At 41.3% G+C, this 71,294-nt stretch overlaps 3 protein-coding genes and 1 long non-coding RNA gene across 6 annotated transcripts in view; 2 read left to right on the top strand and 2 right to left on the bottom strand.

The window, feature by feature from the left end:
- The window catches only part of TBPL1 (TATA-box binding protein like 1), a 13,515-nt gene extending 7,754 nt beyond the window's left edge, over positions 1–5,761 (top strand). The window contains exons 4-7 of the mRNA XM_085217259.1: positions 520–583; positions 2,176–2,279; positions 2,366–2,460; positions 4,535–5,761. Coding sequence (XP_085073385.1) covers positions 520–583; positions 2,176–2,279; positions 2,366–2,460; positions 4,535–4,605 — 334 coding nt within the window. The 3' untranslated portion in view covers positions 4,606–5,761. The remainder of the gene's footprint in view (positions 1–519; positions 584–2,175; positions 2,280–2,365; positions 2,461–4,534) is intronic.
- Positions 5,762–11,083: 5,322 nt separating this feature from the next.
- Positions 11,084–39,829, bottom strand: SLC2A12 (solute carrier family 2 member 12). Of its 2 annotated transcripts, XM_085217257.1 has the most exons (6): positions 39,505–39,829; positions 34,873–35,035; positions 30,374–31,693; positions 14,757–14,879; positions 12,449–12,581; positions 11,084–11,663 (listed from the first exon to the last, which is right to left on the bottom strand). In XM_085217257.1, exons 3-6 carry the CDS (start codon positions 31,635–31,637, stop codon positions 11,567–11,569), a joined length of 1,617 nt encoding a protein of 538 aa, XP_085073383.1. In that variant the 5' UTR covers positions 31,638–31,693; positions 34,873–35,035; positions 39,505–39,829; the 3' UTR covers positions 11,084–11,566. The 2 variants fall into 2 exon arrangements, with proteins under 2 accessions (XP_085073383.1, XP_085073382.1); XM_085217256.1 differs by lacking the exon at positions 34,873–35,035.
- Positions 36,683–41,036, top strand: LOC146544987 (uncharacterized). The gene is made up of 2 exons (XR_014881394.1): positions 36,683–36,983; positions 38,649–41,036. It is a non-coding gene; the product is annotated as an uncharacterized LOC146544987 (long non-coding RNA).
- Positions 41,037–63,170: 22,134 nt separating this feature from the next.
- Positions 63,171–70,730, bottom strand: SGK1 (serum/glucocorticoid regulated kinase 1). 2 transcript variants are annotated; one of them, XM_085217255.1, is made up of 12 exons: positions 70,367–70,730; positions 68,530–68,605; positions 67,811–67,886; positions 67,287–67,391; positions 66,735–66,818; positions 66,499–66,630; positions 66,099–66,211; positions 65,800–65,923; positions 65,395–65,490; positions 65,126–65,281; positions 64,925–65,014; positions 63,171–64,417 (listed from the first exon to the last, which is right to left on the bottom strand). In XM_085217255.1, exons 1-12 carry the CDS (start codon positions 70,398–70,400, stop codon positions 64,250–64,252), a joined length of 1,254 nt encoding a protein of 417 aa, XP_085073381.1. In that variant the 5' UTR covers positions 70,401–70,730; the 3' UTR covers positions 63,171–64,249. The 2 variants fall into 2 exon arrangements, with proteins under 2 accessions (XP_085073381.1, XP_085073380.1); XM_085217254.1 differs by lacking the exon at positions 70,367–70,730 and adding an exon at positions 68,741–68,900.
- Positions 70,731–71,294: the final 564 nt, after the last annotated feature.

Below are 71,294 nucleotides of genomic sequence, written 5' to 3'. Positions count from 1 at the left end.
ACTAGCATTCAAATGATAGAGTTGTTTTTTTTTTCCTCTCACCCTGCACACTATGTAACTGTACGGTAAGCTTTTCTCCTAAACTTTATGTGCTTTCTACTAGTAGGAATGTTAAACACTGCATTCTTTTCTATACCTCCAGGGAAGTTAACACACCCACTGTAAAGGAGAGTGGGATGAAAAGTAGCGACCAAGTCAGGATGGCCAAATTCAGACTGCTTGTGGTCATATTTGTCTCTTAAGAGCATTTACATATGATCAAAGTATGACTTCCACTGCAGCTCCTACTGACTTGAACTGAGCACAGAGATAGTCTTCAAAATGGTATAAAGGATTCTATTTGAATATCTAGGCAGTGAAAATAGAATGGGATATATACAGCTGGATGAAATAAAGGCTGTCCACGTGATCACACTTCATGCTTGCGTAATGGTTTATTTTACAGTCTGATTATCTGTTTAGTATGTGTGCATGTAAATATATACTTCATTAATGCTAGATTGTCTTTCTGCTTTACAGTGAAGAAGAAGCTAAATTTGGTGCCAGACGATTAGCTCGTTGTCTACAGAAACTAGGTTTTCAGGTAATTCTAATGAAAATGGAATTGCATGACTTAAGCAATGCTGGTAGACATTGTTTTTAGAAAGAAAAAATGAGGGAACTTAGCAATTCAGCAACCAGCATGTTTTCACTCAAATGCCCCTTTTGTTACAGAATACATGTTCCAGATGCTATCAAAGAGAATCTGTCTTACTTCATGGATTTGAGTTTCATTTGGCAGCTTAGAATTGTGCTTTTTCCCTGGCTAATGAACAGTATTTGTTAAATGAACCACCCACAATTGTTTCTTGAATCTTAAAATGTATTTTTCTATTCATTTGGAAGAAGTGCTGAAATGTATAAACCAAACTGTCATTTGAAGACAATTTCCTTCATTTATGGTGGAATATCAAATGCATGTCTATTTTGTTTAGGGCACATTTTAGCCTTGTTAATTACAGGGGAGGGAAATGCTGCTGTGTTGTGAGATTGCACTGCTGAAAGTAAGTCAAATGAGAAAGTCAGGGCACGAAGCTCCTCTTTTCTGGATTTAGGTTGCAGTTACCAGTCAGAAGTACTACTTGAACTGCATTGTAAGGGTTATGAATGACTCAGAGTACGAAAATGTGTTTTAAAACTTCCTGATAGTCAGTTGTGCAGTTTATCCACAATTTGTGTTTACCAGCAGGCTATCCCATTCAGGCTGTATTCAACCCAAGCAGAAGTTAGACAATTTTATTGCTAAAAATGTATGCATTAGAGCCAGGCTCTAAAAGCTGGAGCGGAACACTGGATAATTGGGAGATGAACAGTGCCTCCAGTGTAGATGCACAAAGTTTTATAATAAAGTGAGTGGTTTAAGTGGAATGTATTTTAAGGTTTAAAGTAATAGTTGACCTTTTTATAAGGTTTGTTGCTTCCACTTAAAAGTTTTGACTGAGGAATGGTAACTTTCTGTTTAATTTGTTTCAAATACACTGAAAGAAGTATTCTCCAGTGATCTTATTAATTCTGTCTATTGATCAGTGCACTTGTTTAGGTATTGTCAGTTGGCTACTTTAATGTAGAATAGCCATGAACAGAGAATTGCTAAAATGTCAGTGGTCTGTGGTAGGCTGCAGATCAAAGATTGTAAAGAAGAGGTTGCCAGAGTGGAGGTTTGAAATGAAGCAATTTTTGTCTTCTTTCTTATTCCTACCTTTAATAAAATCATTTATAGCAGTGAAACACTAAAGACACTTCTCCATATTGCAAAGGATTTTTGTAACAGTGAAACTTTTTTTTTTGCTTACTTCGATATCTCATGAATTATTTTAGTTTGCTTTCAAATTTGCTGTGTTTAGGATAGTGATGAGTTGTTCCTGCATCTCATTCTTAAAGTCAATTGTACTAAAACCACATAGTACAACTGTGAAATACCTTATCCAACAACTACTGTACTATAGAAGGATAAAGGAAATGATTTGAATCCATTAAGTACTCTTTAGACTCTTAACAGAAATGCATTAATCAGATTGATCAAAGTACTATTAACTAGTATTCTTATAGTACTCTTTTAACATTTTTTGCAATGCATACATCTCTGCTTCTCTATGAATTGAATTTTTAATGACTCTTTCCTCTCTTTTTAAAAAGGTAATTTTCACAGATTTTAAAGTTGTGAATGTTTTAGCAGTGTGCAACATGCCCTTTGAGATCAGATTGCCAGAATTTACGAAGAATAACAGACCTCATGCTAGGTACGGTAGGATTTTAAAGAGTAACAGTGCTTGTATACCTCTTAAGCTTTTCTTTTTGAGTTTTGACCTCTTATTTTGTTTTCTAGTTATGAACCAGAACTTCATCCTGCTGTGTGCTACAGAATAAAAACTCTCAGAGCTACCTTACAGATTTTTTCAACTGGCAGTATCACAGTTACAGGTATTTTGATGCTGTAAATATTTAACTTGTTGGGAATATTTAACTTCAGGGACAGTTAGTTAGGAAAAGATGATGTTCAAAATAGTCAAAATGTATGTTGAGTAGATGGAGTGGATTTTGTTTCCCAGTGCTTTCATCTAAATTGTTTCAGAGCCAAACTGCCAGAGGAGTTACATAGAAAATGTTATGATTGATAGGCTTAAGAATTACCTTGAGTGGACAAGGTCTGGGGGCTTCATTTGTTTTTGTATGTTATTTTTTCCTTTTTTTTTTTTTTTTTTTTAAATCTTCATAATACTGTAAGTTACACTACATACAGCATTGACAGCCCTTTCATAAATCTATGTTTCCAAGCTTTGGATTTATAGAAACATGGAATAGAGCATAGCATTTTGTCATTACTGAATATGGCCGATGTTTATAGTGCTTCAGACTTCTGCTCTCTTCTGTTGAAGCTCAGCTGGAAGAGAACTGCTACCTGGATTACAGGCACCATGACTTTTCCCAACTGTGAGAAAAATCACATTTTTAAGGAGTACCTATTAAAGTAGTATAGAACCAAATAACACTTTATTTCAGTTCAGCTGGAATTCTGTCTTGTGGTTGTTAGAGCTCAGCTAGGGATATCAGAAATTGTGTAGAGATTTTTATTTTTCTCTTAATTTCCTAACAAATACCCAGACTTTGTGGGAAATATTTATCACAAGATTTCAAGAGAATTTTATTTTTGAGTAGACAAACTCCAGACTTTTTAATCTGAAGACATACTGCTAAAAAGTATTTCAGGATTGAAGCATGTATTCTGAAATGGTTGAACTAGAAATTAGATTTAAGATAAATTGGAAGCTCGAGCATCCCTGAAGTCTTACAAGACTCAGTGCATCACATCATCTTCTTAATGAGATTTAGCCTTTCTGTAAGTTTGTGTCTACTCATAGGCTGCTTCCTGAAGGCTGTCTCTTCAGCTTGTGTTTGTACAGTAGCAGACAACTTAGAGAAAGGTGCAGCATCTGTCTAGAAGGTGGAGAATGTTAAAGGCTTTCACCTAAGCTTAAGTGAACATTTAACTCAGTTTGCTAAGTTTGAAAACACAAGAATAATCCTGGTCTACTCCATTTTCTTCCTAACTTAGCTTATGTGTTAAAACAGTATTTCCCAAATTACATAAATAAGACGTAACCAATAAGTAGTTTATTTGTGATTTTGGGGTGCCATTTTGAATGGTTCTCTGTACTTGAGATTAACTTCTGAAGTCCAAAAAGGCAGTAAAAAGAAATTGACTTCTTAGGCATTGAAGCACATGAGAAATAGCTGGTGATGCAGATAAATGAAACCAAACTTCTATCCAATATGAATTTCTTTTGGCATGTTCATGGCTTGTTCATTTATGACCTCAATTGTTTGTTTGTGAAAAAGAGTCTAGTACTATTAGAAAGCACTGGTACTTCATTTTCTTTCCTCAAATGTTGATAGATCAGATACAACAGCTGCTTCATTCTGAGATAATAATCACTCTCTGGCTTGCAGATGTCCTGAGATGAATGATTGGAGCTATTTGCAAAATCAAGACTGAAAAATTTTCAAAGATAAATTTGCTTGAAATATCCTTAAGTTAAATCCAGTGTTATTTAGCAATAACTTTTGTATGTGTCTATTTAAAAGAAGAATCAAGTGTAGCCAGGTGATACAAATCTGGGTAGTGCAAATTCCTAGAAGAGTTGTACAAGTAAAATTATTTCCTTTATTTCTGACACTCAGCTGCTACAATCTTCCCTGGGCTGACTGATTAAGAAATATGACACTTGTAAGGAAATTAATAGTGTTTATTTGTAGTCTAGCCATTGGCCAGAGTGGAACATCTTACAAAAGAGAGACTCTAATGTGGAAGCTGTAAGTAGAAGTGATGGGAGGAAAACATTCTTAATTTGGGAGAAATTATTCTTGTTTACAAAGTAAAGTTAAGGTAGCTAAAATTGTTAAAAGACAATTGTTGTTTTAATTTGTGATGGTCTGATTTATTTCTCTTCCTATTGCCTTTTTTTTTTCCCCCCCTTTTTTATTTAATACATCTCAGGGCCAAACGTAAAGGCTGTCGCCAGCGCTGTGGAGCAGATTTACCCCTTCGTGTTTGAAAGCAGAAAATAAGTTTTATAACTCACCACTTGATGGTTAGGTTTCCTAACCAAGCACCTTTAAAGACTGCTGCACATTGGACTAAAAGCAAAAAGGAAAACTGGACCAACTATAGCAGAAGAATACAGACTTTTCTCTTGTTCATGGCCACAGTATAAACTCCAGTCCTTTTGGATTTTACTCTTAACAGTGCTGTATTGTAAAAACAGAAGTTTACAAGATATGAAATTGCTGCTTTTAAAAAGACATTCTATTTATTTTTGCAGTAATTTCTGTGTATTCATAAGCAAAGCTGTCACGATGTGCACTACCTTAAAAACTTTTTTTTTTTAGTTTGAGCTTGTGTTTTATTTGTGAATAGTCTTTTACATTTTTGTATGCTGAATATTGGGCACCAAAGAAGCTGTAAAAGTTATCTTTTTCACCTGATGAATGTGCACAAATAAAAGTTTGGAAAATATTTCTCTTCATACCTGTTCTGTTATATTCCTTTCCTTTTTTCTATTACATTAAAATTGTATAGTTGCAAATTAATTTGAAACAATGTAAGATGGTCTTTTGCTGATAACTTCTGTTTCTATTTGTAGTATGTGTAAAATTTTGTGTGTGGGTTAGATCGAAATCTATAGTAGTTACATATGTTTATCTGAAGATGAAATTTGGTTTGTTCCCAGTTCGCTCAACTACATGCCAGATCAAGTATTTTCTTGCTGTTAAGAGAAGACATTTCTAAATAATGGAAATCTTCAACAGGTGTTTTGCTGTAGATGATGAGGAAATCTTACCAACTAAAGAAGCTATCATAGAAAAATCAACCACCTTGTACACCTACTGGATATGAAAGGAAACAAAAGTTACTATGTGAGCCTCCGTGTTTTGGAAAGCATTACACTTCAACTCAAGAAAACTAATCCAGTCCCAGCCTATTGCTTAATGACAAACATAGGCCTTTTCTGCACTCAAGTTACTATATAATGTTTTCATGACAGGAGCTGCCAACAAGCAAAGAAGCTTGATTCTGGCATGTATTATTGGTATGAATCTTGGACATGGAAGCCAGTAGATGTTTCTCTCAATAAGTGCACATTTGAAGCAGAAGAGAGGTGAATGCTTAAAAGAAACTGCAAATGCTACTTTTAAAAAATTAAAATAAATATGTATAAATGTATGTATGTCTTTTTTCCCTGAATGAAGACAAGTTTAACACTACAGCTTGTGCTGCAAGTAACGTGTGATTGTGTGGGTCCTGCAAACTGAACAATTAACTGTTGCTATACTAGAAATCACCTGTTGTGGAAGGAAAGTGGCAGAATATACTGAAAAAGTAAATGCCTAGTATAATGCATATTGTCTGTCTGAGAGGTGGTATAGAAGTTGGGTATCTGCTGTGTCTCCATGCAGAAGTTATGGAAGGAGCTGTTTATGAAGTGCTCAATCGTATCCTTCAGAACAACAGTGATATACTCATAAAAGCCTTTTTTAGATCAGTGAAGGTAAGAAAGCAAGGGATTCATGACTATGAAATACTAAATAGAGTTCCACAGTCACAGAACTCTTGTTAAAATATATGCAAAGGAACGCTTGCTATGTATGACCTGTCCAGTTAGTATAGAAGACAGCGTGGACCACAGCACTCTTGACAGTATTTTTGTGAAACATCGCAGCAGTGAACAATCAACTATTAGGGAACACTAAACTTGTATTAGTATGATTTTTAAAAAAGGCATTTGAACAGTTAACAAAATTGTATGAGGTTTTCAGTAACAAAATATATTGCTACACTGATGTATGAGAATTTGGCTGCTGTAACTACAGTACCTACAGTGGGTAAGGTGTGGCTCTTTCAGATCAAATCTTGAAAGACTTGAATGATACCAGTGTAATTCTGGAGCTTCTTTGAAGCATGTATGTCTCCTAAATTTGTCTATGAAGAAAGAAAACTTTTTCTAATTAACACCATTATGTAGTAACAAATCCACCTCTTGTAGGAAGAAAAAGGTGTAATAGCCCACAGTGTAATGTCTAGCTGGGCTAGTTAGCTCAGTTCATTAGTGTGCCAGTGGGTTTGAGTGATTAATGGGCCATATGTGATTTTCTGTAGCAATGATACAGCAATATTGGGTACAGGGATAGATTGGGAGAGGAGTGGCTAGAAAGCAGCTCAGCGGGAAGGGACCCGAGAGTGCTGGTGACAGCAGGCTCAACATGAGTTAACAACCAAGAAGATAGCCTGTGTTTTGGGGACACTAAACAGCGTAGCCAGATAGTTAAAAGAGATTCTCTTGCTTGTTTAGCACTGGTGTGGCCTCATGTTTATTATGTTCAGCTCTGGACTGCACGATATAGAAATGATGTTAAGGTCCTCAAAATCATTCAGAGGAGAGCAGCAAAGCAGGACATGCCTCCCAGACCTGTCACCTATGAGGATAAGCAGGTAGTACTTGAGTTGTCCAGTCTAGAGAAGAGGAGGCTCAGAAGCAACCTCTCCCTGCTCTCTGCGGCTCCCTGAGGATGGTAAATGCACAGGGAGGTGGTTGATGCCCCACACCTGCCAGTGTTCAACATGAGTTTGGATAATGCCCTTGGTAACTAGCTTTTGGTTAGCCCTGAAGTGGTCAAGCAGCTGAAGGATGTGATTTTTTTTGTAGGTATCTTTCAACTGAGGGACCTAATCTAAAATAGGAATAGTTTCTTAGTTTCATGCTAATTTAGTTTTGTTTGGGACCCTAAAAACAATCATTAAGCCGAAAAGCACCTTAGCAAACCTGCAGACAGGGTAGCACTGAGAAAGAGAATGATAGAAATATATATTTCTATCTTTTATTTACTATCTCCAAGGGAGACTCAGTCTGTTTGTGACAAACACATTCTAAAACCACAGATGATGAAGGTGGTGATGTACACTCATCTTCAGAGATATCACTGTGTTCCCAGTCACTACTGGGAAACTGCAGGTCCCAGCCGTGAGTTGCTGATGCTGTTTATTTCTGTACACACAGACACAATGCCTCTCCTCACATTTAAGTTAAACCTGTCAGTCAATCAGCTCTTCCTCAATAGCCTTGGTTTCCATAGTTCTACCTGTTTTCTCCTAGATTCTCTAGTTGGATCACACACAATTTCTGCACAGTGTGCAGCTGTAGCACTAGCAGTGCCATAAGAAGTCTATTTCACATTCCTTCGAGAGAACAGCCAGTTCTATTTATACAATCTACTAAGGACTCGTTTCTGCAGCAGAATGAGAACTGACTCACTGCTAGCTTTTGAGTTGTCATGGCCACTAGATCTTTAACTGCATGTTCTGTTCCCCGTTTTTGTCATTCACTGACTTATAGTTAGACAGCATAACCAGAGAAATTTGCATTTACCCTTCTGCAATTACACTGTTGTTTTTTTTTTTTTTTCATAGCCTCTCAGAACTTTGCTAAGCTCTGAGTTCTAACACAGTCCTTCTCACTTTAACACTGCCTGCAAATTCAATAAGCACATTTGTTCTGTAATCTACTCTGCTAATCAAGTCAGTGAATAATTCTAGATCTTCAGAAACTTTTTAGGTTGTCCTTCAGAGGGATGTGATGCATAAGATGCCTCTTTTTGCCCCGTTGCAATGCTATAATGGGATGGAAAGTATCACAATAACAGCAGGGTGGCAAAGTCTTTAGCTACAGCAAATGAGAACAAGCCCAAATACAACAAACACAGAAATGAAGGAAAAGAGCTCCCTACCTTCAGAAGACCTCAGATAGGCAGGTATCTCCAGTAAACAATGCTCTTGACTCCACTGCCAACCCTTAAATGAGGTCTGGGAAGGGGTAGATCCTGGCTCCACCCCTTCCAGTCACTGAGGTGCATTACATTCACCTGAGCTCCCCTGGGTTAGCCCTGCCTTCCCACCAGGTGCTCAACCAGTTTCAGGCCGTGACTTAGCATTTCTGCTACACTTGTATTTTAATAGTTAGCTGGAAGTTGTAACTCTTAGTTCTGTGTCATCAGATGTGCAGGCTTAGTTATAAAAGAGAGGCATAATTACGGCTAGATTTACAAGGCTATGTAAGTCTACATCTACAGGACTACAATTAAGACTAAAGCCGTAAGGAGTAAAAAAGCCCTTGACCTCAGAATGTTACCTTTAGAGGTACCTGAAACTGTTAGAGTCTGCAATTAAACAATGTTGGAACTATGCCTTCTTCAAAAATACTAGATTTTTTACTTATTTATTTCTGCACTGAATGTTTGTGTGTGGGGAAAGCTCACAAAAGCTCACCATGAAGCCAAAATCTCTGTCTCTGGGGAGACAATTCCCATGGTATATTCCAAGTTAAATTTATTTTTGCGATAACACAGAATTTGTTACAGCAGAGATTTATTTTGGAAGCTGTGATGCTCAGCAGGATTTTACAGAAGCCCATTGCACTTGGTGTGATGTAATAGAAATTATAAGCCAGTGTGGGCTTGGATCGTATGTGCAAAAGTATGTTCAGCTATCCAAAAGCAATACCAACCAGAGCAAGTAATGCTATTGGAAGCACTGACAATCACTGTCGAATCACAGATGCAGGAATTTCCTGCAATGTGCTGCCACTAAAGCAACATTTTATTCCTTGATTTAATCTCAGATGCTTGTTAGTATAGGAATGAATGTGATAAAACACTAGCATATTTGAAAGACTACCAGAATTAGCTGAAGATGTCTTACAAGGCTGGTTTAGTACAATGCACATGAATGAAATGCAGCCACCAGCAGGTGGAGAGGTTTCAGTAGACATCAGTGCTGAACAACATGGAAGTTGCCAACACACAGAATTCAAAAGATGGTGGATCCAGTCAGGTGTTTGTTTGTTGGTTTGGTTGTTGTTTTTTTTTTTTGACAAGATGACTTGCCAAGTGTTTAGAACAAATGGTGTAACTAGTAGGTTTTATTTAAAAAAAATGCCAGTGTTGATGTAAAAAAAAAAAAAAGTGTTAAAGTATTAGCAGGACTGTAGTAGCTGTTTACAGGTGCTTGAGAACATCTCCCAGATCTTTTGCTTTTTTCCTAGTGCTTAGTAGGCTTCACACACACTCGTTAGGCACTACACGGCACCAACAGTTTAGCCAATATTTTAATATCTTTGCATTTCAATATAGAATGTTTTGTTGTTCTTTTTCTCCAGTAATAAGGCACTAGTGTTTGTCAAAACTATTCTTCACTGTGGCTCTAACCCAGCTACCCTTGCATTGTTATTCTGTGACTGAGCTTTCACAAATTTTGCATCATTTTTGTGACTATTTGAAGTAGACACAGGAATACACTTACCTTTGTCACTGCTGCAGTGTTGAGTAAACTGTTACTGGTGCAGCTAGGAAAATGCAAGGAGACTCTTAGCTGCAGGATCTCTTCTATGCAGTGGCAAAGATGCCTCTTCTAGCAGCTTGTTATTTATTGGGACTGTAGTGCTCAGACAAAATTCTAGGCAGGTCTTCATTTTTTACTGGAAAATTCAAAGTAATGGAAACAAAACTTTTCCACATCTATGGGAAAGCTGGAAGTACATCTGGTCCAGAGTGGAATTGGAACTTGGGATGGGAATCCTGTACATTATTACCAGCTTGGCTAATCTTTCAGCAATGAGAACCTGAAGTCCTTGAGCTTACTCCTTCTGGAGGAGACTTCACCCTGAATCACCTCAAACTTAGGTGCACGGCCCCACTGTTTGTGTAGCCTGTGTGTGCTTCTTGCTTCTTAAGGACTATGTCAGTAGTACTTACATGTACCTTTACTGGAAGATTTTACTTAATGTTTGATGTGTGTGCCCTAATCTGTATCTTGCTGAGCCTTATGTGCATCAAGATTTTTGATTGTTTTAGATGACACTGGATCTTCACAGTTAAAAATCCTGTGTTGTGATGACCACTTGCCTGATCTTTGTACAAAAAGTCCGACAGGATTTTGACACTAGTTCCCTAAAAGCTTACAGTGTAAGAAAGTTGTGGCATAGATTTGGCCAGTAGATAGCTAAAGTCCTGAGGTAGCTAACTTTCTAGTGACTTCGGTAAATCATGACCTTGGTGTCAATAGTTTCTTTTCAGGTTTCGAACACACGCTAACTGTATGAATAAGTGTTCTCCTCTAGAATTACAAAATTAATGTGTAAATGTGTGACAGTCTCAGAATCTGATCAGAATTGATTCAATCTATCCAGGAGTAGAACTTCACCTTGATTGTTAAGTTCCTTTAGTGCAGAACATGGTCAGGTGGTTTTAATGCTATGAGACAGTAAATAAAATGGGATCATGTGGATAGTCCAAAGTAGTATCAGTACTCCAGCTGACCATGTCAGTCTTACTTCCTCTATTAAATGCTGAGAGAAATGCCACTATGTGGCTGCTGAGACAGTCAGTATGCTTTTAAAGTGTTTGCAGGTTCTTGGGCCATTTACTTATCTGCTAATAAGTATAAATCTACTCATCATTCTATGACAGTTCATTAACCTTTTAGGAAAAAATAGACTTATTTCATGGGAACCATACAGCTAACCCTTTATAAGGCTGGTTCAGTAATTTAGGATACATTTGGTGAGAAATAACAAAGAGTTGGAGTGACATAAGTCTTTGGCAGTCTTCTCCTGTGAGACAGATTCTTCCTTCTCCTTGGCACCCAGTAGCTCCTTGCAGCTCTGAGCACTTGGTGAGTATAGATAACAAAGACTGTGCACAGCATTCTGGCTTCCATGCACCTCCTGTGTGTGTCAAAGTAACCTAGGGGAGGTGAGGGATTCTGGTTTGAAACAGATGGAGCCTGGTGTTCCAATGAGTTACAAACTACAACAATTTTTAATGCTGGCCATAAACTACCATTGAAAGAAGCTCTACTAAGAAATAAGAGAGAGATTATCTTGTGTATAACAAAGATACCATGTGTCCCATTGTAGTGTCAGTATTAATTTTTCTCGGAGTCAGTCTTTTGGCAAAGGCTGCCTTGGTTGCCTCAGCTCTAGTAGAACTGTTCTTTCTCCCTGTTGGGTAGTTCCACCGGCATCAGCTTCTCCCTGCGCTGGCTCATCCAGCACAAGCGGGTCTTTGTGTATTTACTGGAGAATTAAAAAAAAAAAAAAGATAAATAAATAAATAAAAATTGCTATTGAGTGTCAGTAGAACACGTTGCATGGGAGGACTGCCCCCAGTCACCACCACCACCCCCACAGGCTTTGCAAGACCCATGCCCCGGGCCACTGCCAGAAGAGTGTGGGAGCTATGCTGTCTTTTGACTTGGGGCTGGTAAAAAAAGTAGGTACACATCCTCTTTGGGCACATTATAGGAGTCTGCTTTGTTTAGATATATGTATATATATATGTACACACACACACATATATATATATATTCAATTGCTAAAAAGAACTGAAAAGGATGGGGGAGATTACGAGCACCACACTAATAATAAAAATTGAGTCCACAGGGCCACTAGACTAAGTAAACACATGCAAAAAGCTCCCATCTAATAAAGCTACACAAACTTACATGGAGGCTTGAAGTACTGGAGACAGGGTCATTGTCCCTCCCTTTTCCTGACTGCAAGTCAAGACATACAACCCAAATGGGAGAGCAAGGCTCCCTCCTCCTCAAAATGCCACTCAGCAAATGTGCTTGGGAGTCAGGCAGTCATTAGTGTTGCTGGAAACCACCATCCCTTCTGGGTCAGTCCTCCCACAACAACAAAGCGTTTACTTTGCCAGATGGACTAGCATGTGCAAGCTCAAGTTTTGAAAAAACATGACTTTTCCAAAAAAATATCAGTATTCCCTTTTTGTTAGTACACATCACTGAGAGGCTTTGTCTCTCTGGCATCATAGGGATGCAGTCACGCTTTGTACTTACTCTTTAGCCAATTCCATGGATATTTGCTCCAACGAGCATCCTTTCGTCTCTGGTATAAACAAAATAACAAAAGCCAGGGATGCTAGGCTCATTACTGTGTAAATGAAACACACCCAGGACAAGCCAATAAGCTCTATAAAGGAAAAAAAAGAATTCTTTACTTTTCAAATATTACTTTTTCTTTTTCTGCTGCAATCTTTCTATAGGATACAGCCCCAAACACACAGATGTTAGAAAACATTTAGACTGTTATTCTTGGCTTTTTCATTTGTGCCTGGCTATAACTTGAAATGTTTTTGCTTTTTCAGTCTTTATGGAAAACAAACAAACAAACAAACAAACAGCTAAGCAACCCATATTGACCCATTTAGCATAAACCCATTGATTTATTTTGTTTGCTGTCACTTTGGATAGAAACAGTGAGCAACCATTGTTGCTGTTTCATGCCAGGGCACTGGGGGTCACAAGCGTCTTGAAATTCCACCCTTGTCTGGTTTTTTTGCAAATTCTTTCATGAAGCAATAAGAGCATTTTTCACACTGAGGCAGTTGTCTCAGTTAATCTCACCAGGCTGTCAGTTCCCAGCATTTCTGCTGCAAGCTGTGGGTTCTGCATCAAAAGGAGACCAAAACATAACTCCTAATGGGGCCAGCTAAAAACTCAGTTTTTGTGGTTTGATTTTTGTGTTGGTTTTTTTTTGTTTGTTTGTTTGTTTGTTTTTTTGAGTTTAAGGGGGCAGAGAGGACCTCAGGCTGAAGGAATGGATTCTGCCACTACTGTCATGTTTTTGGAAAGCTCACCTCATACAAGCTTCTGTATAGATAGGCCCTTAGTGTTCTTCCCTGTTAAAACTAAACCAGAATGCTGAGACACTTGTCAGTTCTATCATGAGCTAAAAATTGCAGCTGAAGCTTCTGTTCTAACTGCTATCTTACACATCAAATACCTGCTGGCCATACTGACCTCCACATAAATTTGTCTGAAGACAGATTTTCCAGTTCTTACTTTCTACCCCAGACTAGGAACTTGTAATTGCATATAGTTACACTTTCAGAAACCCTGATCACATCCGCTAAACCAGCAAAGTTGCTGTGGATCTGCATTCACCGTAACTGAGACCAGAGCAATAGCTACGTATGCGTTAACAAGTAGTGCTGCATGACAGGAAAGTAATTCCAGGTCAACTAGTATTCAAGATACACATCGTCTGATTTCAGGAACATCTCCTTAGCTCTAGTGTGGCCCAAGGTCTGAACACATACTGGCAGATAGAGAGCATTCATGGTGCATTTTCCCATTTGGTTTTGTTGAAAAGCAGTTCAGGACTGCTCTGTGATGGAGATCAAAGTGTCACAAGCGTAGACAACTGGAAAAATTTCTTCTGAAGAAGCTAAAGTGCCAGTGTAGACACACTGAATTTAACCTAGCATATTTTGCCCTAGTTCTGATAAAAGAGAACTTTTTCTCTCCCTCTCTCAGAAAATGCCAATGTGAAACTCATTTTAGTCATAGATCACACTTAATTTAAATATTCAATTTAAAAATATATCTAACAGGATGAAATCACCTCAACTTTTTGTGGGTCTGATAACAGTTGCTTGCCTGCCTCTTCATCTGTTGCTGAATTATGTAAAGTAAATTTGGAATCTCAGTTCTCTCATATAGTTTGACTTTCAGCCCATATTTTCTTCAGAGAAAAATTGTAAACCAAAATTTGCAAAACTTCCTATGAAATTAAATTAGAAAAATATTTGCCAATCAATGAATTTCCAAATTGGCATTTAAGCCTTTCACTTGATTATAAATTATACTATGACAATCTACTTTCTTGTATTAAAACATGAAACACTTTTACCTTCCAAAGACACCTTTTTCTAAATGAAATTTGCTCAAAGTCAGGATAATCCTGCAAAAAAAAGATTGATTTCTATAGAATGTTCTCTTTTTTTTTTTCTTTTTTTTTTATGAGGAAAACTATGTCTGATCCAAAAAGCTGTGATTTAATATAAAGCAGAACTTTCACTGACTTCAGAAGGAGCAGGGCTAAATCCTAAATATCATATATTTTCATTTTACTGAGGAAATGGCTTTTTTTAAATGGTCTGTGGGAGACACAGAATTGCTACAGGCAGACTCAGAAAGGTGTGGAGGAAACTAACATAGCATCAACATAGAGCACCCAAGTAAGTCTCTGAGTTTGGCTCCTGGGCACAGTGGGTGCAATTTCAGCAGCATTGTTTGCATAGTTGAGTCTTCTGTTATGTCCATAAGGAGAATATCAGCTCAGGAGAACACAGAGAAATCTTACCAGTCACAGTCAGAAATGTCAAGGAAATGAGAAGGTTTATTCCCCAGTTCATGCTGGATGTCAAAGCCATGGCCCGTCCCCTGATCCCACCAGGGAAAATTTCACTCAGGACCAGCCAAGACACTGAAATGGAAGAAAAAATAAGTAAAATATCTTTGAAAGGATGACTTGGTATAAGTTCAGATGGCTTCAATTGGAGCCACCTGGCAGAATAAGGCAGTTTGGGGGATGCTAGGCGTGCATGGGCCCAGCCTCATGAGGGCCCACCCTGAGCAGTACCAGTGATGGGAAGGAACATTGTCACCTTCCAGACATTACCCAGGAAATAGGAAAGGCTGGGAGGTAAGTGAGCCCTGACAGCACATCTGCTCATGAAAGGGAGCACTATAAACAACTCAGTGACATAATGCTGATGGGGCTGGGGCAACAAATCAAAGAAATCCCAGGCTTTGGAGCAGTACTGGGTGTTTCTTCCACCTTATAAATCAGCCCACCATGCTGAGGGAAGTTCACTCTTCCAGCTCTCTGCTATGAATCAGTGAGGGATAAATGAAGGCAGACGTCCTGATTTTTGGCTCCTTTGTATCACACCATAATGTAAGTGACCTCAGTGCTTGTGTTTCTGGTCGATAAAAAATTAATTCAGTCATATAGAGCTGGCTGAATAGCAATCTTGGTGGCACGAAAAAAAAAAAATGACACCACATTTTTGCACCATTCCTCGTTACTAAAACAAGGATTAAAACAAACAACTCAACTTCTCTAGCTCATAAACAAGATGCATTGTCTCAAAGTTGCTTTGTGGAGACGTCGTAGGCTAGCAGACAACCAGCAAAAGGGCAGAGAGGTACATGCAGACAAACTGTATCTTCGGATCCTTGGACATTATAGGTTGGTTCTCTGATATATGCTTTCTGCAAGATAACAGATGGACACACATACTGGGCAGTCTTTAAGTTATATTGAGAAACCTGACTTTCTGTGGCCAAGCATGTGTCATGCTGTGTTGTCCTTTTGGATGATTGCAGGGTTCTTCTGTGATTGAGGTGAGGAGTGTATGAAAGGAAAAATGCTGTGGAAGAGACTATAAAGGACCAACTGAAAGGGAAAGAAACCTGAGCCTTAACTCAACAGAGTAGATTCCAGCAATCTCAAATTTAGATCTCTTTGTACCACAAATTCAGTAATAATTTTTGGAGCTGACTCAGATTTATTTAGTTATTTAGTTTTATGGAGAATTACAGTGAGCTTCCCTCTCATGCTGGGATCCTCTTGGCACAGTGGGGATATTAGCCCAAGTATAGGAGCAACATTCAAGTCCACAATGCGCGAGAACCTGATGCTGTTACAGAGACACATGGGCATCATACAGTGAAAGCTGTAGAAAGACTTCTATTTTGCTGACTTGAATCACAGCAAATTCAATACAATCTGCTGAGAAGGCAAACTTTCATCTAAATAAATGATTTAGTCTAAAGTTCTATGTGATTTCTACAAATAATGAAGGGGAGGGGCAAGTAAAAAGAAACCTGGCATCTGAAGCAGATATTCTTCACTGTCAGGCCAGCTTGTCTGGCTCCTGAACAAAGTCAAGCCTTAGCAATGCATGACAACCTTGCTGCTGTGCTTTGTGCCGCTTCAGCATCAGGGCTGCTGAAGCACAGATCGTTAGCCATAGCGATACAACACATCACCGCAGGAAGTGCCAGCCACAAAGCAACAGAGAGCAAGCAGGGTGCAATACGTTATTTCTAGCAGTAGGTAACCAGCCTGTGGGCTTCATTACCATAGGATATCATTACAGCCAGAAGCTGATAAACACCGGAGAAATTGATTATACACCAAGACTGGCAAAGAAAATATTCATAGTGCAGGGTTAAAACAGACTCTGAAATAATTCAGATTTTTTTTCTGCAGGGGATAAGCCAATCTCCAGATGACAGGGTTAGGAATAAACCTTTTCCCTGAGAATTTTGCTCTGTTTTTGTTCATTCAAGGGCTTTCTTGCATTCAAGCACTTGACAGTGCCTGCTTGCAGAGGCCCTGAAGGTGGACCATGTTCCATTTCTGCCTATTGGGCAAACTCTGAGCTGGGTGAGCATGAGGGTCTGCATTGTACCACAGCTGAAACTGCAATGCTTCAGCAGCCACAATGCCATGCATTTTTTCAAGGATAGGTTGTCTATTTCTGTCTTAATGTGATTCATCTATGGGGCTGAAACGTGATGTTTTCCTGTTAAGAAAACCAAATTCTTGAGCATTTGCATCAGCTAGAATAGTGTTTAGACATTATTATTTCAACAATCTATTTAGTTCAGGAAGGCTTACCAGATCTGTTCTTCACGTCTGCTAATGGTAGCTGCTTCCTCTGGCATGCCTCTGACCTCTGCTTAACTGGCTAGGAGTGGAGAGGTTTATTTCCCCGAGAGAAATAGCAATTGTAGAAATCTGACACTTATTACATTCTGTTTATCCCCTTCCCCAAGCTGAGGCAGCGATAACAATCGATTTTTTGCTTTTAGCACCTCTCCGGGATTGTTTTTACTATTTGTACTGTTGCCAAAAAGCAGCAGCTGCTGTAGGTACAGAGGGATGTGGCTTTCTCTTGGGGAGCCGGGAACTAGGCTCTGCTCCCAGTCACAATGGCTGCTGCTACCTTGTGCATGCAGCCCTCAGAAATTTAACCTGGACGCTCCCATAGTCTCCGCAGAGAGAACTGGCTTCTGTGCCTCCACCAACCTAAGCCGTTGCATTGTACAGAGGAAAACAGCCCTTGTTTGAAACCAGGGTCCAAATAATATCCCCTCCCATCACCACCACCATCACCTCTCTGTCTTCTAGGGAATCCAGCATTACTGCAGAAAGACACTGCAGTAAGAACCACACTGCACACACACAACAGTTTTCAGTGACTGATTCAGCAGCCCCAGCTGCTCTTGGTGGAATAGATGGGGAAAGAGCTGGTGCCTTCCAGTTCAGGTGGGATAAGAAGTGAGGCTCTGAGCCCAGCAGGAATCTCTGTGCAAGAGGATTTGTTCACGCAGAGGCTGCATGCAGCACTCACCTCATTGACCTGTGGGGAAATTGTACAACTGACTGATCTCTTTTGGCAAAATCTGGAGGAGAAAAACCACCCACTGGTGATTTGTGGATGTGGTTAATTCAAAGAAAATATTGGTCTGCATCAGCAGGATTTTAACTGTTCCAGTATCACAGAAACTCCAAGCACTGAAGTTCCTTACACACATGGGAAGAGCAGAGGATGCAAGTACAACACAATCACTTGATGGATTGGGACATTAATCTCTATACAAAGTACAAGAGACTGTAAAGGAATAATAATTATAATGATGGTGGTGGAAGATTTCACCTAGTCCTATTCAGACTGCATAAACTGCAAGACGAGGTACATTGCTGGGCCTACATTTTATATGGCATAGATTATGGTTCCTTTAAGCAATTTGTCTGACAATTAATGAGAGAATAAAAATGAATCGTGTTTTAAAGTTGAGCAGTTGTTCAAGGTGTAACTGTCCCAAAGATGCTCTGTTTTACTGGCTGTAACATTTCAAAATCAAAATCAAAAGTATTGTAGAAATGAAAAGAGCCTATCATAATATTTTGTTTCAAAAGGAGAACGATATTAGAAAAAGCATGATTTCTGTAAGGAAGTTAGCAGGGCTATTGGAATGAGTGCTTTAGTGGTGGTATGGAGAATGTTTGTTACCTGATTAGAGTCTTAAAAGATTGATACAACTGAACAAAATTAAAAGAAATAGCACAGTAAAACAACTGAATGAAGAAAGCTGTTAGAAATACAGTAGTGCCTCCCATAAATGTCATACCCCACTTGGACGTGCTATGTGCAGGTTTGGTGAGCTCAGAGCTATAAGTGCTGCATTGAAAGCTGTGGAATTGGCCCTGAACATGGCAATTAGGCAGATGAGGACTCCAGCTTAGAAAACAGTGAAAGGAAATAGACCTGAAGTTTATAACATTGTGAATGTGAACAGGAGAGAGGTTTACATTGCTTTTTAAAAGACACAAACCAGGAAAAAATGAGTGAAGTCAGCAGTAACAGCTGTTAGGGGAGACAGTAGGATGTGTTTCTCCTGGCAGTGCTTATTTTAACTGCAAAGCTGGCTTGCACAGGATGCTTCATATATGAAAAATATTACTGAGTTAAAATGACGAAATGCTGTATATGAAAACAATATTTCCCTATGTGTGTGGAAAAGGATCCATCAGGACTGTCAAACAACAGTAGAAATAAATCTCCAACATTGTTCTCGAAGACCCAGAAAGACTTGCTGTGCATGTTTCAGGTGCCTTCTTTTTATATGCTCCCTCAGCACCTGCTGCTGGCTGTAGCTGGAGATGGGTAATGGATTGAGAAGCCCTTTTATTTGAGCCGATGTAGACAATATAATAAGCTTTACATTAGGGCCATAAGTAAAGAGGTCTCTTAGACCCTTGTGTGATTTCTTCCTTATTCTATTTATGCAGTACGTAATAAATAATAATAATAATTTAAAAAAAATCTCAGACTTACTTCAGAGAAGCAGAAACATCTGAGAATATCTAAGCAATGCTGTGAGATTGAGATTGCTCAACATTCAAGATACATGAATGAAAAATGTCCTTGTTTTGTCCTCATCCCTGCCAGGAGGTAGAAGCAAATTGGAAACTGCTCTGCAGCTCTCATTAATGAAATATTAGATCCATTGCTATTCATTTACTGCCTAGCATTTTTTTTCCTTTCCTGTACCTGTATTCTGAGAGATCAAGATCAATGTGGTGAAATTTAGAAGCAGCTGTTAGAGTTGTTGAAAGAATTCAAGTTGCTGAGATACAAACCCTGGAAAGAGATTAAGTGGGTTTACAGCTTAGCAGGGAAGTAGCTAGAAGTACATAAGGCTCTGGAAGGAGTGTAGCAACCAGAAGTCCAAGTGAAGAGGAAGGAGGGATTATCCCACCAGCAATGCAGGCAGGTCCTCTAAGAACATGTAACAAATTAACAAAATTAAGCAAGAATGCAAGCAAGCAACAGTGGAGCTGCCATGAGAAGAAGGACATGTCTTTACCAAGACCACATGTTTTTCCAGGCTCATGACCTTCCCTGAGATTTTCACGTATGTGGTTTCTGGACTAAAATTCTGCCCACATTTTTTTGCCAGAGACCAAAGCAGACACTGCATCTATTTAATGAAAGCTAATTGTCTGCATGGCACTGCCCTAAAATGTGAGATTGAAGTGGCTGCTCAAAACTAATAGCTGGCACATACAGAGTAAAATGCAAGGCTGTATTCATTCGGAGAGCAGGTGAGCAGTCAGCAGAGTGCCTGCTGCTTCTGTGTCCACATGGAAGGGAGCTGAATGCTTCTACTACTGAGGGACAGGGAAGCCAGGAGAAGCCACAGCTGATCTCATGCCTCTCGCTGGATCCCATCTCTGCTGCTGAAGATAACACATACCTCATTCCATGGCTTTTGAGGTGCTGTAAAGTTCAACTATTGCTTCTCTCCAAGCAACTTTACAGCTTTTAGGCCTAATATTGCTGATGATATAAAGGAGCTGGGACAGTATGGCAGAGCTTAAATTCTTCATCTTTTCTTCTGATACAGTACATTTCTATTTCTAATGGTTAACCCTTTAGGTTCAAGTATCATATGGTAATACAAGTGGGACTTTATCTCTGAGGATGTTGTAGAGTACATAAAAATAATTATTCACAGTTCAAACTATTTGCATCACTAACAGACAGTCCAAACAGGCCTCACAGTGTTAAAGAGAATTCACCCTTCACTCTTGCCTCCTCCCATTCATGCTCAAACTGCAGGAAGGTTTTGGGGAAGAGACTGTGAGACCAATGCACTAAACTCCTTCCCCTACTGCCTGGGCCATTTGAGGAGGAGGGCAGCAAGACACGCATCACCTCTGATTTTCTTCCAGCATCTTTCTCCTATAAACTGTTTATCACCATTGTGATCTTGCATTTAAACTTGCATTTCAACACATATTTTTATTTACTATTGCAATTTTAATCTTTATGAACTTGAAAAAATACGTATTGTCCAGCATGAGTTTTCCTGTTTCATGCAAGCATTTCAATATTTTCTTAGGTCTGTTTTCAGTGATACTCAGTTACTGTCCATCTGCTTGCAGTTCAAAAACAAGAAGACTTTTCTAATATCAGTGATTCCTACTCAAATGTTTACTAGTCGAGAACAGAGAGGTGTATAAGGATCTAAGAGTGATGGAATTATCTCAGTTAATGTGATTTGGGGTCCATCTTAACCAATAACAGTGCATTTGAAGGATGCATCATAGCTCTAGCGTAGACAGGTATATCATTATCTACACCTCTTTTCAGGTCCCCTAATAGAAACAGATGGCATGAAAGATGACAATTCTATTTGCAAATGTATTTCACATCCAGCTTCTCTGTCTCTCATCCTTTGTTGTATAGACACTCATATGTACCCATCAAGACAGATTAGCTTGAAAAGCAAGTAGAAAGGAAAAAAAGGGACAGAAAAACATGAAAACAATCTTCCAAAAGATAACATAATTGACTATAATATATCACATACAGTCATTCAAAATTGTCTTTTAATTAAAAACTGAAATGTGTACTCTTGCTTATAGGTGTTTATTTGTTCAGAATATTGAATCCAGGATAATCCTGTAAGGCATTTGCAGAGGAATGAGTGCAGAAGCCAGAGGCCCTAATCCACAAGAAAACTGAACATGAATTAATTCATATTTTCACATATTTCACTTCTGAAAAGTATGGAGGGGAGAAATTACCCAGCTGGGTGGGGTAAATGAACCTGTTTTTCTAGTATCTGAGGATCTATGTTGGGCCTTGGGAGGGGTGTAACAGAAAAGTGCTGTTGGGACATAACAATTGGAGGAAATTTAATCTTTTGTTCTTGCAAAACAGAGATTTGTGTATACACTTCAGAAAGCTCCCAGTGGAAGGGGTAAGAAGCCTTCTAAAATAGAGACTTATTTACTGAAAGGACCACAGTGGTCCAGTTTTTCAGTTCCTTTCTATTAACTGCTGCTCATGCTGCTTTGGTTTGTGCTGGAGGGAGAGAGCAAGGAGGAATTTTGAAGACTCTGGGTTCACCCATCACAAGACACCTTTCAGTGCTCCTTCACTTGTAAGAGTAGATTTTCAAGCAAAACAGAAACTGAGTGCCTTCTTGTGCTCCCCTTCCTTTTGAGGAAATCTTCCATGTTTTCCTCCCAGAACTCAATAAGGTCCAGGAACTCAGATGCCTAAGTGAAAAAAATCCCCTAACTCCATGAAGCACCTTACCCATCAGGCCACCCTCTGCACTTTGTCTGCTAGTCTCCACCTTCCTCAGCACTGCTTGTAAGTTATGCAGTGGCCCAATTTTACTTTGTTGGTATATATTTTTCGCATACCTTATAATGTATACTTTTTTGATGGCCTCTACAAGTGAAATAAAATATTGTCCTTGCACTCAAAATCCTTCTTACAGTTCTATTTTTTTTCACAAAGCTGGCCCAGGATAAGGTTGCCTCTAAAAATTTGTTCCAGCCCACTCTCTCCATGGAAACTGGATATTATGAAGCTTGACAAACGTCCTCTGAACTTTTTCACAGATCTCATTGTAACAATGATCTTCCCTGCAAGAACATGCTCAAGGAAAACTAATGTAAAATCTTTTATTATCTTTGATATGATTATCAAAGGCCACTGTTATTTACTGAATGCTTAGATGTAACACTTGGCCTTCAACGTAAGAATGGCAAATATGGCTGATAATAGACAGCCTTCATGAATGCAGGAAAACTCCTACATGATAGTATGCTAGATTCACTTGACAATGCACCACTTAGCTGAAAATAATATCTTAGTGGAACAAACAGGAGTTATTAGGTTCAGTTACTAGTTAGTATCCCAGCAGTATTCACTATGCAGATTTTTTGAAGTGGGTCTCGTAAGGATATAGCACTTATTTTGATCAGCAGCTAACTAATCTGAATTGAGTAAGTACTTCTTTGGTATGGATAATTTTAAGCATGACAGCTGTTCATCTTAAGCCAAGTAGTTCCTTGGTGTTTATAGGTTTATTAACATAAAATCATTAGCAGAGACATGTCTATATAATTCAGTGCACTGAGATCAGAATATTGACTCTGATTACTGTTTAAATCCAACATACTATGTCAAAAGATATGTAGCCATCTATCTTTTCTAGACAGTTCTCTTAAGGCCAGATTTTGTGCTCAGCAAGTGCAAATGGAAGCACCATCACTGAGGAGGCATAAGAATATGCCATGCTGGGGCATAGTGTTGTCATCCATTCTGAAAATTTGTTTTTCAGAATGAAAAACCCTTGGTCTAATCTTCTGAAAGACACTCCCTCATTCACCTTCTTGAAAGCACAATAATGAACATAACAAAGTCAGTGAAACAGAACACCAAAGCCAGTGAAAATGACTTCCCAGTTTTCAACTGTACACCTCAATGTACAGCCAAATTTCAGTGTAATGGTTAAACAAGACTACTCTGTTCCATGCAAAAATGGAGCTCTAAAATAGTTAAGGAGAAGCTCTTGCTGGCTTTGCCATGCTTCAGTAATACAAAAACATCCTTGCCTAATGAAATTTTTCACACTTAAAAAGGTCTCCCAGAATTGTAGATCTCAGTAAATTAGATAAAACTAAACCATTTGGATGGTATTTTAAAGAATCCCCCCTTATAATTTGAAATTCAGTAATTCAATGTCAAGCTATCCAAAATTATCTTAGACTGGCTTGCATTTCACTTCTATTAATAATACTATGAAGACACAAACTGATTTTTCAGTGAAGTGTCATGTTAACAAGAGGATGTAGATAAAGCTTATCCAGGGCAAGACAATAGAATGAGTGGGCAATTTACAATCCTTCCTCTATTTTTCATTGTGGTCTGCCTCTCTTTCAACTGCAGCTTGGTGCAGTGTGAAATAGAGGCCACACAAAGTAGCATTGGGATAACACAAGAATAATGAACTAGAAAAATTCTAGAGGTGTCATATTCAAACCACATGTATGCATGCATTAAACTATGATTCAGTACAAATGTGGAGTGCTAGGAATCTTCTCTTAAAATAAAGAATCCAAGACGATTTTTAATTAAGAAAAATAAGACTTTCTACACTGATTCACAGTGCAACATTGCCATTTCCCAGGTTTATTATTCTGGTTCAAATCCAAGAAAACATTTAAGCATTTGCTTATTTTTGAGCACTTGATATAATCCCCACTGCTATCTCCTTTTCCAGAGCAAATGACAAAACAGTGTGATGCTGTTCATTTCTGTGAAATGTAAGGCTGAGCTGCAGATGCTCTGCAAAATGTAGAAGCTCAAAAATAAAGCATTGCAAACAAATGTCATGCAAGGCAGTGCTGAGCACGAATGCCTGTTAATGTCAAATTAATGTGCACTATAAATTAGTACAATAACCATATGTTTTGTAGAAACCTGAAATACTGCTCTAACACCAAAGATACTGATGTGAATTGTAGGCACCCCTATCTTTCTCCAGTTATTTTTCCAAGTTAGCGCAAGGCCATATGTCTTCCAAAACAATAGGGACACTTGACTACATCAGCTGAGAGTTAACATTTTCTTAGTGATGGCTCTCTCATTCACAAGGTTTTCTAGTTTCTGGTAGGGCATTTATTGGCCTAGTATAGGTCCAGGAGCATTTTTTTATAGAGAAAAAAACAGCTCTACACAGTCTGGATCATAAACATGACAGGAGACATGACCTCTGTGGTCAGGTCCCTGGGCTGTTCAGTGTCATGTGTGAAACCAGCTGTTTCGGGTTTTCTTAGAGATACATATAACTTAGGAGAAAGACAGAAAAGGTTTAGCATTTAACCACGCTAATGAATCATGTCTTCACTTACGTAGCCAATTCATCTAAAAATCACAGAAGCAAAGTCCAGTTGACCAAATCTGTTTCCAGCATAATTCTCTGGACTTCCAGAGAAATGTTCCAGGTCTGGGTTTTGGCTTGTCTAATACAATGAAGTATATAAGGAAAGACAGCCACATAAAATTGATAAGGGTAGTGATAGATTGAAAAAAGGACTTATTTCCTTCATTACCTCCACGGATTTCACTTTTCTTGAGAATCCTTGAACTTCCATCATTCTTCCATCTTCCCTATTGTCCCTGGCACAGGTATAAAACTTTGCATTTGATTGCAAAATGATGTCAACAATTCACAGCAAAATACAGACAAAACAGGTGGGTTTCACATGGGAATGTAATCTCACAGTCCAATGTAGCTTCCTGAGCACCCTAAAATCCCTCAAAACCCCTGAGGAAAGGAGGGCTGCTCCAAAGAAGAGGTCAGGGAGCACGGATCTGAAAGTCCTCCCCATAGATTGAGAGAAATCTTCCTCTGCTAATTATCTGAGGAATCTGGTTCACATATCAGTTAAATGTCCAAGTATGTTGGAGATTCCCTTTCATGAAAAATAATAATTATTATTATTATTATTTAATTATTTAAATAATTTAAAGCATCAATTCAAGCTGACATAAATTAAACTCTGATACACTCAACATGGCAAATCTTCCCAGCTTTAAACTAGTAACAGGCATTTGTCAACTCAAATTAGGGCTTCATCTATAAAAATTTGCTCTTAAGATTTGTCCTCAACAGGAGCTTATCGTCACTGATGTTCCCATTGGAGTTTGTTCTTCATGGAGCTGACAGCCCCACACAAAAAGCTGCATGGAGATGCTGCATCCCAGCAGGGCTTGCTGAAAAGTAGGGTCACTGCTCACTCTTGGGGGCACATGTACCAGAGGATATGAAACTGCAGTCTCGTATGGCAGGAATTTCAACAGTGTAAAACTAGAAACCCGAGAGCATCTTGGTAGCCTGCCATCTTTTCCTGCTCCAGGATCAGATGGGTGCTCAAATCTGGGTCCCACACACTTCATATTTAACTTATTCCACTCTTCAGCAGATCTTAATACCAAAGTTCCGAGTTCTACAAGCAGCTATTTACAGGAGTTTTGGTGGGGCTATAAAAGCTATGTGGAAAAACAAGGTTTACTGTAAGTTCTATTTTCCCTTTGGCCTCATTATGCATTTACTTGTCCACTACAAAAAAAGTATAAAAAAACACTTCTTTTATTTTTTCCCTTTGAGTTTTCCTTTGTGCCAAGCCCTGAGACCCAGAAGACATTCCTTCAGATGCAGGTACTGGTCTGCTCTGGGAGAATTACGTGTGTGCTATCTGGGCTTCGAATGCCAGGATAAGGGCATCCCAGTAGATCTGAGAAGTCTTGTAGAAGAGCATCCTGTGATGCCTTTCAAGATCAGAGTTTTGAGAGTCCAGTCCTGGGCTCTGAAGAGCTGTACAAAGCTCATGGATATATAGTAATAGCACATTTTATGACCCAGTTCCACAGAGAGATAAGTACCTATGGATTTTATGCAGCTACATGGTTTTGAGGATGGATCTTCTCAAGACAATTCCTCTCAGTCCCTTCCACTGATTTGCATTCACATCCTCCACAGAGCTGATGAAGTTTTTGCACCAGCTAATCGTCCTGAAGTTCATTGACTAACTGCATAAATAACTTTGCGGGACCTGTTTCAAGGACTAGCAGAGGAGGAGGAAAGAGCTCTTCTGAGCAAGACACTGGTGCTGTACATCCAATCCAAATACGTGCATTCAACATCTGTTTCTCAATTAAAACATTTCCCACTCCACAGCAAAAAAACAAAAAATAACCTGTGAGCAGCACTGGGTCTCCTTCCTTGAACTGCATGCAGGGCTCCTACGTTACATGTAAGACATACTGCCCAAGTCCTGTTTTACTCTTACTTTTTATGTGCTAGAACAAATTTAGGCCTAGGAAACAGATGCCATTTGGGTGCAGACTCAGTTAATGTTACTTGCTTCTCACCACAGGACTTGCGGGAACCCTTCTGGTTTTTGCAGGATGAAGAGGATTAGCTCCAGGGCACACTGCATTTCTGTATTAACGTGCATAGTGCTACAATCTTTCTTTTACCTACCCGTTGATGAGATCACCCAGTGCAAAGACATGCGCTTATGCTTTCAAAGATATCTGTGGATGTATGAGAAAACATGGAGGCAAGTTGTCCACACGTGCGTGATATTTAGTTTTTGACTGTAAACGGTGCAAAAGCAGTAGATGAGGACAGAGGATCATATCTTTGGTAAACAAGTGCCATCCAACACCCAAACCTGGATGTTGTTTTTTGGGTCAGTGAGAGAAGCACTTGAAGTTCTTGAGAAGTTCTTGACACTCATTCTTTTTCAGAAAGGCTAAAGGTGCTCTACAGTTGTTAAGAATGAAAACTCTCTTGCATACACTTCATCCAACTCCAAGAGTCCCACAACTTTTTTTTTTTTTTTTTTTTTAAAGTAAATCTGCTACTCCAGGAGTTTGGCTTTTCCCATTCCTACAGCAATTCCAATTTAATCTGTGCCATATGTGGGCCTGGCCCTGAATAGAAGTTCTCTGGGTTTCCTCTGCGTTAAAATCATTTTCAGGGTCACACCTAGCTTTTAGCTTCAGTGACAAATTGGTGATCTACCTCTGCACTGTACTCATCTCATTTGCCTGCACTCACAGCTCCCTGTGCAAGGCACGGCAAGTCTACTTCTTTGAGGCTCAGCTTTCCAGTGGTGCCAGCAGCCTGCCTCTCTGCAAACAGCCATGGAATGCAATGCAAGGACAGACCTTCATGTTCTTCACTCTTTGTGTAGACTGAGATTTCTCATAGTCTCTGTAAGTATCTTCCATCTTCATATGTCCTTTCTGATGCACAGAAAAAGGCAACTCAGACAAGGCTAACTGGCAGATAAGATCCCTTTGCTAGTAACTGCCTGGAAATGCCTCTGCAAACACCCCTGAAGAGACAGCATGTGCTGCTCTGCAGCATGATGCAACACTGATTTGCTGTACCTACAAAAACATACTTAAGATTGTGTGAAATTGAGTGTGAACAAGCAGTAGATCCCATTTCATCAAGCATAATATATCCAAAACAGAGGAGCAGAAATTCTCCTTTCATCTTGCCTAAGGATTAGTGATTTAAACACAGAACACCCTGTAAACAAAAAAGTGACTATGCAGATGCTCAATGATCTGTGAATTCTTTTGTAATGCAGAAATGGCTTTTATCTCTCACTGTCTATTTATGAACACTCATCAGTGTGTTTCCTGAGTGCTTTGGTAAATGGGAGTGAATACATTTAGTGTATGTTTCATTTATTAAAAATCCATCTACTTCATCTAATTTGGAGATAAATGGTAAATAATGGAAAAATACAGCATTTACAAATGTTTGCTGCACACATTTGGACAGTAACTAGCTCTTTGACTAGAATCCCAGAAAAAGAAGAGAAAAAAAATTATAACAAGTTGATAGAGCTCAGGTTGTATGATCTTTCCTAAGAAGGATGCACCATTTTCTTAATGGCACTACACAGATTCTCCTTTATCCCTGAAGAATGTAGCACGGACACAAAGTGACTGAATTTGTTCCAGAAATGGTCCAGTAGGGTGGAGAGAAAGCAAAGAACCTCTCTGTGATTTGTCCAAAAAAATCCTGATAAGATCTGTAGAGCATACATCCCCAATATTGCCACCACTCTAGCCATCACGTATAGGAGACATTAATACAGAAAATCCAGAGGTGTGGGTTGGCAGTACTTCTGCCAACAAGGCATCACCCAGCTGTGGTCAGTGAGCGCTGAAAACAGTGCTACAGCCTTGATGCCTCCTCCCTCGGTAGAACAGGTGATGGCAAACAGTCTGGTCTAGGCCACAAATTGGACTGAGATTAATAACGTGAACATGTTAAAATTGTTTATTTTATAGAGGCTAGGGGGCCCCGTTATTCTTCACGCTAAGAAAGGCAGACTAAGAATAAGAAATCTAGGCTTTTAAAATACAGGAGTTTGGACTCTAAGTAGCAGATGTTTGAAGGTTGTATATGAGACAGAAACCATGGCCACCTCCCCAACTCAGCCTATGCAACCACAAGAGAACCAAGACAACCTTTTGTAGACTCCAACAACTTCTCGATTGTCTTACCATTGCATTTTCTATACACTACTAGTTTAGAATGAGCACTGTATTTCTGTGTACCTGCATTTGGAAATGCCTGTACCTCTCCTGGACCTTACATTCACTTCATTTCACTTCACTTTGCTTTGCTTCACTTCACACAAACATTTTTTCACATTTTATCATACATGATTTTTTCAAGCTGGAGCTGAGATGGTGCCCGTTCTTACCCATTTGCTGTTTGAGGGCACTTTCTCAGTAAAGAAAGAGGTCAGGAAACAAACAATGGCCTCAAAGGTTTCTCAGGTTAGCCTGGCAACACACCTCGGTTTCCATAGCCATCAGGGAAATGGGCACTGTTATCAATAGCGTCACACCAGACCAGCCCAAATGGCCAGGAACTCTGTGTTTGAAACACCCAAGAAAAAGCTTGAGCAACATTTATTTTCAGGGCTACAGCCCTGGTTTTGAGCTTGTGTCACTGAACACAGAATCTAGTCCCCACAGGGTCTGCAAGAAGAGGAACAACACTGCAATAACAAGGCCAAGCTTGCTGCCCTGGCAATGAATGTTTATCTCACATGGCTCTCCCAGTGAGCAATGTTTAAAATAAATAAATACTGCAGGGGAGTTGCTGTTACTGTAATTGTTGGGCTTTATTCTTGTGAAAGTTTTTTATCATAATAGTGCAGCAGAAGTACAGTGTGTTTGCAAGTCAGGTTTGAGCCAGAGCACAGGAGCACATAAAGTCAGTTAATAGATAATGAACTCTGTGCATGTGTTCTTTTTGCAGCATAGCTTAAAAAAATCAACCCCTTCAAATACAGTAATATGCACCTGCTATTGAAACAAACTGAAAGAAAACAGAATGAAGAGATTTAGTTCCTGGTACCTGGAAATGACACAGATGTTCTCCTCAGGAGAAGGTTGCACAGCAACTCTCCTTCATGTTCTTCCACTTGTGCTGTTTCACCATGAGTAGCAATGATGATGATGCTGAAGTTTGCTCATTAACTATGATGCTTTAAATTTCTCCACTATGTCTGAAGACTGTCATACAGTCAGGAGGTCAGATCCTCAACTGGACTCAGGCATGTCGCCTTTTCATGGATTTGATGGTGCCTTAACATGCAGAGGCCAAGAACTCTTCATTGTCTTAGGTTTATGGGTTAGCAGCAGCAAATGTCTACATCTCAACCTTCCCAGTGTAAAGAAACATCAGAACATGAGAAGGAAAGACAGACAGGAGCCCTGAAACTTTTCTGTACAAGTCTTACACCAGTTCCTAGCTTCACTGAAGGTGAACCTTCAAGGGACATAAATCCAATAATTTTAGTGGGTGGGACCTCTTTGTAAAAGGCACACTCGAGGCACATTAGGACAGTCTGTAATAATATCAGTGCACATAAGCAGAAAACATTACTTTGCCCATGTGGGAAACTGCCTGATGGGCATATCATCCAAGCACTTAACTTATTTGTAAATAAATAATTACAAAGAATCAGAGAAGAGAAACACTTACTTGGTCCAAGACCTATGGAAAATGCAGCAACGTAAACAAGCAGGCTGGCCAGCGAGACCCATTTCAGGACAACAGAAACCTCCCCACTCTCTGTGTGAGACCCCATCATGCTTTCGCCTCCTACTGGGGTAGTCCTGTTCAGTTCTCCTGTCCTGGTGCCATCAAGGTTTCTCTGTATGTCGAAAAAGAGTCTTTCTGGTAAAGCCATACTAGAAAAGAGATCCTTGAGGCTCCCATTGGTGACACCAGTGAGGTTTCCTGGACTCTGATAGGTATCCTCTGGAGACTGGCTTCTACAGATATTGGTGAAATTCATGTGTATGTTACGGTTCACTAAGCCCATAGTGACCAATGATACTGCCATAACAGAAGAGCCAATACACAGAAAAGTTTTACTTCCAACTTTATCCACAAAAACTGTGGCTGGAACTGTGCTGACCACTTTAACCACTCCGACTCCAGTAGAAGCCAAGCTGGCAGCTTCATTGCTCTGAAACCCAACTGACTTCAGAACAGTTGATGCATAAAATAAAATGTTAGGTTGCCCAGTTGTTTGCACAAAAAAGACGAGTGTGAGCCCTACCAGCATTCGGGCCCTCATGTTGTTCTTTGAACGAAACAGGTCCACAAAACTATACTGATGTTCATCTTTCAGGGAAGACTTGATCACAGTGAGTTCTTTAGTAGCATCTGACGTTTCCCGTAGCCTCTCCAGTATTTTTCTTGCAGCTTCATCATTATTTTTCATGACAAGAAAACGTGGACTTGGTGGAAGGAAATACATGGCAATAGCCTGCAAGGCACCTAATGGAATTACAAGGCCAAACATATACTTCCAGCCATGAGATACGGTGGCAAATGCATAATTTGAAATATAGGCAAAGAGAATTCCTATCACAATCATGAGTTCATTTAGCGAAACAAGAAGGCCTCTTCTGTGCTGTGGGGCAATCTCTGCAATATACACACATGTTGCAATTGATGATAATGATATGGAAATACCTATGGCAACTCGTCCCACAATAAGTATTCCATATGATTCATGGGGCAGTAAAATCAGACTTCCCATCACAAGTAGAGATGATGCAATAATGATAGCAAATCTCCTTCCAAAACGATCAATCAGGAATCCACCTGTAAGTGATGCAAATAAGGCCCCAAAAAGAAGGGAACTCACAACAATTTCCTGCTCTTTGCAAGAGAGTGCTAATATGCTACTCATCTGAAGAAGAGCTCCAGAGATAAGGCCCAACTCGTAACCCATTAGAAGTCCACTTACAGCAGCAATGGCAGAAGATAGTAAAGTAAATGTTCCACAGCCTGAAATAAGAGGGAAAAAGGAATTGAAAGTGTGACTTCTGCAGCACTCACAATCAGTACTAACCATAAGATATAACCAGTACTAAACATTTTTTGTAACTTTTAGTCAAAACAATTAGGTACAAATGAACCCAGAAGCAGTAGCTGTATACAATACTATACATGAGTGTGTGTGGAATTTTTAATTCATATAATACTCTCTTTAATTTTAATGCTTTTAGGTTTCTGATATCCCTAAATTGAAGTCAATAAGGTTTTGGTTGAATCCTAAATAATTAAATCTCCTGCAGAATATCTTTGCAAAAGGCAACATTGACAATGCAACCTTTTGATAGGAAAACAATTTTTGCTTTGAGATATTCTCAAGGTGAGAAAAGCAATAATCTTCCAGCCAAACTGTTTCAACCTTGGCTTGAATAAGTAATAAAACAATCCCTCGCCACTTATTAATTCCTTTTTTCACCTAAGGATGCCATGACAGCTGCTGATATCAGTGTTTTTTCTTTGCCATACAAAGGTTGATGCAAGCAGCCAGGATATTCAAGGGAAACCAATCCCTGAGGTACAAATTTCCAAACTTTGGGCTTTGCTCATCATTTTTTGTGAATATCAGTAACAGATATTTCACATACTTAGGACAACCTCAATGTTAAGAATAAAAAACAGATGGCAAAAACATAAACGAAGTGGAGATTATATGCCTTTGAACCTCCACTTTAAAATAAACGCATTTTATACAACTACGATTCATTGTTTATTGTTACAAGATAGATTTCACTGATCATATTCTACTAACTGTGAAGCCTTTTGCACTCTAGACTTTGAGGAATATTTCAGTTTGTTGTTGTTGGCCTTGTTCATTCTCCCAGCATGATTTTCCCCTTACCATGACGTTGGCTGCAACACAGCTAGGAAAGAAGTAAACTGACTTCTGATTTCCCACTTAGCTGGAGAAATCACATGTGCCTGAGGAGAGGTAGCTTTTGCAGCACAACAGAGTCCACATTTTGGTTAATTCTCCTGTTAATTATATGGTATAACCGAAAATTATACACAGACTGTTTATTTTTAGCTTATTTTTCTAAGACATTAAGGTTCTCTGTTCATGCTGACGGCCTGAAGGTCCTTGCCAATAATTTTGAGTGCGTTGGCGAGGATCAGCCCCATTTGACAGAGGTTATTACATTTCTGAGGAAAATCAGGCAAGTGGAGGAAGAGAGCAGCCCCAGCAGGATGTTTGCACTACTAAAACAAATAATGCCAGAGCCCAAGCCCCAGTCTTGGAAGGGGGCCATGGATCCTATTAAATTGCTGGCACAGCCTCTGGCATAGTATTGCCCCATGCCACCTAGAACTCTGTTAACAATTCCTGGACATGACCTGGTGGCACAAGGCCACCATCACACCCTGCAGTGAGCCCACAGGAGTTATTTCAGAGCATAGAAGAGTTTAGGTGTCTGAGTATAAGCCATGCCTCCAGGGCCAGGGAATATGTGTAAGCCTGTTAAATGTGTTAAAACAGATACTGCCCATCAATTCTTCTCCCTGGCCACTGGTTGCTTCCTTTGGGCCAGGCAGATGCTCAGAGGCAGCAGACCCATATCAATGAGCATACCAAATGCACTTTAGCCTGCTGTGCTTTGTGCTGAGCAGGCTGGCAGGTCATAGGTCATAGAATCATAGTATCACCTAGCTTGGAAAAGATCTCCAAGATCATCCAATCCAACCATCCGCCTATCACCATTATTTCCCACTAAACCATTCCCCTCAGTACAACATTTAAACGTTTCTTGAACACCTACAGGGTCAGTGACTCCATCACATCCCTGGGCAACCTGTTTCAGCACCTGACCACTCTTTCAGAGAAGAAGTATTTCCTAACATCCAATCTGAATCTCCCCTGGTACAACTTGAAGCCATTCTCCCTAGTCCTATCACTAATTACATGGGAGAAGAGGCTGACTCCCACCTCCCCACAACCTCCCTTCATGTAACTGTAGAGAGCAAAAAGGTCACCCCTGAGACTACTCTTCTCCAGACTAAACAGTCCCAGTTTCCTCAGCCTCTTCCCTCACTCTTCATAAAGCCTGTGTCCCAGACCCCTCACCAGCTTCAATGCCCTTCTCATAACACACTCCAGGGCCTCGATGTCTTTCTTGTAGTGAAGGACCCAAAACTGAACACAGTACTCAAGATGAGGCCTCATCAGAACTGGGTACAGAGGGATGATCACTTCCCTGCTCCTGCTGGCAACACTATTTCTGACACAAGCCAGATAGGCAAGAGACAGGCAAAAAATGCATGGCTGTGCATGCACATAAGCATGGCACTGATTGTGAACAGAGCTAGAAGCATAGAATCATAGAATGGCAGAGAACTGAGTTGCAAAGGACCTCAAAGATTGTCCAGTTCCAAACCCTCTGCCACGGCCAGGTTTGCCGATCACTAAATTAGGCACTAGACCAGGCTGCCCAAGGCCCCATCTCAGCCTGGCCTTCGACACCTTCATTGATGGGGTATCTACAGCCTCTCCAGGCAGTGGGTTGCGTACATGATTTATGTCAAGTTGTGCATACAGTATTCATTTTATTGTTGCAAGATCTAATCTCTCCATTCCTCCCACCCCCTTCCTTTCCATTTTTTGACTTGTTTGCTGACTATATATTACTAGCTCTGGAAAACATAACTGTCCAGTATATCCTGACTGAAAATCAGGGCTGAGGATACAAGACTGTTGTGCTGAATGAATGAGCTTGGGTATCAGAAGTGAGATTGTTAATTTTTTTTCACAGTGCTCTGCCCAGGCTAATTCCCGGTGCTACATCTGTGCTTGCTTTGACATCCCTGCATTTTACAACATCAGCCCATGAAGATTTATCCTAAGATTCTGGTTTATTTAAATAGTATGAAGCCAAAAGAGATCATTGTGGTTCTCTACTCTATCAGGAACATAACACTTTCAACACAATTAAATGTATTCTTATTTTAATTAAAGCACTTGAGATATTAACCTTTGAGTTAAAAATTTCTTGTGTTTGAAAATCAATGTCTTTAAGTCATACATTGTTCCTGTGGTTAATTGCTTCAATTCTAAGTTATCTGTAATTTATTTCTAGCCCTAATTTATGCATCTTCCGATTACAGCCATCAGATCTCATTCTCCATTTTCCTTCACTTACCCTTATTCAATATGTACAAAATTATAGTCTGTCATCAAGTCATCCCACCGATATCTCCTGGATAATCTTCTTAGCCTCTGAGTCTTCATAAGATTCCCAGTCTCTTAAGCATTCAAAGCTCAGTTCGCTGAACTCTCTCCAGGTTGTCAACTTCTTTAATAAACTGTTAACAGGACCCAGTGCTTCTGTATTAGTTGCACGGTGCCAAATGGGAGTCTTCTATAACTCTTCCGCTCCTAATGCAGATTTCTGTCCATACCCATCAAATGATCATCACAGCAATGCACAGGAACTCATCTTCAGCTCACTCTCACTCTCCAGCACCACCCATTTCTTTTTTGACTGAGTTCTTTCCAAGGCACTCAGTGCCTTTCCTTTTTACACGGCCTGACATCTTACATCCTAACTACAAATGAAAATTAGCATTTGGCTGTGTTAAAGGACATAGGATGGGTTCAAGTTCCCTGTGAGAAACAAACAGCATCTTTAGATTTCTTCTGTTACTACTTGGAAAAAATAGGCACTTCTACATGTTTGAAATAGGTAAGATGCCTATTTCTCTCCACTGACTATAAAAGGAATCTTTTGCTTGCTCAGATGCAAATGTCTAAAGTTAGCTGTGAGGAGCCTCAGACATGGCATTCACTTGCAGTCAATAGGTCAGGCCATCCAAATTTCCTTAAATCAGTGATATATCCCATTTATTAATCACCCATCACCTTTATCACCCACAAATGTTATTATCTTTTTCCAGGCAACAGAAAACTGTTAAGCAACGGGAACAGAAATTGATTTTAAGGATCTCCAGCAGAAACAAAGCAGCCTGGGGAGTGTCTCCTATTTATGCTTTGAACTCTGTGTTCTGCACAGCTTTTAATTCTTTAAATGTACAACCGTCTGTTTGGTATGGTTCCAGTTCCTTACTCAAAATGGCAGTGCCAAGACAAATATTTTAAAGGAGTCTGCCACCAGCACTATTCTTTACATCTCACAGTGTCCTCTCCTCAACCCCTTGTCCCTCAGAGCAGTGCAATGGAGGTGGGTTGTTGTTTTTTTTTTTTTTTAATCTGAGAGAGATTGCACAAGCTGGAGATGGAGCTTGGACACATGGAAGTTGCTAGAGAAGCAACCTATGTATGACTTAAGGTTACACATAAGTTTTGCATCCCCAAGTAAAGCATCTTGGTAAATGTCTTCACATTTGTTCTTCACTCTGTCAGCTGGTATCCTTGCTGGTGACACATGTTCACACTGGTATAGAAGTAGCCATAGACTGTAGCTAAAGCAGACCTCTGAGTGGAAAGAAGGTTCTAATGCATGGATATCCAATCTTTTGACTTGCTTGGGCTGCACTGAGTAATGAGGAATTGTTTTGGGCTGCATATACATAATCTGCTCTGAAAGTAATGACTCCTATTTATTTCCAAGGAAACTATAACAAATACAAAGTGCACAGTAACATTATTTGATGGAACAAGTTCTCAGCTACAAAACACTGTTTTTTCACATAGTCAGCACCATTAGCTATGCATTTTCACCAGTGATGAACAAGAGTCTGTATACAGCACTCATAAATAACTGCAACAGCAAAGATGACCCACTGTTATCACTGCTGAAATGCACCACCCACAGCCTCACTATGTTCACATCCACCATTTGGTCTCCAAAGTTCCCTGTGACTTCAGGATACGTTTTGCTTTAACGTTTCAAGATAGAGCATGTTGCAATAGTTGTACTCACAGTCCTTTAGCTGTCATTTTTAATGTTCCTTCCTTCCTTCCTTCCTTCCTTCCTTCCTTCCTTCCTTCCTCCCTCCCTCCCTCCTTCCTCCTTCCCTGCCTTCCTCCCTCCCTCCCTTCCTTCTCTCTCTCTCTCTCCCTTTCTCTCATTCCTTCTCTCTCCCTTTTCTTCTCTCTTTCTTTCCTTCTGTCTTTGTCTTTAGCTTTATCCCTTATTCCTTTATCCTCAATAGTTTGTCCATTTTTAGGAGATGCCTGCAAAGTGTACAGTGGTGTGCAGCCCAAGGGAAAATCTGTTTTAGTGATGGTTTACACCAAAGAGAGAAGTTTCTTCTGCCTGTAACAAGACCTGTGGCTAACCGGTGTTGACTGGTATGTGACAAGTGATTAGAAAGTCTCTTTTTTAGTTTTTCCATGTATACAAAATGCTTTTTTCATAACTGTTACTCAGGTCAAAAGCAGCACTACTTTGTAAACAAACTTATCTTCAAGAACATTTTCTGGAACTGTTTATACTTTGTTCCTGAAAAAGAGACAGAAAAAAAGACTCGAGAATAGCTGAGTGTGCTGCTGATGGGACAGGATGGGGCCAAGTTAAAAAGAGTGTGTCCCTTTCTACTTCTGTTCAAGCACAAACTTGGGAAAATACACTCTTTCCAAAGGCAAAATACTTGGTTTGCACACGTACTTCATGGGCATTATGAATAAATGATCTGAGCCAAGGACATCTAATTTTCCATGATAAATATTAAAACTACAGCATTTATATCTGAAAATTTTAAGCTATTTTTAAGAACTTTTTCTTTTTCTGCATCTGAGTGCCAATTGACATACAAAAATTTTGCCTTGATGAGGAAATAGTGTTCAAAATTCCCCAAACTGCCATCAGGGTAGCATTTTGCTAGTAAGTAGCATGTGGAGATCACGTGATTCTGTAGCATAAATATTTAATAGCATATGTTGGGAATCACTGCATAATTAAATTGTGGGTTTGTTTCTCATCAAAGCTGATTATCCCATTTTCACGCCATTGTGATCTTTGCTGCACTGTCATAGTTATTTCCTGTCTCATCCAAGTGTGCAGTGTAAAGAGATATATATTACCCTACTGATCTGTTCTAATGTCTGAGATTTATTTAGAACCAGTACTTGCTCAATAGATACACTACTTATATGAGCTAGGATAACTTTGAACTACCCATCTATCTAGAAGTTTGGTGTGAGAGTGAAATCATTGCTCTACAAAACCCTATGGGAAGAAATAAAATGTTGCTTTGGGATGAAGTTATGTTAAAATTAGAGCCAGGCATTCTTATAAAATATTAATTTTACCTAAAATATCATCAGGGCCTGGTAGTGTCATAACTGTTCGACAAACACAACTCTTCAACTCTTGCTAGCATGAAAGACTGAAAGACAAACCCAAAGCTTTTTTTTTTTTTTTTTTTTTTTGTAAATTGAAGTAAAAAAAAAAAAGGCAGAAGGCAGAAGGAAGCTAATGTATTACACATTTTCATGCATCTTCATTCCTTCAGTGGTGGGAAATATTGTGTGCTTCATACATTGTAAGCTTGGTGAATGTATTGTGTGAGTAAAATTGATATTTCATGAACAAATTATCCTGGAATCAATGGAAAGAGTGCAATGCAGAGCCTGGGCACCTTTCTTAGTGCTCTGACATGCATTTTCATTATGTCAACAGGCAGCCTGGCTCTTCATTACATTAAATGGGATCTGGTGTTTTCTTATTTTCCAGTAATAATCAACAATTTTCTTTAATTCCTAGTGAATTTCTCAGGTTACTGCTTTAATTCCTGATGGTAAGGCCAAGCGTGTAATTTGCTCATCCACTTTTAACCATAGTTCTCATGCTGCAATAGCTTCGGTCTCAGGTTATTGCAACTGCTGTGCTTCCCTTTGATAACGCCATCCTGTAACAATGTGCATTGCTCCCCCATACCCTAGGGTAATGTTAAATACATCTGCCTGCAGACTGGCTTTCTGTTCTTCATTAACCTCTGTTTCCTCTGCTCCCAGTTGTCAGTAGAAGCTGCTCGACTGACTGTTACTGCACTCCAACAAAGCATTTGTGCCTGTGGTATCCGAGTATGCATGGCTCAGTCAGCTCATTCATTTCTAAGTGAACAAAACTTGCTCGTGACATCACAGTCATTTCTGGCTTGCAGTGGTACTTTCCCATTTGGGCACAGCTGTCTTCTGTGTGAGAAAAGCCACATTTGTGGGCCATTTCACTAAATCTAATTGGCAGCAGAAGAGCTTTGAGATGCAAAACCATGTGTGACTTACAAATACTGCTGGGTGGGACAGAAAAGGTGAAGAGCTATGAAATTTAGCTTCAGCACTTGAAAATCTTTTTCAGAAGAAATTCTGCAGTTAATTTCTCTGAGTGTCAGCACGGAAACCCTACTTCTTCATGAAATACTTGGGTAGAAGAAAATAGGAGGGAGACTCTGGCACCCTATCCCAAAAACTCCCTCTGCATGAGCAGGTGTGATTCTCACATGGCCTTTCTGGACTTCTCCTCTTGGGAATGAATCGAGCTTGCATGGGTTGAAGCACCACTCTTATCTTATCTTGGATGCAGTGGGTCCCCTGGTTACTCAGATAACTGATCCTCATAAAAGAAAGAGATTTACACAGCAGACAACTCATGCACGAACAATAGGGCTTGAGGGAAAAGTATCGCATATGCCACCACTCAAAGCTGCAGATGGTGTTTCCCTCCTTGCTTGCTATTTCCCCACTCACACTGCTAGGAACTGGGACGGTGTGCACCCAAGTCCACAGGCTTTGCTGCTGGATTCCCACAACCCTGCAAGCTACACACGTGCTGCTGATCAGCAACAGCTGGTGCCCGGTCCCGCCACCTTACCTGCTGCAGCTGGCAGCTGGCGGAGATGCCCGCTGCCTCTGCCACCTTCCTCATCCTCCCTTGCTCTCATCGCCTGGCACTGCTGGCCCAGCTCCTCTGCACTCTGCATGGGTGCCATCGTCGCCTCAGCTGGAAGCCTCTCAGACGGTGGCTGTCCTCCTCAGAGCGGACAGGAAAGCCCAGCTGATTTTCGTCATTGCAACAAGTTTCTGGAGCTGGCTAAAACCGAATGCGGACCGCAAAGTGGTTTGTGCACAACTTTGTTGCTATTTCAGAAGGCTTTGCCCTTTGCAGTGACACAGGCTGTTGCTATTCTTGGGAGCCTATTGCAGGCGAGGGGAGGGACATCTGTCGGAAGCATTGCTGTTGCCTTTTAACAAATAGTTGGAGACATCAGACATTCACGCACAGCACGGCGCACATTCCTTACCCACTAGCTTAAGGGATCTCTTTTTTCCTCTTCTCCCTCATGCTCCCACATGTTTTTTTTAGCAGAGAAGGCACATGGAGGGGAGGATATGGAGTGTGTGCTGTGTCAGCTGAATTTCAGGCGCTGAGCACACATGCATGCAGTGTCACTTCACTCTTGTGAGGCACGAGCAAGTTGTGCTGAGAAACAGCAGCAAGGAAAGTAAACTATGACATTCCTCAGCACTCCAGGAAGGTAGAAGGCAGGACTTTTTCATAGCATAGATGCACATGCTATTTTACAACCAAATATAATGACAAGCCAATCTCCATTTTTATGGAGACAAAGGCTTGATTTTGGGAGCTCATGCCTACTATCTTCAGCAGAGGCAGTGACCAGGGGTGGACCACATGAGCAAGAAAGGCAACAGCAGGGGAAGTAAGCTACCTTTGGGGGCTGCCTGCCTCAACCTGGTCCTGGCCCTGCTCCTCTTACAGGAGCCTCTGCATGCTCTCAGCAAACCCATTGGCCTCAGTGTGGCAAGTCATCCAAGTTAACCCCAGTGGGACCTGCTGTTGTATAATCTGGCAGCGCTGCAGGCTCTTTGTTTCTTTCATGACTTGTTGTTTTGTCTTGGTTGGTTTTGTTTTAACACAGTGATGTCTGCATGCAGTGTGGGAGGGAAGGAAGATGTGGAAAGTTGGTAGCTTTGACAGTATTTCTAAGAAGAAGGAGTGCTAAACATTCATTTATTTTTTTTTTTTTTTCCTGGAGTAGGCACGACACACCTTTTATCAGTGCTTGCCTAACAAGAAAATGTAACAAAAGACTCTGATACTTCCCCTTCTGACAGATATACTGCTGTCAGCTTCAGACTGGAGAAGCAGTGATGCCACAGAGTATGGATTCCAAGCTGCTTGGTTTTGGCAGTACCTTAGGTACAGAGATGATAAATGAGTCAGGCTACCTCTGCTCTAATGTGTGATGTATTTTTCACATAAAATGCCCACCTGCCAAATAGGACAGGATGCTATCAGGACTGGTAACAACTTCTTGCCTCTTCCGGAGAGATGTTGCCTCATCATGTGTTACACAGAAATAAACAATGTCATCTTTTAAAGAATATATTGTAAATGAGAGGCTGTTCAGACTGGGGAAGGAGAGGAACTCTTTCCTAAATTCAGCTATGACAAGATTCCATTGTTACAATCCAATGTGTGATCAACCTCCTTATATGGTCCATACCTCATATAACCCATAGTTCGGCTTAAGTGACTGTTCTCTGGAAAATCATTTTCCCACCTCCCAGAGATCTTCCTGTGTAGTGGTCCTGGAGAAGTCAGATTCATCAGCTAGAGGCTATTACTAATTTTGACAGAAGTGAGAGGTCTAATGTGACTGCGTCCCCCTAAATGTACTGGTTATGTACAGTTGTCAGCACCTGAGTACTTGGGAAGAATTTGTCATCAAAGGCATACTACCCATGGGAACATACAAAGAAAAGGTTGCTCTTCATCAAGTTTCCAAATGTTGTGATGAGCAAACTTTAAGTGATGAATGTTAAGTAAATACATGGTGCATTCCATTCATTTTTGAATGACATGGGGAAAAAAAAAAAAAAAGAAAAGCTGGAGTTCAGTGCTATCTACATACCCCTTGGAAACCAAAGGCTGGGCTGATTTTGCAGTGTTCACCTCTGTGTTTACTCAGATAGTTGGGAGACTGATCTTCTCAAAATTGACACCTCATACTCTATTTTTCCTTCCTAACTCTGCCTTTATTTCATGGTACTCGTAACAGCTGCCACACAGCAAGTAAACTCAGGAGGCGGTGATCTCTTATTTATGGTCAAGAAGCCAGTATAGAACACAGATCACAATGTCCAGCCAGGAATGAAGGAAGGTACTGACAGGTTGACAGTGTTGAAAGGGCGAAGGACTCTACTGGCGATTTGAGCCTGGCCATCCAGAGCAGTGCACGCTCACCATACTGACCCTCTCTTGCTAGTGGTAGGCTAGAGGGGCTGTGCAGGGCTGCTTCTCTTCAGTGCTTTAATTACTTGGATACACGACTTGAAGGTATACTAAGAAAGTTTGCAGATGACACTAAATTGGGTGGAGCTGTTGACTCCCTCATGGATAGAGGTCTTGCAGAGAGATCTTAACAAATTGAAGGTCTGGGCAATCACAAGTTGCGTAAAATTTGATGGGAACAAGTGCTGGATTCTGCACCTGTGATTGGGCAGCTCTGGATATATGTACAGAAGGGGGGGTGAGAGGATGGAAAGCAGCCTTGTAGAAAGGGATCGATCTATGGGTTCCGTTTGGCAGCAAGTTGAACATGAATGAGCAGGGATCCCAAAGGGCCGACCATATGCTGGGGTGCATCAGGCTCAGCACTGCCACCATGTGAGGAATTGTCCTGTTCTGCTCTATGCTGTGCAGCCTCACCTCAAAGATGGAGTGTGGTGTGGGTGCCACAATATAAGAAGGACATAAAGCTATTACAGAGCATGCAAAAGAGGGCTATGAAGATGGTGAAGAGCCTAGAGAGCAAGTATGAGGAGTGGCTAAGGACCTCAGGTTTGTGCAGCTCAGAGACAAGGAGGCTGAATAAAGGCCTCATGGCAGCCTGCAGCTCCTCATGAGGGGAGCACAGGGAAAGATGCTAATCTCTGCTCTCTGTTGACAGCAACAGGACATGAGGGAATGGCATGAAGCTGGGTCAGGGGAGGGTCAGGTTGGAGGCTGGGAAGAGGTTCTTCACCAGAGGGTGGTCGGGCCCTGGAATAAGCTCCCCTGAGCAGTGAGCACAACCCCAAGTGCTGGAGTTCAAGCAGCTTTTGAACACCACTCTCAGACATAGGGTTTGAATTTTGGGTAGTGCTGTGTGGAGCCAGGAGTTGCATCCTTGGGGTTCCTTCCAACATGGAATATTCTGTGATTCTATGATCCTGTGGAGGCACCAGGGAGTATCCAAGGCTTTGACTTGCTCCCTCAGCAATACCCCATGCAAAACACATTACGCGAGGGTGATAAACACTTCCCTATAAGAGGTCTTGGGGGAAAATGTACCGAGTAAGTTGCAATGTGAAATACTTTATTTTGAGATCTGCTGTATGGAATTGACAGGAGGGATTTTTTGAGATATCCTTGGTAGCCCTCTGGTAATGAAGAGCCACAGCTCAGCAGGTGCAGGAGTCTTCTTTCACAGTTATGTCTGGAAAATGGCGATATTAATATTTTTGGTATTAACTGGCATCCCATAAAAGGGACTGCAAATAGGTTGGTTGTAGCCAACGAAAGCAGATAGTAGGAAGGAAAGCAAACAGCTTATGCTGGTCCTGTAGCCAAGGCAATTGCACAGGGATCTTAAGACAAAGCAACGGTGAAACACTTGCTGGTAGTCTCCAGCATGGTGGTCCCTCAGCCCTATCCCCACTCTGTTTTCTAGCAGGAACAAACAAGCAAACAGCCAAGCGAAAGTTCAGCACAACAGCTACAAACAGAATAAGGTGGCAAGGGGCTGCCAGAGGATTTGCAAAGTGAGAACATCATGACACCACTCTGTCCCTCTCAATGCTGCATGGATAAGGAGTCCTGATGAAATAGGGATTGGGGAATACTCCAGAAAGATTCCAAACACCAAGAGAGGCCAACAGTGACACTCTAAGCAGTATATAAACAGCTGTTCTACAACTGTGCAGCTTGAAGCTGAGAAGAAGGTTACACCATTCAGGACAAAAAAGAGTGGAAAAGATAAAACAGCCTAGAACAGGAGAGAGTCAGGAGACAGTCCAGTAATGTGAGTGTAACACTGTCATGAGATTCCTCTGTTTGTTTTGTCCAAATGCATTTGGCAGGAAATCATCTTTCTGATATTCGTACAATTCCTTGTTTTCAAAACTGATTAAAAAGTTTATAATTAGAAACATGATGAGGCTGAAAAAAGAAGATAAGATATTCACATTAAATTGCTGAATAACCTGCCCAGAAAACCTATGAGGCTCAGGTCTGCATTTTTTCTAAATTCTCTGGTACTAATTTGTGTTTGTCCGCATTTCCAGTGAACTAATACTTAAAATTTGGGGTGGTGGAGAGATGGAAAAGTCAGTGTTTAGCCAATGGGAATTTACCAAGAGCTGAACAGCTTTCTGAATCAATTTTCTCAGGCCATTTTTATAAGTGGTGGAATAAGGAAGATCATCTTAGTTCTCTGTAGATTTTATGACTCGTGAAAAGAAGATAATGGAAGTCTCCCAATTCATTTCTTCTTAAATATGGAAATAGAGATTAGGAGGAGAACTATGAAAGAGATTTAGTTGACATATCAGCTGAAGTTATGTTTCCTGAAACTGTGGTTTCTGGGCTTTCCTCTCAAGATAGATAGTTCACTGTTTACAAATGAGTTTCTGAAGTTAGCCAGCAAGTGACAGTGTGAGAGAAGCTGGGAGGAAGACTGGAGAAAAAAGACATACAGCAAAAAAGGAAACAGAGCAACAAAACCAAGAAAAGCATTCCGTTTATTCCAGGAAAAAAAAAAAAAGGACTAATCTAAAAGTGGTCTTCCCATTAGTTGCGTTGACATATGGACACTCAGACACAAGGGAGAAAAATGACCAACATTCCAGTCACAAAGAAATGGAAAACTGATTAAAAAGACAGAGAGAACTATCTTCAGAAAATGAAATGATCCGTCCTTAAGATGCTTTGAATATAGAAAAGATAAGTATTGTCACTATTATGCAGTAAATGAATTGCAATTCAGAGTTGGCAGTGCAAAGAGCCTTTTTTATAAATGTAAGATAGATTTCATAAATGTGATGTTATTTAATTTGTCTCATTTTACAAAGAATGAACTCAAAATATATCAACAAATGGATAGTGTCAAGGAAATAAATGAATGAAATAGCCTGATGTCATACAGTGAGTTCATGTCAGAGCTGAGAACACAAACTTCTTCATTTTCAGCCCCCTGTTTTACTTACTATCACAGAACTACAGAATTGCAGAGGTTGGAAGGGACCTCAAGAGATCACTGAGTCCAACCCCCAAGGGTCGAAGTCATTCTCTTTATGTTTAGTCCTTACTTTTTGAGAGGCACTGATTTTTACCAACATACTTTTATCTAACTAGAAAAGTCTTTTAAAAAAGTTCTTAAAAGTTCTTTAAAAAAGTTTCTTTTGATAGCACAAACAATGAATACAGTCTTGAGCTCATTGCACTTCACAACTCTCTCCAGTCCTTCCAGAATACCTACTGACTTGTTCCACAACTATTTATTCCTGCTGTTCTTCTGTTAACATCTTCTTCAAAAGTAGTCTGTAAAAGTGCAAAATGGCCAGGGCCAGCAACTTTAAGAATTATGATTTGGCAAAGGTTTAAAATCAAACTAAAGTTATGAGTGGGAGGTTAACAAGTACAATACAAACAGAAATGAGATGGACAAAAGGGAAGGGGGAAGAGGGGAGGAAAGGGAGAAGAGGGGAGGGGAGGTGGAAGAGGGGAGGGTAGGGGAGAGGGAGGGGAGGGAGGGAGAGGAGAGGAGAGGAGAGGAGAGGAGAGGAGAGGAGAGGAGAGAGAGGAGAGGAGAGGAGAGGAGAGGAGAGGAGAGGAGAGGAGAGGAGAGGAGAGGAGAGGAGAGGAGAGGAGAGGAGAGGAGAGAGAGGAGAGGAGAGGAGAGGAGAGGAGAGGAGAGGAGAGAAATAAAAGCAGATTTTTACTTCAGATTCTTACTTTCATAGCAGTGAAGATTTCCTACCATAAATAAATAAATAAATAAAGTTTATTTATGTCATGCTATAAACTCCAGTTACAGATAGTGTGATTGGAAAGACTATTACGAAATATAAGTCTATTTTTAGAGTTAGGGGGATTTTGAAGTTTTAGATTCCAGCTCCATGGGAAAAGGATATTTCTGCTTCCTCATGTGAGAAATTGTTAAAAATGTGCAACCTGTAGTTCAATTTGCCTGTTCTGGTTAGGGAAAAAAATGTGTATTGAGAAATGTGAGCCACTATAATGATTTCTGGTTGCTGAGAAACATTTTATCCCGCATGGTCTGTGTCAGTCACATAGGAAATGCAGTCATTTTCATGGTTTTAATTATTTCAAATGAGAAAGTGTTGTGTTTTCTCCTGCAAATCTTGTTGCAAAAATAAACAAGTAAATGTCATTAACACCTCAATTCTTTAATATCTTGCTGTTTTTCGACCACAGTTGGCAGCCCAAAAGGAGTCTTGCAGGCGTTCATTAATACCAAATGTCCGAGTAAAGCTTTCCAAAGCTCAGCAAAACACTGAGACCATCGCAGGCACACAGGGAATGAGTCCAGCTCCCAGCATGCCTTCCCAAGATGTTACCATGAGTTGTCAGTCCTTTGAAGGAGGTGAGTTCCTGGGGCATTTTCCTCACCACACAAAAAGAAAATAGCTCTGGCAGCTCTTATAGACAGACATGTGACTGCTGAAGAAAGTTGCACTGGGTTCGGCTTTTAGCATCCCCACCCACAGCAGGAGAAACTTAAAGCTCAGCAGATGGGCTCACAGCTTTGGTATCTGCCAGGACAACAAACAAGGGACGACTGAGAACTAATTGAGGGCTTCTGCCCCAATATCCTCCTCTGCTTCTTCACCCACAGAAATTTGTTCTTTTCAGTGCCAGTCGGGGAGGCAAGAGCCTGTCAGGGCTTTGACAGCATGGCCCCATGGAGAGTTCCTGTCCCAGCTGCCCAGCTCCTGCACCAGGTATTCATTTGACTAGCCTGGGAGGAGCAGGGAAACTATGACCTCATTTCCCACTTTAAAAATAAAATGATTCCTCTTGGTAGCTGCGAGGAATAATGAAGGTCAAATGCGCAGCCCTGTGACTTGCTCAGTACAGGTCTAGTGGTGGTTGCTCAGGTCCTTGCTTTTTATTTGGTTTTCTAAAAGCCACAGGCCCATGCCACCTCTGGGACAGCTGATGTAGTTACCTATGGGGTAAAAGCAAGCTCTGTCCAGAGAATATTACAGTAATTTTGCCTTTGCTTTAATAGTGTGACTGCTACAAACAGTGCCCCTGAGGTGCTCTGGGCTTCCTCCCAGGCACTGGGGCACTTCTTTCCCCCACCACAAGCACAAAGCTATGCCCAAGGATTGTGCAATGAGATATCAGCGCTGAGGATTGAACTTTCCCTCAGGCTGCAGCAGTCCTGGTGCACCCACTTGGCTTCTCCTTGTCTTGGTCTGCCAGCCTGTGACCATCCTCATCTATGAGAAACCCTTCTCTCTCTTATCTTATTCAAATTCAGACTGCTGCTAAATTTGGCCTTAGGCTCCCTGTTTCAGGTTAATCACTGAAAATTTATTGTTAATTGTTTAAATTAACATGGAAGAAATGCACATTGGCAAAGGCCAGCAGACTATCAGTGGTACAAAGTGTTGCACAAGATGTGAGGTGCTTTGAACAGACACAGGCTCAGGAAAGCATTTGTGCACATGGAGTCAATAGGCAGGGATTACTTCACTCAGCTGAAGGTTATTTTCTCATTACGAAAAGCAATCATAAACCAGTGCAGCAGCAGGGCGGCTGCTTACTTGTAGCTGCCTTTATTAGAGCATGGGAGCATGAGAGGCTTTTCCTAGCTTCTTTGGATCAGCAAAACAACACTTTTCCTTCTCCAGTGTCATCGCAGAGAGATGACGCAAATCTTGCTGTCTTCTGGGGAAGCCTGTGAGGAGTTTTGGCACTACCTTCACATTCTCCCCTGCTAGGCAATGAACTTGGAGCTTTTCCCTCAAGCTCTGCCTTCTTCATATCTTTCCCTTTCCTAGGTAATGGCAAATACATATTATCCTGACCAAAAGAAACATCCTTTTTTCCATGTTTGTGACTCTCCTGAATTGCACATGGTCTTTCTGCAGTGGGTGTCTGTCCTCTCCTGACAGACAGCTCTGAAATTTCAGTTGTGCTCCAATGAAGATACTTTCTCTCCCACAAGCCCACACTCAGACTTTCTGACTTCCAATTCTCTGATCATGTCTTCTTGTATCCATCATTATAGGATTTAGCTTCCTTGCAAACTCTAAAAACAAATGCACTTAGGCCAGCTCTCAAACATGCCACTGAAAACATAACCAACGTGCTAAATTGCCTAATTTCTGGAATCTTATGGTTGTCACACTTACACAACCCACTCTCATAAATCTCAAAAATGAGATTATGATCATAAAGAATTCAGGGTTTTTTTGTTTGTTTGTTTGTTTTCTCATTTTTTACAGCCAAGTTGTGTAGGTCAGTCCTTTGATTTTGGCTTTCAGAAAGGTATATGAAAAGTTTAACATTTCATCTTTATCTTGAATATACATTAAAATTGAGGATAAGTAAATTTATAGCTAGAAGAGATTTAATCCTTCAGGATTATGGCTGCAGGTGGCCAGGTGCAACACATGATATTAACTGTCTACCAGGTTCTACAGTCTGTGGTAGCTGCAGAGGTTGCACAGACTCTTGTATTTGCTGTGGCTGCTTTCTGTGGCCTCTTGTGTCATTCCATTCCTCTGCTTCTTCCCTGAGTGACTATGGATCAAACAGAGGTTTGATAGCTCTAAGTTCAGAGAGGAGAGATCTTTGAGTAGCCCCAGACATGGATGTGGTTCCTGACCAGGTTGCACAGCCCTCTGCACATTGTCTCCTGCTCTGGGAGATCGGGAACATGGGGAACAGTGTTGCAGCTGTCTCAACAACAGTGGTGTTGTGCTGCTCTTTGGGCCCCTTCGTCTGAGCAGGAGAAAGAAGTAAATATCTCCTGTCTAGGCTAGTGATGAAAAGGCAGGTCTCTCTCAATAAATCTCGTGTTTCTGTTCTTTATGTTCGAGTACTGCTTAGGTTTATTCCATGCACTCAGATACCTAGAAAGATTATTATAAAAGGCAGTTATGCAGAAATCAGGAAATCCCGGATTTAAAGAGTATTCATGCCTCTGTACTTCAACTCTTCTGTGCATATGCACAGTACATTGTTTAATAGCTATACTGCATATGATTTCTTTCATACACCCTTACCTTGTTCACTACGTAGAGCAGATAGCAATTAGCTAATAATTGTTTGTGTTACATTAGAACTCAGACTGCAAAATCACAGTGATTTCTGCTGCCCTTATAATGTAAAGTGTTACCCACTATTTTGATTCTATTTGTTCTGGCATATGGTCCTAAGCTTGCAAATAGGGATAATCCATCATGAAGTTATGATTGACAGCTTCCCTATAAAATCCTATATGGTGCTGTAATATATGTTAAATAAAAAAAAAAATCATAAGCCTGAATTAATTTGTCTTCACAACATGCTATTAAGATGAGTAGACAGCATTATCTCAGTTTTGGGGCTGGGGAACTGAGACATATTATTAAAATACAAAAACATGCCTTAAATTTAGGTACTCAGTCTGAGAAGCCTAGAATCTGGTCTTGTCATTGAGCACTAAGGAAGTCTTAATAGGCTCAAAGGCAGTGTGCGCTGACTTTGTTTGCACTTGAGAGTCTCAAACAAAGCTGAAAACAATGCTTCAGGATCTCAGCTCTTACAAAGAAGAAAGGATCCACTGTAGGCCACTTAGCCCATCCTCCTGCCTTAAGAAAAGGTCAGCTAAATCTGTCTTCCCTGGATATTCCCATAGTTAAATTGTTCCTGCATAACCTGTTCTTAAAAAATCCTAAAAATAGACATTTAACTGACTTCTGAGTCAGGTCTCTTCCAGTTCCCAATTATGCTTCTTGTTAGACTGGTGTTTAGACAGAATCCTCTGTACAATATCTAGTCGATCTTTTCTTGCTCTGTCTGCAGGGAACATGAAGAACTGCATGTTCCTCTGCTCTTTGAACACACTGAGGATCTGCTGTTGGCCCCTGGGGTGCTTGCTGGCTCACACCTCTCCTTGGGGAACGCTGCCCAGAGCTGGACACAAAGCACCAGGGGCTCATGGTGCTGAGTAAGACAGAAAGATTTCTTTGTGCCGATTTCGTGCTACTTCTGTTTATATGACCCAGAAGCGATCTCCACTTTTCTTTCAACAATATCATGTTCTTGCTCATGAATAACTTGGGGTATACTGTAACCCCTGTTCTTTATTTGCAGAACTATTATCCATCCCATCAGGTCCCTTTTTATAATTTAGAAATCAATTACTCTTACTTAAATGTAAACCTGTGTGGTCTTCCAACCTGAATTATTTCTTCCTTTCAACTCACTGCAGTCTGCTTCCTGCCCTCCTATGTGCCTGCAGCTCCTCTCCCAGCCGTATGTTCTTTGTTGTCTCCCACACAATTTCAGTACATGCATCTTTTAATGTCATAAGCAGTGGAACAAAAAGCAGGAAAGAGATGCAGACTCAGGACAGTCCATGGTGGAAGTTGAAAAAGGTTTCTGTACATTTTGATGATGATTTGCCAGTATTTCCTCAAGTAGTGATCCTACTATCATTACTAACTGTGCATTTAAGAAATGAGGCACTTGGAAATAAACTCCTGCAGAAAGCCTCGCATGACTTCTTCATCGCATTGCAACTCCATGCCACATGCTGCGGTCAGATCTCAACTTCTATCCAGCTCCAGGCCAAGGCACCTCTTGGCCCTGTTTGCAGGACAGGGGCAGTTCTCCCTTCCAGAGGGAGATATGGGCAAGGTGCAGCTGGGATGGAAGGGCGCAACTATTTGTTGTCCATAGCACCCTGGGAGACTTCAGTCAGTAAGCTCTAGCATGCCTGTACATGTCTGAACTTCCAATGTGACCAAATCCAAACAGCTTTTTGCAGGAAACATACATTCTTGATACAAAAGTTACTTTTGCTAAATTTCAAGTAGTTGGTATGTGGCAGAATAGGGGAGGAGGACGTGGCAGTCATGCTTTTCTAAATGAACTTATTTTCTATCATTGGCAAACTCAGTTTTTTTTCCCTAGCACTGCTTGTGGAGAAAACATTGTTACACTATGAGCAGATCTTAAGTGCAGTGTACATACTGATCACCAGGGCTTCATTTGTGCAGGGAAGTTGGGTGCTGCTCCAGGCTGCCACTCTGCCTAGGAAACTTCAAAAAGACCTGGGCAGGCAACCAAGGAGCCCGGACAGGATGCTCAGCCAGAAGGAAAGACAGTAGGAACAGAAAGTCACTGCTCAAAGGCCTCCAACAAAACAAGGCATAATTGTACAGTTACAGCGAAATAACATTTATAATAGCCATGGGCAACCTCTGAGGTAATGGAGGGAAAAAGGTAACTAACTAACTCTTTCTGTTAAGTATATTAATTGGGTTGTTACGTATTTAGTTGCCAGAAAGCTTGCAGTTGGTTCCCACAGCAGCTAAGCTGTTCGCAGTGCCTCGCCTGCTATCAGTGTTCGAAGGAAACCACGAGTTCTCCACCCTCTGGCCATAGAGAAGAACAACAGCAAGCACCGAAAAGGCTTTGAGGGAGTCATCCACTGTGGGTTCCTTCTTTTTACCCACAGTTTTCTGTTAAATGTACTTTATAAAGGTCACATACCTCCTTTGCGTTAATAATAACATCATAATCTTACCAGTAATATGAATCACTTGGCATTATGAGCTCCCAAGAGCAGGTTTCGTAGTGTTGATTTGAGTTTCTTAAACACAATGAAGTGTTCTCATTTTATTCTCATTTTATGGTGTTCAGATTAATAAACTTAAAAAAAAAAAAAACACTGTTTTTAATAGGGATTTTAGGGTCTGTCTTAAAGGATCAAAAGGTATCTCTCTCTATATTTTTTTATTCCACTAGATGTCACCAGCACAATATTTTTACAAAGAAGGCTGTGGGAAAGACCAGAATTATTTCAGTTCAAGAAATTCACTTAAGACTCTATGATGAATTTGGCCAAGGAATCATTCTGGAACAATTGTTCAAACCCAGCTTTGAGTTTATCCCCAAGATCACTTTGAGGCCTGCAACAGTGCAGAGTTGTCTCAATAATCTGACCCCTAGGGGCAAACTCGATCAGAAACCATTTTTGCTGTTGTGCCTCTTCTGTGGGGCTTGAGGGTTGTGCTCAGCTCATGGTCATCACAACTCTATTGCTGGTGGTTTTGCAGCTGGCTAATACCAAATTTATGTGATATGCTATGCAACACAGGTGTGATCAGATAAAGAGCTGGCAGCAGCAGTTCTTAAATCAACCCCATGTCTCTAACACATCTAGCAACAAGAGCATCCCTGGGAGCACCAAACCTGCTTGCTGCACCCTGCAGCAGCCTGAGGCCATCCATGGTTCTCCTCCTGTTGCAACACAGAAATATTGCAGTGTTCTTTCCCCACAGCTGCATGGCACAGTTATCTCTTTTGATGTCGTAACAGTGTCAGGTTCAAGCCTGATTTAACCTGTTATCTCAAGACCTGAACATAGCCTTGCCTTGACACCTCATCCTATAAAAGGATCAGGTCATTATGCAGAGCCACAGGCTATGTAGGTTGGTTCAGTTACTAGGAGGTTGTATTTTTCCATGAACAATGAAATTTCAGGCCTTGGCATGCTTTTCTAGGGGGAGCAGGCCATCACACATCATGCTGCAGCAGGAGATAATGGAATACAGTATCCCACAGTCCTGGTACACAGCCCTGAGTGCACCATTGCTGCCAGACTGTGTCACAGGCCATGCAATGTGAAACAAAATGAGTCTTTTCCCAGAAATTGTGTATTGCTCATGTATCACCTGATATCAATGGCAAACACTGCTGCCAAACTTTGTACCGTTCCTTGAGTGATGGCTTGCACAGACTGTTTAATGAGTTCATAAGCATCATTACAGATATTTCCCTCTTCCATGTTTTGCCTTGAACTCTTTGCAAAGCCTTAACCCAATTAACCTTTTGTTTGTTAGTCTATTTTGGGGTCTACCATCCTCATCCCCTCCATAGGCATTGCCCTGGCCATGCTCCACCAAGAAGGCAAAGAGACGAGGGGTCATCTGTCTGCCTGAAACTGTTAGTCACCACAGATCCTGTGGCTGTGGAGCAGTTCAACTTCTGCCTGCAGGAAAGTGGGAGAGTCAAGTAATAGTGGATCATAATACTGTACCAAATGTTCTGACTGTATTGCCTCTGGTTATACTGTTTGCCAGAATGTAGAAAATCTCACTCCCTGCAGTTTGCAGCTCTGATGGGAGCACGGCAGAGAACTAAAGAAGGTAGCTGCAAGACTTCCAGGCATTTCTGGCAGCAAGCAGTGGTTCAGAGTTGACAGGGATGGCAAAACCCCCACCTGCTTAGCTGGGCCACTCACGTTTGGAACAGCTGAAGAAGGAATTGAAGCAGACTCTTTCCAGTGCTGCACTGTGCACTACATTTTTAAAAGGAGCAGCTAAGCCACTGCAAATGTGAATAATTTTATTATTTACAGCACTTGACAGATATCAGCTGCCTTTAACCAATGGCAGTTAACACCTCTCAGCAGCAGTATCTCTGCAATGAAGTCTGTGTAGTTCAGGAAAAACCTGCTAAAGAGCATGACACTCCTCACATTCTCTCAGTCCTTGCCAACATCATTTTTGCCCTTGTTCAGAGGCAAGAGAAAAAAAAAAAAAAAAAGTAGTGTACATGGCTAAAGACTCTGGGATGAAGAAAAATTGTCCTTTCACTAAACTGTGGATGTTCACCCCCTTGGTAATTGCTTTTTCTCACCTTTAGCTGCTTGTTAGCTGCTTGCCTATAAATCACAAGTGACACTGAGAGGGTGAGCAGGGACTGATCATTCACTATTTCCTTAATGTGACAACTTTAAGGTCATCAAGGAGAAGGGAGATAGGAGGGAAGTCCAGGAGCAGACAGTCTGTGGCCACAGTCCAGCTCCCATGCTGTCCTCTCGTGGCAGGAACTGCCATCAAGACATGAGCTGTGACGTATGACCTGGCACCCCTCTTTCTTATGAATCAGCAAAGGTGAGAAGTCTGCTGCCAGCTGAAGGTACAATGACAGGACAGTGAAATGCACTTGGTCAAAACTTCATCTAGTCAACTTGAATATATACAGTAGTGAAGAACAACACACGTGGTTTCTTCACAGGCTCATCGCTGTAGCAAGAATTGCATGTCCCCTGTAGGTTTGCTGAGCCCACACTGAAAGCCAGGCTGTCACGCCTTGCTTGCAGTTCCTGTCAGAGTTGTGTAGGATAAACATCAATCAAGTTAACAATGTTCCCACGGCAGAATTTAATTCAGACTGCCAAACCCAGTTTAGAAGCAGAACATGTATTTGAGCAGCCAAGCAGCCTGCTACCAGAGAGAGCAGCCTGGAGGTACCTTAAATCTAGTTCAAGGATGCCTGCACATTCATGCAGTCACATCCCAGCTGCAGGGTATACATGCTCCCAGAGTGAGGCTCAAGTAAGAGGTTAGGAAACAAGATTTCCTATTTCTGCGATGCAATACCATGCCTCCTCCTAGATCAATAACTGAGAGTTTTGTCATGTAGTGTTGGGTGAACTCACAAGGTAAAATCTTCTCATCTCAGTTTCTTGGAGTGGAGAAAACCTGTCTGGTTGTGTGGCTCTGAACTTTGCTGAGAAATGAAGGCAGAAGACCAAACTCCTATGCTTGGAGTGAGAAAATATTAGAGTACATCTGCAATAATTTCATACATGTGTTGAAAAATTCTCTTTTATTAATTTAGGAGCATGAATTAACTTGTCATTCAAGTTATTACGGAGATGTCATTAAGGGGCTTTAATTTGGGAAAGCCAATACACAGTATTTTAAATAAATGGAATAAAAATGCTTTTTTGATGAAGAATTTATAGTGTGAAAAATCAATAATCCTCACTCTGGAATATACTGGCAAGCTGACGCTGTGCAAAGGAAGAAAGTGGATGATGTCATCAGATAGATTCTGAAGTAACTTTTCATTTTAGTAACAGTCTTTCTCCAGCTGCTTTTTTGGGGTGCAGATTTCAATAACAAATCAAAAAGAAGATACATTATAGACAGCTAAGCTTCCTGGAAATACCACACTTACAATCAAAAGATTCTTAACATCCTTTTTATATCCTGATCATGTAATTGGTGTATTTCTGTCCTTAGGCAGTGAGTAATTTAGCATTAGAGCCTCACTTTATTTAGGACTGTTGCAAAACAATCCTGATCTATGGCAAGCATAAGAAAAGACTCTAAACCTGTAAAGGCAGATATTCTAAATTTAGGATGGATAATGGAAAGCATTGTACTTAGAGCTAAAAACAAAAGCAGATAGCATCGTGGGAACAGATTACTCTTGGGCTATTTTGTTCTTCAGCGGGACTCACTTATTAAGTAGTAATGACCATGATGGCCAAACCTTGCTTTCAGTTTCAGTTGTGTAACCCCAGGTAAGCTCTGATGATTCTTTGGGGTCACTATAATTTGTGTGGGCATAAATAACAGAAGATTTTTCCCCAGCTTTTTTTTTTTTTTTTTTTTTTTTTTTCTCCTCTTTTAATGTCTACCTTTTTGAAAACTGGCCAGTTAAAAAATGACTGAAACAAAGTTTGTGGTCTTTCAAACTGGAATAAGTTCCTGTTTGGATTTAAAGCTTTCAGGACTAATATGGAACTTAATGATTCTACAGCAAGTATCTACAAGTTTTATGAAATTTCAAGCAGGATAAAACCTTTCCTATAAGTAAAAAGTGGAAGGATGTGGGAAAAGCTGTTTTGACCATGAACATATATGAGTTCCTACTTCTCATATCTGACAGTATATTGTTAAAAATGTTATCTACAACTTAAAACAAAGAAACAAACAAACAAAAAACGGGCTGTTAGGTCTTGCTGTGCCATGCATGATCAGTGGAGGACCTGAAACAAAAGCCTCGGAAACAAACCTGTCTGCAGTACACTGTAATGCCTTGTGTAAGAAACTATAGCACTATCTATGAGAAGACATGATATTTCTTTGCACCATAGAACATAACCTTGTCTGAATCTGAGGGACATAGAGACCAGGATCTGACACACAAAAGCCTATGCAGAGGGTCACAGACAACTGGGACAATAGGGTTTTAGTTGTAATCTTCGTGAAACAGAATTGTAATTGCAATTTCATAATTTGCTACCAGGTGCTGGATAAATAGAGAGGTAAAATAGGTCCTGTTTTTAATATGTGGTTAGATAGCTGTTGGATTTTAAACTATAGGCAAGGCATTATTTTATCTCCACATGTAATGGCTTTGGGTACTGTGTGTAGCTGCATGAATAATACAGTATATGTGAATGTCATCCATCAGCTATGAGCACAGTACCATACAACAGCAGTGAAAACTGAGATCTTGAAGTCTGATCCAGGAAAGGGTATTGAAGTCTCTTTTTAAACGGTCTCTTCAGAAAGAAAATTCTGAAGCCTGTTCACTTTTTTTTTTTTTAAACTTGAAAGGGACTCATAAAATGACAAGATAATATGAAGGTATACTTGCTGCAATGGATGAAATATTTAACTGAAATGGAAGAAACACATAGAGACTAAATACTTTGCTACATGTGAGGAAAAAAACCTACTACTTGGTTCATATCCACTCATAGAATAGATGCAAGTAGCCTGTTTGCAATTCCTCATACTTCACAGAGGTTTGGCATTTGTCTCCTTTAAAACTATGATCTGTCACATAAAACTGTCTCTAGCAGAAAAAGGTAAGTATATCTTGTCAAAATTTATTCTCACTATAACAACCTGCATGAAATTTTAAGAGTTGTAGGCCTATTTTTTTATTGCACAGCAGAATCTCAGATTAATTTCAGAAGAGTCACCCTTGCTGTGCCAGAATCAAACTGTCAGAAAGAGAAGCAAGAATTAAGCTCGGACACTGCTGTGTTCTTTTTTCTCCTTATTTCATTATCATTGAGGTTTCCATGATAATTTTGGCAAATTAAAATGCATTCCAACACTAGATTTCTAGATTTCTAGAGTGACCCAAGACCTGACTGTGTAATAGAAAGAAGAAAAACTTAGATGCATGCACACGCTCAAGAGATTATCTAAACTCAATTTATATTTATTTAGAATATCATTCAGTTTCCCCAAGGGCCTTCATGTGAGGACTACAGCTCAAACATGGGAACTTTAAAAATATTGCAGAGTTCATCAGAATTGCAAGTATGTGCTGCAACATTGCTCTCATAGTCCACAGCCCTGAGCCTGATACGTGGGGTCATAAACAAAACAAGGAAAGGCCTGCTGCTGCCCACAGCTGGCACCCACCAAATCCTCTAGTTGCCACCTGTAATCTCCAGTCACAGTCACAGAACTCAAAGGGATCAGTTTTCCATAGCCTATGGAAAACCATCAGTGGCACGCCCATGAGAATGGTGAGCCAAATTAAAATCTTTTGCTAAAATGGAGCCTGGGCTCTGCCTTAAGCTTCCCTTCCCCAACTCTGTGCTGGTCCCAAGGTATAGCAGAAAGGAGGACTTACAGGAGCCCTCCAATTTTGGTTAAATGAAGTGTTAAAAAAACCCTAACATTCACTACACAGCTTCTGGCAAAGACAGAGTGTAGGTTACCATCGCTCTTTTGATAGGCAATACTTAATTAAGGCAAAGAAATTTGCAAGTTCTGTCACCAAATGTTTCCTATCAGGCAGTTGCAATCAAAATGACATGTAAATCAACGGTTGTCCAGCCTATCCATTGTCACACATAGTTGAGATGGAATGAAGAAAAACATTGAATCACACACAAAAAAAATATTTGAATACATCAGCCAGAGCTATCAAATGTTCAGTGATGGAGAAGGTACTCACTGATGTTTTAACTTCTGTTCATGTAAGCAGCTTCACTGAAACCAAAGGCAGAACTGGAGTGAGTGCTTTGTGTGCGTGATGTATTGGCAACCTCTATAATATGGCTAGTAGTACTTAACCAAAGCATTTTATTAAGAACAGCTGGTGATTTATTTTTGACCCAGATGGTAATAACATGCCCTCATCAAATGTTTGGTTTGATTAGTTTGATTAGTGTTAGCAGTATGGCTTCTCTAACAGTGCTGTCATGTTGTATGAAAAAAATAGCAGGAAGAGGTTTAAATGTTTACGCACACTTTTTGATATAATTTCACTTCTCTATGGAAAGCTCTGCAAATGATTTCCTAATGGAGTGTTCCAGTATCTTATTTATTTCCAGCATCTTACCTATTTCCAGCACTCTACCATTATCTGTCACAATATTTTCCATAATGGCAACATGCTAAAAGATGTAGCGTCATGTGATTAATTTTTAATTTATCACATATATTTCAGGGCAGGCAGCTAATGTGCTTTAGAAAGTTCAAAAATACGTTTTCCCTGTGTTTTCATATTTCTTGTTCTGTAGCACTTTTCATTTTATAGAACACTTGTTCCCCTTCTCTCTTGTTCTCAGCTGCTGCTATTTCATTTTAGTGACCACGGAATAAGAAGTAATATATTACTAGTTACCTATAAACCAGAATTTAAAAATCCATGCTTTTCCAGTATGTTCATAGTCACATTTCATGAGATTTCTACTGGCTTGCAGTGATTTTTTAAATAAATGTAGCTTTTCTTTGTTAATTTTGTTTCAATTACTTACAAGACTTACAAGCAACTGAAATGGTGAAATACTTCAGCTCCCTAGTGAGTTTCATGATTTCCAGTCCTGCGTCTTTTTTATATCAATCTACCTCTATGGCTTCTAGTCACCAATTATAATGGGTGAACTGCTTATAACTATACCACCCTCTTCTGGTTGTTGAGTTTAAGGATGACATCTACCCTAGGATACGCAGTGTGCTCCTAACCCTGAAGCCAAGTGATCCTGGAGCACTGAGTAACTTTGTGCCCAAACCTGGAAACATGTCACATCTGAGATCCTCTTTACCATTACTCACTGAAGCATCTCGCATAGCTTGTTATGTGGCTGTTGATTAAAAGAAGTTAACATGTTATTTTGTCCCTTTGGAAAAGCCAAGTCCCTATATACTCACACACAAGCTCTATTTCTTATTTCAGTGTGCCTTAGTACAGTCAGTCTTTAACTATGGCTGTATGGCATCTATCACTTCTATTCAAATCCACATAAAGGCTATTTTTGGCATATACAATGGAATTGATACAGCACGGTTCTCAGCAGGAAACTTCACTGAATAGCATATACTTTTTAGTTGGATATAGCTGCTCAGCTGTCATCAGAGCAACATATTCATTTGCCTGAACTAACAAACTGATCTCCCTGGGAACAGCAAAAAAAAAAAAAAAAAAAAAAAAACTGACTTAGATTATATTTTTGAAACAGTTTTATCTCTGTACTACATCTCCACTTCAGTATGCTAATGTTAATTCTGTGTCTTCAAACTCAAAAGACCAGAAAATCTCAGTATCGAACCAACAGAGAACTGTCATTATTATAGACCATAAGAAGCAGGAGGGATGTTTATGACTACTGAAAAAGAAGGATGAAGTTTAAGTGGTCTTAGGCCTTATCCTATTAATGATTTATTCGTGTGTTTCATACATTACATTCATAAGAGATGCTCTGAGCAGTGGGATATCTTCTCTTCATAAATGAGAGGCCTTGCACAAACCACTGGGTTCCTCATATCTCCCTGCACAGTGGAGAGGACCAAATCAGTGAACAGACCCTTCCTGAACAGAACAAACCAGTGCAGGCTATAGCCCATTCAATGAAAAGTTCAGTTGTCCCACACAGGAGCTGCTGAAGGAGTCCATTGGCATAGTGCACGATGTTGTTTTGCTGTCACAGCTTGGGCCTACCTGCTAGAGAACAGGGAGGGAGGCAATAGATAAACACTTTTTTTGTAGCAGTTGACAGTCTATTTACCAAAACACTAAAATGCAGGGAAAACTTGTGAGTAATTAAATAAATGAAGGGAACAATTGTGTCAGATGGGAGCATCTCAAAGGCTGGTGGATCTAGAGAGGGGTATTAGGTATTACAAAGGGCACTGCACCTGATTGAGGGAAGGGTTTGTCTGGGCTGACTGTAGCTTGCCCAGCTTCAGGAAAGAAAACAGTCTTTCACCAGGGATGAAGCCTGTGTAGAACAAGAACTGGAGTTCTGAAACCACTCTCATCTCTTAATAGCAAGTTAAAGCAATTGATGAGCCAGGTGCAAAATGACAGTAATCTCGAGATAGACAAGCTAACAGATATTTGTAATACCGAGTGTTCACGGCCACTCAGAAGGTGGACGCTACACGACCTGACCACACGATGTCACCCTTGGTCCAGACTTATGTTGAGCCCAGGCCACCTCCTTCCTGCACCGGGACCCAAAAGAGCCCATAGCAGGGCAGCATGACTTGAAGAGAGGCCTCCAGCTGTGGGCAGAAGCAAGTATTGGCATAAGTGGTGAGATAATTCAAAGGATTTCTCATCGAGGTACAGCTAAGCCCTTACGCAAGAAAGTTCCACCACCACTGTTCTCGTGGTACCATGTACAAAGACCAGAGACTGAATGGATGTGGATGTTGACTGCCTTCTCCAGACCTGGCTATGGCCCTTTGATATCAGTGCAAAGGCCCTTTGGCAGTGCAGCACAAGGTGAGAACAGGTTGGGCTCTTTAGGCTGTGCTTACTCTGTAGAGAACAACAGAGGTCCACTCTTCTTTTTTTCCCCTCTCATCACTTTTATATATTCCAACACATGGGAGGAAACTCCTGAATAAACAGTAGACCCCATCTCTCTTCTGGGTTTCCAAAGAGCAAAGCTAGAAAACTTATTTCACAACTGCAGGTGACCGAATGGAAATTTGTAGTCATTATATAAGAGTATTGTAGAGTACCCTGCCTTTACAATGAATAAATAAATTACTAAGCTTCTATCTCCTGAAGAAAAAAACTTTTATCTAATGCCTTACCTGACAATAAAAGAATCTGCTGACCAGATTGCCTCTAATTTTAAACTTAAGTGCAGCACAGCACTTATCTGCTTTTTTTTTTTTTTTTTTTTTTTTTTTTTTAGAAGCTTTGGAAGCATTTCCATGAAAACTTTCCAGAGACAGTCCCAGCCAACATGGAAAATTTTATCCTAGTCTTTATGTGTTGGCTTTGACATAAAAAATAGTAGATGTGGGGGGTGTCAGAAACTGCAATTAACATAAGCTATCTTACTGTCTCTACTGGGGATAACTATCTACATGGTATCACAAAAACATCTGTAGAGCTAGTGCTACAGCAAAATAGGATAGTAATGTTGAATACTTGATTTCACTTCTTTGAAGACTGCAGATGGGCCCTGATCTACGTCATCATGCTTTAAGTACCCCAGCCTAATTAGAACCACCATCAAATCTCTTTTCTGAGCCATGTCCCTCAATTTTTTTTCTAGTATTTGTAAAAATTTTTCACTTCAGGTACAAAGCTATACAGAAGTCTTGTTCTTAATTATTTTCTGGAAGATCTTTAAAATAAGTGAATGGAAGATGGTCATAAACTACTTTTTAAAAGATTTTGGAACATGTAGAGGCATCTCCTGCTTAACTTAAGATAAGAGTGCCTGCCACTCTGCTGATTGTAGAGAGTTTACGAAGAACGCCCTCATCATCATTAAGCTTCAATTAACTTCCTAAGGTTCATGAAATGAAACAAGGCTTGTAATGCATAGGGATAAATCATACAGAAAGGACTGTGTGAAATATCTTAACTTGTGCATTATAATGTTTGTATGTACCATCAATACACACCGTCCAATGAGTGTAGAAGGACCCTACCATGCTCATCACTTGGGATATAATACGATGTTTTGTTTCAGGTTATTTCTCTCAATTGCTCTGCTAACTAAAACTTCTCAGGCTGATGGCAGTTATAGCACAGCTGACTCCCATAGACTATCTCCTTTCAGGTATGCCTTTAATATGTTAGATTCAGGCAGATTGAAAATACAGGCAAATTACTCACCCTTCCTACGCTAAAAATGGAGGCAGTGTGTTGAATATTCATTGCTAACAGTCACGGACTTTTGCACAAAGCAGTAGCAATGTAATGAGCTTATACATGGTAGAATACTTAAAATTACAATCAGACCATTTTTAAAATGTAACCCATTAAAATTATACTATGTACTGGCAAAGATTAAATGCACACAGTGTACATCTCTGAGTCACTGAAGTTCCATTTCTTCATTATTAATGCCTCCAGTGTTTGTTGTTTTTTTTTTTCCTTGAATACAGTAGAAAGTATGTTCTGTATTGTTACGTTTGGGCTGCACTTCTCTGCTTGCATATCTACATGCAGCACCTTGCTAGTGAGAGGGAAATGGAAGGCAAAGATAGAACATATCACATAACTTCATGGCTTAGCAAGTCCAGTTTCATTTTCTCTAAGATTTTCAAGAGGCCTAGGAGTCATCAACACAAAAGATGTCTCAGGCACATTATAGCTGTGGAAACTTTGCAAGGCCCATCAGTACACTATTCAAAGAATTACTGATACCGTGAATTCAAGGGTTGTTGAATTTAAGGGGGATGTGGCTGCATCTCTTTCCTATCTTAGCATGCTCTGAAAGGAGAAGGGTTTCTTGGCTGCTATAAATTAGCATTTTCAACTATGAATGTGATCTCCCAAACACACAGTTCATAGCTGAAGCAACACAATGCTTTCACTCCTATATCCAGTAATGAAAGATGGAAAGTTACTGCACGCTTGTATCTCAAGAACATAGTGAACAGAAATATTGCCCCTATGAAAGTTTATTGCAATTACCTGAGCTACAGCAGACTCTATCCAGGTTTTTCCAAGCAACTGCTCATTTTGATTATCCAAATTGCAAAGAACACTAACTGCAGTAACCAGAGGAAATAGAAGCTATAAACAAGGTGCAAGCACTCAATCCATCCAGAAAAAAAGAAATTGAATGGGATCACTCCAAAAGCTATCTTAATTCTTACCTGAAAGTGGCTTGCAGGTCCCTCCTGCAAGCCACCCAGCAGTAGTCAGTAATAAAAGTTTGTATTTAACAGCTGTTTTAAATTCAGATATACCCCATTCAAGTAAGCATATAGTCAGTTGGTGAAATCTGCCCTCATGGTAGCTTTTGTCAGCACTGACAAGCTCAAGGCACCTTGCACCCTACCACACTCTGCAGCAATGTTTGATGCTCCATGACAGATGCCCAAATAGGAAATTTCCATTGGCCTTAGTGAAATCTGCTTTAGCATACGACTGCAGCACAGTGGTTAAATAAGTCTAGTCTTTGCTATACAACTGGCTTAGTGACTTAGTTCCTGAAGTGTAGTTATGCTTTGTCTACATCAGAGACAAGCTCAGGGACGTATTTTTTCCAAGATTTTACTGCAAACCAATGGGTTTGGTCACAAAAAATATGATACATATAACCATGTTAATTATATTACATTACAATGATGGTATACATTACAAGTTAAGTCTTTAAGTTTAAATATACATCTAGAGTTACAACTGAATGTACAGATATTTTTTTTACAATACATACAACCAGGAATGAAAAACCCCCAAAACCCAAAACCATAAATAATGCCCATTTTACAGATGACATCTTTTAAACAAAGAAAGGAAAAAAAAAAAAGAAAAAAAAAGAAAGAAACCAACAGCTTCGACTGACTGCAGCTGGGGCATTTTGGTCCATAAAAACCCTTTCTAAAAATAGAAATCTGTTCATAGCAGCAATGCTTTCTTCAAGCATTTGGATACAAGTAATTGAGAGCCCATTTCAATAATTTCAGTTGCCTGTATCGATTTACAAAAAAAATTTCAAAATTACACTTAATTTATCTTCCAAATATGGAAGAAACAAACAATGCCCCACATTGTGGTATCCTGCAAGTGTCACATTGATGCATTACACTAAGTCCATCTGTAATACGCAGACCACACGCATACCATTTGTTCACATAGTAAACCCACATAAATGAACTGAGAAACACACTCTGCAACAGGGAAAGCTTTGGAGCTAACAAGATCTCATCAGAAAAAGGCACATTTCATAAAATCCTTATCACGTTCGGAAAGATCTTCATGCAAGGCTTTTCAGAGCTCGATTTCAAAACTGCTCATTCTTACTCTACAATCTGCCATAGCAGTCTATCGCAGCAGTCACTTTTGTTTTTCTTTCCCAAGGAGACAGCACCACTTTGGGGGAAGAAAAAAAATGGAAATGAAAAGCCTGCAAAGCTCATTCAGAGAGTGATGTGCTCTTCAAAAAAGCTTCCAGCAAACAGTGTAGTTGAAATTAAGGCTGCAAAGCTGCCATGGTGGAAATGTGCAAATTCTGTTTCAAGGTGACCGGTCAACTGGCAATTCCACCAGAAGGCCAAACAAAAATAAAAATAATAGTTATTATTATTTAAAAAAAAAAAGTAAGAAAGAAAAATGTTCACAAGAAAGAGTCCACAGGTGGGGCATATGAGAAGCCCAAAAAAGCCTCAGCAGCTTCTTTGACGCTGGCGGTGATGAGGATGCTGTCTGGAGACTGGCCAATAGAGCTGGGGACTGGCTCATCTGTAAATTCAGGATCAAAGTGCCGCAGGTCATTGGGGCCACTCTGGTGAAGGAGAAAAAAAGGAAAAAAAAACACACTATTAAGATCAGACCTTCTTATTTTCTGGGAAAAAAAAAGCTCAAACAGTAAAAGAGAACCACCTCCACAACCAGATACCCAGATACCTGCACTTAGTTACTATCTGACAAGCCAAATTTAGCTCTATGCATGAGAATCTACCAACTTTCTGCACCTTACCTTCCCCTTTGGTAATACGGGGATTATTTTAAAATAGCCACGCAAATGAAGTATTTATTTGTCAGAGGTCTCCCATCCCTCCTCCTCAAAAAAAAAAAAAACAAAAACAAAAACAAAAAAAAAAAACACGCATCTAAATTTAGAAAATCCATCAGCAAAAAGTCAGCTACTGCTTATTTTTAATCTTCTCTGAATGGCCATGAGGAAAGCTGTGCTGCCCAAACACATCTCCATGTGGCCAGTTTCCTCTAGCTTCTGGGCACCCCATGAAGACACTTCCTTACACATTCTATAATTAGAAGTGATACATACCACATTTGGGTTAAAAGGGGGGGTAATCTTCTTATTAATAAGATCATCCCAGTTAATTGGGGAGAAGAAGATGTGATTCTTAATCTCCGTCTGTTAGTGAGAGAAAAAAATAGATTAATTCAGACCCTAGCTAATGTAAGTAATATGACCTAGTCATCTTCCTGTACTGCACACAGGAAGAACTGCTCATCTGGCACTTACAAAGTCCTCCTTGGCACCAAGCCTCTTTGTCCTGTCTTTCTGCAGAAGGCCTTCCAGGAGATGTCTAGCAGAGTTGGTAATATTTGGCTTCAGTTGCAAAGGTTTGTTCAAGATGTTATCATACATTTCTGCTGTGTTCCTGCTGTAGAAAGGCGGCTGTGGAAACAGCAATGGAGAGATCAAGGTTACGGGGCTGACTCGTGAGTACGCGCCTTCTGAGAGCGCAACAGTGAGCTCGTTTGATCTGTCAGTGAGGATTCACTGCTTACCAGGCCATAAAGCATCTCGTACAAGACTGCTCCAAGGCACCACCAGTCCACAGTCCTGTCATAGGGCTGCTTGTGAAGAACTTCAGGAGCAAGGTACTGTGGAAGAGAAGGAAAAGAAACACATTAGCAAAAGGGATCTGTGTAGTTACTGCAGTCCCCCCATTTCTGAATGACAACAGCTCGCTGAATCCCAACAGTATCTAAGCTGCCAGGAAGATGCAAGTACTTTTAAAACCAGCAGCAGGCTTGAAAGCCACTCTCTCCTCATCAACAAGCTCTTTGTATCCCACAGGTCCTCACCACAGTCTGATATCACAAGACCCATCCTAAACCCCACGTGTCTCACCCACGGGAAAAGCACATCGGGATGATGAGCTGTGATTGCACTTTGAGGACTGGACGTACCTCAGGTGTGCCACAGAAGGTGGAGGTTGTGCCATTGTGCTCTATGTTTTCCTTGCAGAGTCCAAAGTCAGTCAAAACAATGTGCCCCTGCGAATCAAGTAGAATATTCTCTGGCTTCAAGTCACTGTAGGAAAAGATGAAAGAAAAAATGTTCCTTAGAAGAGCTGAAGTCAGAAGATTGTTTACTCATTAAGTCATAAAAAATGATAAAAATAAACACTGGGCTAATATTGAGGTAAACTTTTTAATGCTCATTAAACAAAGGGCGTGGTTTCTTTTAGTCCAACAACATTGCTTACCGATAGACAATGTTCAGGGAGTGCAGGTAGCCCAACGCACTGGCAATTTCAGCAGCATAAAATCGGGCCCTTGGCTCCAGGAAGCAACGCTCCCTCTGGAGATGGTAGAACAACTGCAGGAGACAGAAAGAACAAAGTTCTGTAAGCGGCGCCAGAGCCTGTTAACAATGAGCTTAATTAGACTCAACATATATAGCTAGGAAGAACAATGGCAGGAAATGGCCTAACGATCCTTTGGTAGTCCAAAATTTGGCAGGCCGGAAACATTAATTCTACTAACTTTTCCCCATGGTTTTTTTCCCCTTGGAACTCTTTTTATTTAAAAGGAAGGGTGAAAAAAAAGTCTACCCTACCGCTGCACACATGATAGGAAATACTACTTGATTTTCTTACTGCTTACCTCTCCGCCATTGATGTAGTCCAGGACAAAATACAGTTTGTCTGCAGTTTGGAAGGAGAAGTGAAGTCCGACCAGGAAGGGGTGTTTCACATTTTTCAGCAGGACATTGCGCTCTGACATGATGTGCTTTTCCTGAACACACGGGAAATCAATGTTTAGCAACAGTACTTGCTGAGCAACAGCAGTAATAATCAATTTGACGAACATCACAACAAAAACACTAAGAAGCAGCTCACCTCCTTCTTCTTCAGGATTGCTTTTTTCTGTAGGACTTTAACAGCATAAAACTGCTCTTCCGCCTTATGCCGTGCAAGAAGAACCTGAAAGAAGACAGATTCCCAGAAGTGAGCAATGCTAAGCTACAGAACAAAGAGTAAACACAACAGAAAACAATCCCTTCTGCTAACGGCTCAGCACTGCTCCACTCCTCTAGCTCAGCATGCAAGCTCTGTGCTGGCAGTGCCTAAAGCTGTCAGCACTCCCACAGATAAATCTAGTTTTTATGATTAGTATCCTTCCCTTCCAGAAGGGAAACAGATACCCTCCCAAGCTGAAGAACCCCCACTCCTGCCTACTCCCTGCCTTGCTCTACTGTGACTCACAGAAATGCAGCACCCTGCTTCCCTTCCCTGCGGCCCAGCAGAGCCAGGCACTGGGCAGCAGCACTGCCCACGTCTGCTCTAAATGACTGCCATTCACCAAAGGCAGCACAAACAGAGCCCGTAGGCATTACCACATACACGAGCTGAAGAGTAATTCAATTACAGTAAAAAAGAAGTTATGCTTACCTTTCCAAAGCTTCCTTTTCCAATAACTTTTAAGAAATGAAAGTCTGATGGCTTGGCATGTGGGTTGGATGATGGGCCAAGATTTATCTGCTGTGACGGACTGGGCTAGAATGACAAACACACAAAACAGTTCTCATAAAACACTGAGAGTTTTTTTTAATATAGATAAAGTAACTTTGAAAGTGAGGACGAACACTCTGCTTATCACTAAAACTTTAATCTAGACATCTACCAGATGACTTACACTCTTTGGTACTACTCAAGAAAAGTATAACAGCAATAGCTGATCTAACAACTCTTTCTGAGGTCTTAGTCACATTCCATAATGAAGCTACAATTAATAAAGGTTAATTTAAAAATTTTTTTCTCCATGTTGAAAACAAGATCCACAAGATCACTTTTTCCCTACCTACATCATTGTGATATAAACTGAAGTAACACTCGTGATGCTAATTTTGCTACGCTTCTATTATCAGCTCATTTGATGTTCTAAAAATGCTTCATGGAGCGTAAAATCTGCTTACCGGAGGAGACGGATTAGCGTTCATAAGTTCAGGCTCTTGAGGCTGGGAGATTTTCAAGATAGATTGTACTTCAGGGCTGCAATGATGAAAGTATGTGTTAATCATTACCATCAGGTCGATTTTTCCACCAGAGGGCAAGCAAGGACTGCGCTGGGGAAAGATGAGTTTGGGCTTGGGCTATTACAGAAAGCAACGATCTGTTTGGCTTAAGGAGTAAAACTAACTTACAGAATGTAAGTTCTGCCATAGAAATAAATGTATTTATAGCATATGTACAGATCACAACAGAGGTGGGGCCCTAGAAATTCCATCGAACCAATTTCATCCAAACCCTGCTCAGGAAAATTTGCCGCAAGGTGACTAATACCTCAAGAAGAGCAAATAATTCTTCTGTAATAGTCATGTCAGAAGCATTACAGTAAACAATTTTTTTAATCAATAGTGGGATTTGTTAGAATCACAGAATATCCTGAATTGGAAGGGACCCATAAGGATCACAGAATCCAACCCCTGGCTCCACACAAGACCACCCAAAAATCAGATCGTATGGCTGAGATTGTTGCCCAAAAGCTTCTTGAACTCGGCAAGCTCACTGCCACGACCACTGCCCTGGGGAGCCTGTTCCACTGCCCAACCACCCTCTAATGAAGAACCTTTTCCTGACACCCAACCTGACCCTCCCTTGTCACTGAAACCCATCTGAAATCGCTGATACTTACTGCTTGCATGCATAGGAGTTTGTGGCTATCTTCTGAATGAAATCATTAAGCCCCATTCTTCTCTGTTTCATGAAAGCTATAAAACAACAACAACAACAAAAAAAAGAGAGTGTTAAAAAACAAAAAGCATTTAGCCATCTGCTTGCCCTGCCGAAAAAGAAAAAAAAAAAAAAAAAAAAATCAGCCCGCGAGCATCCTTCCTCCCGCTCACCGATGAGAATGGCCACCATCCCCCTCATCTTCGAATAAGTCAAAGCGGGACCCGAAGCTTCGGCCGCCTTCACTGTCATTGCGCTGGGAAGGGGCTGCGGAGCCACCGAGAGCTCTGCTGCCAGCACCGCACTGCCCGGGAGCGGCACCCGACGGCGCTTAAGTGGCGGCGGATCGGGGCGGGATCGGGGCGGGGCGGCTTCGCTCGTCCCCCCACCCCCGCAACGTCCTCGGAGGCTGCCGGCCTCCGATAACGTCGCGGCGGGGGGGGAGGGATCGAGCGGAGTCGCTCCGTCCTCGCTGCCCTCTCTGGCTGGGTGCAGGAGCACTAAAGAGGCGCTTCGTTAAGTCGCCGACCCCGGGGAGCTGCGATAAAGGCGGCGTTTGACGTTTCCTTGAAGGAGCCACAGTGAGTCAGGAGAAGGAGATTTCCTGCCCCGGGTTTTCAATAAAACAAACAAATGGCCCTACGCCCGGTTGCTCGGTCGGGACATTACTGAAAGGGAAAAGGGAAAAAAAAAAAAATAACAAAAAAACCGCACGTTTTTTTTCATGCCAGAAAAGGAAACGTAGGGGGAAAAAAATCCCAGTTCCTTGAACTTGGGAGTAGGAGAGGGCCGAATTTTGCTGCTGGAAAAAGCCAGGGAGATGACGGAGAACCGCACGAGCCAAAAATTAACAGAAGTGAGGGACCGTCCCTCCGCTCAGTTTCTTTCCCCGTGCACTCGCCTCATCCGCTGCCCCGCGGGCGCTCCGAGCCCGGTCGGGGCATCTCCCCCAGGCTTCCCCGTGGGTACACTCCGCCCGGCGGGCGCTACGCACGTAGTCATTTCGCATCTGAGTGACTGGGCTGCCGCCAGCGGCTCCAGCTGCGCCGTGCCCCCATTACTCCCCCCCCCCCGCCTGGGGCCCCTTTCGCCCCCCCGTCCCGAAACCCCAGGCGGCCGCTGGGCGGCATCCCTCGGCTGCTTCCTCGGGGCCGGGAACGGGGAGCACCCCGGCATAGCACCCGTCTCACCCCGAGCAGTGACAGGCACGGCCCGCGGCGGGGAGGACCGACCCTACGGGACGGTCACAGCTCTCGCAAAACGTTTTACAACGACAGAGGAAGGAGCGAACGGAGCCGGGGGGGGCGGCAGTCGCGCTCCGGGGGATGGAGGCGAGCCGGCGCCAGGGCAGGAAGGGGCGACGGGGAGCAGCGCGGAAGGCTGCGTGCAGCCGGCGGGGCTCTGTCTTCTCCTACTTGTTGCCTTCCTCCCTCTGTTGCTAGAACTGCCGCTTTTCGTAGTAGAAAACAAATAAACAAAAAGACAGGAAAAAAAAAAAAAAAAAAAGCCGGGTGGATCGCAGCAGGAGCGCTCCCCTCCGGGGCTGCGATGAGACCAATGCTCTACATCACCACCGTTCGGGCGGCCGCCGTTCCGCAGCCCCCGGGCACTACCCCCTCTCCTCCGCACAACCTGCACCCTCTCCCTTTAACCCCCCTCCCGCCGCCGCCTCTTCGCCTCCTGCTTGTGCCACTGCTCCTCGCCCCTTCCCGTGCTCCAGCCCTGCGCACGGCGCTGGGTTTTATTTCCCCGTCGAGACTGCTTTGCAAAAAGCCCCCACGGAGCGCAGCGGAGCCCACCTTTCAGTGAAGATTTCTCCTCTTTGCCCCTCATCGCCGCGGGGATGCGGGCTCTGCGCGGAGCCGTGCGCTGCAGCTGCGTGCGGGCTGCCGTAATCCCGACTGCGCGCCCTTCCTGGCCGGCCCCGGGACTGGAAGGAGGCGGCGAGCAGGGGGAGGCCGGCACCGTTCCTGCTGTCCCGCTTATGAGCGCAGCGCCGAGGGCGATTTACATGCGGCAGCGTTATAAAGTTCACGGGCCGCCCCGCACTCTCTGCCCCATTGCAACATCGCCGTCAAAATTACTGTCATCAGCGGGAGCCCGAGACGCGCGCACACACCCCGGCAGCGCGGAGGGGGTGGCCCTGCCCTCCGGACCCACGGAAGCGGGCGCTGCCCTCCCGACCCCCCGCCGAAAAAAAAAAAAAAAAAAAAAAAAAAGATGGCCGGGAGCCAACTCAGGCAGCGGCGGGGCGGGCGCTGCTCCTGCGGGGGGGAGCCGCGGCCGGATAGCGCCGAGGCGGGCCGGGCCCCGCTCCCAGCTGGCACCCAGCGCCTTCCGCCGGCAGCGCCCCGGCGGCGCCCCCCGCCAGCCCGGCCCGGCGCCGCGCACCCCGGCCGCGCCCCGCTGCGGAAAACCGCTGTCCGCCCGCCCGTGCCGGCGCCCACCTGCGCGGCCCCGTGGGATGGGTACGGGTACCGCTCCTCGCCCCCTCCCCGACGGCGGGAAGCGGCCCGTGCATCACCGAGTGGGTGTGTTTAAGGCGATTCCTTCGCATGGAACGCGTTGCTGCTATTTCTCTGAAGCCGTAAACTGCGTTCTCAGAAGCTCGAGTGCTCCGAGAATGCATTCTACGACTTTTCTCTACAGCGATGTCAGCAAAACCAGTTGAAATGGAAGATAGAGCATAGAGGAGCAAAAAGTAGCCAAGAGGTTACCCATTAGGGG

The sequence above is a fragment of the Meleagris gallopavo genome, chromosome 2 (assembly GCF_905368555.1).
Source record: "Meleagris gallopavo chromosome 2, MGAL_WU_HG_1.1, whole genome shotgun sequence".
Lineage (NCBI taxonomy): Eukaryota > Metazoa > Chordata > Aves > Galliformes > Phasianidae > Meleagris > Meleagris gallopavo.
This window is presented reverse-complemented; position numbering and strand designations above follow the sequence as displayed.

Excerpts from the sequence above, each read along its gene's own strand:
- SLC2A12 (XM_085217256.1), bottom strand. The coding sequence starts at position 39,622 with ATGGCACCCATGCAGAGTGCAGAGGAGCTGGGCCAGCAGTGCCAGGCG. Across the intron at positions 14,880-30,373 it reads TTCCATAGGTCTTGGACCAA|TGTCTTGGCTGGTCCTGAGT; the intron begins GTAAGTGTTTCT and ends CTTCCATTTCAG. Across the intron at positions 11,664-12,448 it reads TCCATGGAATTGGCTAAAGA|TAAATACACAAAGACCCGCT; the intron begins GTAAGTACAAAG and ends TTAATTCTCCAG.
- SGK1 (XM_085217254.1), bottom strand. The coding sequence starts at position 68,819 with ATGACAGTGAAGGCGGCCGAAGCTTCGGGTCCCGCTTTGACTTATTCG. Across the intron at positions 66,631-66,734 it reads CAATCCTGAAGAAGAAGGAG|GAAAAGCACATCATGTCAGA; the intron begins GTGAGCTGCTTC and ends CCGTGTGTTCAG. Across the intron at positions 66,212-66,498 it reads ACTACATCAATGGCGGAGAG|TTGTTCTACCATCTCCAGAG; the intron begins GTAAGCAGTAAG and ends TGTCTCCTGCAG.